This window comes from Haliotis rubra, unplaced genomic scaffold (assembly GCF_003918875.1).
Source record: "Haliotis rubra isolate DU_JTF1 unplaced genomic scaffold, ASM391887v1 Scf479, whole genome shotgun sequence".
NCBI lineage: Eukaryota > Metazoa > Mollusca > Gastropoda > Lepetellida > Haliotidae > Haliotis > Haliotis rubra.
Window position 1 is genome coordinate 336,836 of NW_025767167.1, and position 72,089 is coordinate 408,924.

The 72,089-nt window shown below is 39.7% G+C and overlaps 2 protein-coding genes across 2 annotated transcripts; both read right to left on the reverse strand.

Moving 5' to 3' along the window:
• Nucleotides 1–280: 280 nt before the first annotated feature.
• LOC124290956 (histone deacetylase 6-like) lies at nt 281–36,000 on the reverse strand. Its single transcript, XM_046727801.1, has 30 exons — nt 35,939–36,000; nt 33,204–33,284; nt 31,431–31,572; nt 30,498–30,635; nt 29,210–29,281; nt 27,919–27,944; nt 25,375–25,479; nt 24,315–24,383; nt 22,302–22,428; nt 22,033–22,098; nt 19,904–19,963; nt 18,894–18,983; nt 18,245–18,351; nt 16,602–16,727; nt 16,251–16,409; nt 15,427–15,480; nt 14,090–14,177; nt 13,408–13,448; nt 11,892–11,988; nt 11,329–11,400; nt 10,295–10,320; nt 9,891–9,995; nt 8,978–9,046; nt 8,398–8,524; nt 7,016–7,081; nt 5,674–5,733; nt 4,868–4,957; nt 4,503–4,606; nt 2,371–2,438; nt 281–554 (listed from the first exon to the last, which is right to left on the reverse strand). Exons 2-30 carry the CDS (start codon nt 33,254–33,256, stop codon nt 490–492), a joined length of 2,472 nt encoding a protein of 823 aa, XP_046583757.1. The 5' UTR covers nt 33,257–33,284; nt 35,939–36,000; the 3' UTR covers nt 281–489.
• An 8,465-nt stretch (nt 36,001–44,465) lies between these two features.
• Nucleotides 44,466–62,284, reverse strand: LOC124290950 (alpha-aminoadipic semialdehyde synthase, mitochondrial-like). Its single transcript, XM_046727796.1, has 10 exons — nt 62,185–62,284; nt 57,395–57,524; nt 52,533–52,643; nt 51,785–51,898; nt 49,792–49,855; nt 48,927–49,094; nt 47,165–47,277; nt 46,079–46,173; nt 45,341–45,517; nt 44,466–44,572 (listed from the first exon to the last, which is right to left on the reverse strand). The coding sequence occupies exons 1-10, from the start codon at nt 62,282–62,284 to the stop codon at nt 44,466–44,468; spliced, it is 1,179 nt and encodes a 392-aa protein (XP_046583752.1).
• Between the last annotated feature and the right edge of the window lie 9,805 nt (nt 62,285–72,089).

Below are 72,089 nucleotides of genomic sequence, written 5' to 3' on the forward strand. Positions count from 1 at the left end.
CCCAGTTCTATAGTTAATCTGTAATATATAGTAACATATAGAGATTATTACACGAGCAAGTGTGTAATACGACTTATACAAAACGAGTGTGAAATTAAACTTACACGAGTTTCATATAAGTCATGACATGCTTGGTCGAGTGTAATAATTTCTTTATTGTCCATTTTATTCATGTACATTTGTGCAGTTAAACATGGCAAGCAAGTGTGACGGTCCACTTCATTGACGTCACGTTCAATTGTTTAATGACGTCACAGACGACGAAACACAGAAACAATGGCTGCTCAGCAAAAGTGATATGTGCACATGTGCACACGTATCTGACACTGGTTATGTTTCACCATATGGGTGATAAGAAGAATTATGGCAGTACAGATTAACTATACTAATATGGAAGCAATGGGCCGTCCTTAACTTCTTTTGTCTAGCATATGTGGCTGTACAAGTATGCAGATGATGATGTACAAGAGTCCAGGACTCCCATGCAGGTTACGTGGGTTCCTTCTCTGGGGTTTCGTCAGGCTGGACCAGCATGCTGACTGATGGGAGGGGCGCTGGAAGAGAGACAACACATCAAGTATGTAAGTGAATGCATGTTGTGCTATGCCATAGTTGGCATTATTCCAACTGACTCAAAAAGTGAGTGAGTGAGTGAGTTTAGTTTTATGCCACTTTTAGCAATATTCCAGCAATATCACAGTGGGAGACACCAGAAATGGGCTTCACACATTGTACCCATGTGGGGAATCGAACCCGTGCCTTCAGTGTGATGAGCAAATACTTTAACCACTGAGCTACCCTACCGCAAAAAGAGTTAAAGACCACCTAATTCTTTTATAAAACTAGAGTCATTCTGTCATGCCACGACAGATTGACAAACTATACAAATATGAAATAATTAGATGGTCTTTAAATGTTTTTTTAAAGTGTATGTAAAAAATAGTGCCACAGCATGGTCATTTACCTTGGTACACCGACAACAGAATAAACTGCCAACAGTTATATTAAACATGTTGAAGTGGCTGTGAGCACTAACATTAATTTAATATATTATCACAAGCAGGCCTTAGCATTGGTGAGGTAAAACTGGATTCTGGGTTTGTAAAACCAGGGGTTGTAAGCATGGGCAATAATACCTCCATCAGCGAGGATGATACACAATAAACCAGGATTCAATATGGTTGTGGTGTTCCGATTAATTGAAATAATCAATGATTGGTAGCAGTGGCCAAAACGACCAAGCAATCGATCACATTTTCTCATAATCGAACACAAACGATTTTGGAACCGCTGTAATAGAGTTTGAAATACTTGATGATGGAACATATCTAGGACGTTGTCAGGGCCTGAAAACGTGTTTATTTCTAAGAAAACTCACCTCACTTTCTGAAAAGTCATGACTGAATATTTCTTGAAGAATCTGGGAAGTTTATGTTACACTGGAACTGAATCATTTTACACTGGATGTGAAATTTGCAAATGTAATTTGTGCAGTTTCTAAAAAACAACAACAGAGAACCAAATGTTTATTCTTTATACTTATCTGCAACTACAACCTGAATAGGAAAATCTAAAAAATGACGCTAACCAATTTCTTTCGATGATTGGTTGTTGGTATTGAACCAATCATCAATTGTGAGATTTCAAACCAACACTACAATATGGGGATTCAATACTAGAATGGGTCCCCAGTAAAGTTTGATACGTGAGGCTACTAAAAGGATGACATACATATATGATCTGTATTCGGAGCTCGATTTAGTGCTTTGTTACTTGCACTGGTGCAACCCAATATTACAAAATGCAACCTAGTTATTAGTCTTACTTGCACCAAGTGCAAGTCAATTTTTCAGTGGGTAAACTTCTGAATAAAAATCTAAATAATTTAGCATGTGTTGCATTACGTATTGCAATAAAAAGCAGTGAAATTGGAATTTGGCTGGTGCAAGTATGTGTTGCTCCTGGTGCAACATCTCTTAAATCGAGCCCTGGTATTAGAAATCAATCAAATATGTTGCCAGAATGAAAAGCCAACCATTTGAATCTGTGAGAAAATGGCTACCATCACTTACAGCATGGACTGATGTGTCATGACTCTTCAACATGTACAATCCAGTATGATGCATGATCTTTGTGTAGCAATGTATGAATGTGCCTACTCATGTGAATAAAAAAGTGGAAAAAGACCTAAAAACTGAATGAATATGCTGTACATGTTTCTCACTGTCACTTCCAAACACTGATATGTCATGACTCTTCAACATGTACAATCCTGTATGATGCATGAAGTTTGTGTAGCAATGTATGAAGGTACCTACTCATCTGAATAAAAAAAGTGGAAAAAGACCTAAAATCTGAATGAACACTTACTCCTGCACTGTAGACTCCTCCAGTATTGCTTGTGGACATCGAGCACCTTGCATATACACTCCGCACCTCTGAAACATCGGACAAGTACATCCAGCACACTCAGACAAGTATATCATGACCCTTTTGACAAATTCAAGCACTTTTAGACAAGTAAGACACCCTGTGCTACACAACACAGTATAGTATTTAATCCCTGACCATCGATATGTCACAAATTTGTAAACTGTGAACACATTTGGTGACTGTATATTCACGACTGAACACAACACTGTCAAGTCTTGTTTTCAGCAAAGAGAAGAGGCAGAAAAGCTCAGACCAATGTGTGTGATAGTCTTCCAGCTGTCTACTATATACACTGCTTCGGTATCAATCAGTGGCAGGTTTTGAGTGAGTGAGTTAATATTTAACGTCACATCGGCAATATCTCAGCCATATCGTGACGAGAACATATTTGACATTGAAATGGAATATATGTATATAAAAACCTGTCTACGAAGGACAGTAAAACAACTAGAATATCACAATTACAACTAAAACTAGTGTGGAAAGTTAAAACTAATAGCACTATTTGGACAATACAATATAAAAACTGGCTATAGATCGCCAACAACTGAAGGTAGATCACCAAATTAGGGACCATGGGGACTTACAGTACTTTTGCTACCTGCATGGACCCTAGCTGGATTTATATCATCCCTTCAGCTGCTGGCGATTGAAGTCAAATTGAGCCAAAATTAAAATGACAAGAATACTACATTTAAAACAGCTGGTAAATTTCAATTTCCTTTGAATGTTTCGGGACTGGCAGGTTTTGAGAACGGTAATGCATCTGTATAATGAAGGGTCAAACTGGCTGTGGGAGTAGAAACCAGGTGATCTAAGACATGTCTACCACTTTGGTGAAATCCACAAACATTTATACGATGCTGACAAATACAGAAACAGTTAAACCAAGACGCAAATTATGACTGGTCCCTGGCATGCTAAAGGGACTCAGAATAGTATAATGTGGCTCTTTAAATGACTGAGCCACTTATATCCTCTTTTATCATCTAATGGAAGGTGTTATCGGTGCAATAAAGCAATCTGATAAACTTGGTGTCATAATCTGATAACTATGCAAATTACGTCAATCCACGAACTACTTTCTCAAAACTCCATACATGCCATGTGAATCCTTAAACGCAAACATTTCAGATGACGTCTCGAGTTTACATTGCGTTGACGAGTTTTTAAACAAACATAGCTGCCCCCATTATCAAAATTGGTGATTCTGTAGAATTGATGACAGAGGTTCTGGAGTCGTTACTGCAGTAATTAACTTTGGAAAACATGAAATGGAGAACTTTGTTCAACTTGAAGGTACGGATTATGAGGCATGAGTGACAGGCTATCGCCTAAGAAAGGTACCAACCAAGGATTTCGATCTATCGATCACAATGACGAATCGATTCCTTCAGGTATCAGAAACTGATATTGATGAGGTGATTACCCGCAATGAAAACAGAAACACTACCAAGAAAACCCTGCCCGATTTGGTTGTTCTTTTTTGACAGAAAGATCTTATTTTAAGCATGAGTTATGTTTGCACTGTATTAGCGACTAGTCACAACCATATGCCGCCGTCATGAACGACCTTCACCTTGGTGTACCGCTAAGTATTCTTACGCGAAAAATCACAATTTATTAGTACAAAAACACAAGTTCACATATCAGTAAGTGACCTGGGACTAGATTTTCAAAGCTCTCTTGGCGCTAAGTTAGTCGTAAGTTAATGTCAATGTATGGCACTTACGACTATCTTAGCCCTAAGAGAGCTTCGAAAATCTAGGCCCTGGTTATGAAACAGTATTTCAGACATGATACAGTTCCTCAGCTTCATGTAAGTGAGTGAGTGAGTTTAGTTTTACGCCGCACTCAGCAATATTCCAGCTATATGGCAGCGGTCTGTAAATAATCGAGTCTGGACCTGTATGGACCTGACAGGCAGGGTTTGAACCCACTATCAGCAGCAGCAACCTGTCCATCGGTGCTCACCCCATATACACTATAGTGTTCTCATCGTAGTAAACCACGTGGCTCACCTATCGTCCCTAGTAATGTGTAACTGAACTGATCTGGGCATAACCAACCTTGAACTTGGTGTAAGGGGAGGTAACTGAGTACAGGGATCCCCAAGCAGAGCTGCTACACATGTAGCAAATGCTTCTGAGGTGCTTTCCAGGTTGTAACCTCCCTATTGAAACAAATAATAGAAATCAACAGAGAAATTCAATACAAAGTTTTAGTGATGGTGAATATCATAAGGGGTAATTTTTTTACAAAAGTAAACAAACATTTTCATAATGCCAAAATAAAAGTAGATGTATAAAAAGGATTTGGATTAAGAGACAATATGAGTCTAAGTCACCATTCTAATCAATAAAACAACAAGAAAATCCTTAATGCTAGAATTTTCCAGACAAAATATTTCTCTTCTCATAAGAAACTACGGTACCTCAAGTGCTAGGATAACCTTTCCTCCTGCCAGGCCTTTCAGCATACTGGCCATGTGACCAAAACAAGGGGCACTAACTCTGTATCCTCCCTGCAACAATAGCATGACCACATGAAAAGAGACACTTGAGTTAGGAAACTGCTTTGACATCTGACTTGTGTGCTCAGTGAATAAAGAAGCATACAAACATAACAAAGGCACTGTAGCTTACTTGCATGGGTAGTCAGTAGTTTAAAATGCCTACAAACGACAGACTCTTCAAAAAATTGCTGTCGGAAAAATACTGATGATAAGCTGAACATGTAGGATCAGAGACCATATAATATATTCTATGGTCTCTGGTAAGGCTGTAACGATTCACTCGCATATTCGGTGAATCGAACCGTAGCCCTTCATGAATTCAATTTGTTATTTGTGGTCACCAGAACCGAATATTAACGAATATTTTCGATTTTTTTAAGGGAGCATGTTTTACTTGAACCCATATGTCCTTTCCAAAGTGAGATGTGCAAGAATGGGACATGTACTAGCATTGCAGTAGTGCAAGTCATGTTAGTTTGCCAAGACTGCACATGGTACTGTCGATTATAACTATTACATGCCAAATTTTAGTGTCATGAGATCACTGGTTATTGCTGTGACAAATCAAAACTGTCAACATGGGCGTTCCATATTGTACATCAATCACTTAACTACAATATTGTATTTGTGAATAATTATTCGTATTCGTTACCCAATATTCATGATACGTATCATCTTCGCCACATAGTGTATTCGTTGCAGCCCTAGTCTCTGGCAGGACTTACCATATGGTCGTCACAAGCAGCATCAAATCCTGCTGACACCATCACAAGTTCCGGGTCAAACTGGAACAGAGTTATCACACATTGGGCTACTGAGCAAGGATATTTTCAGAACACTGACCACTCATTCAGGTCCTACATATCAGCTGTCATACAAGCACCCTTCCACCTGTCCTCTATCACCACATAGGTACGCACGAGAACACGTATGCATGCACACACACACATGATGGACACAAAAATATATCACAAGTCAGTTAAATTTAGGGAAATTTAGCAGAAGTGACACAGGTGAAGGATAGTTACCATTAAGTGAAACCATTGGACATTATTACTGAGTGAGTGAGTGAGTTTAGTTTTACGCTGCACTCAGCAATATTCCAGCTATATGGCGGCGGTCTTTCTGTAAATAATCGAGTCTGGACCAGACAATTCAGTGATCGACAGCATCGATCAAGGCAATTGGGAACCGATGACACGTGTCAACCAGGTCACTGAGCCTGACCACCCGATCCCGTTAGTTGCCTCTTACGACGGGCATGGGTTACTGAAGATCAATTCTAACCCGGACCTTCACGGTCATTATTACTGAGTGTCTAACTATGATATAGAGCCATTGGCAATCAAAGCCCTCTCATAACTCTTTATTTGAAATCGAATCACAAGGGTAATTATCTCATTATTATTGTTTCTAATGTCATTCTAAAAATAATGGAAGAGGTGGTGGTGGAATTGGGTTTAACGTCGTGCTTGAGAATATTTCGCTCATATGACGACGTGCATGCGTGTGTATGTGTATGTGCGGCTGCTTGTACTAGCCCAGACTGAAGCTGGTTTTATAGTGCTAGCCCACTGAGATACCATGCCGCAGTGAAACATGAATACCCCACTCAGACACATTATACTGACTCCGAGCCGACCAGTCCTTGTTGTACCCACTAATGCCGAGCGCCAGGCAGGGACAACAAGAACCTTATTTTAACGTCTTTTGGTATGATGTGGTCGGGGATCGAACCCGCGACCTTCCGCACTCCGGGCGGACGCTCTAACCACTACACCACGGAGGTGGTCTATGGAAGAGGTAATGTTGCACAATAAACTGACTTGCATCTGTCTGTACGCAGGATCACCCCCAATTATGAAACTTCTGTTGTAACTTGTTGGGAATCTTAGTCAACAGTTGATTGAACATGCAGACATGTATTTAGCTTAAAAAAAAAATCAAGGGTGAACCTGTGATTTCTAACCCAAAACCAGCATCCTGGGATACCAAAGGGATGCAACTCTGTACAGCACTACAATACACAAGATGGAGTAGATGTACCCTATTCCTCAATCACTGTACCTCATATGCTATAGGCAGGATGATCTGTTGAAATGCTGCCATATAGTCGCCATCTCCCATGACCCCCTGAATCAAACACAACATGATATAGAACAGTGTACTTACAGAAGTATTCAGAATCAAATATTCAGTAGTCATGGTAACGAATGTAGTTCAAGAAATTCAAAATACTTCTAAGGTCTGCAAGTGAGAGAGTTTAACTTTACACCCCTTTCAGCAATATTCCAGCAATATCACAGTGGGGGACACCAGAAAATGGGTTTCACACATAGTACCCATGTGGGGAATCGAACCCGAGTTTTCAGCATGACGAGTGAACGCTTTAACCACTAGGCTATCCCACCGCCCCTGCAATTTCAGCCTAAGAGGCAGTTACAATGTTGCCATATTTAGTGAGTGAGTGAGTTGATTTTTAAAATCACATCAGCAGTATTTCAGCTATATTTTAACCATGAAAGCTATACATTAAAAAACCCCAAATTAAACAATGTGTATACCAGTCAACAAAGGATGTCATGTTAAGAAACAAGCTTCAGTTGGTAGTGTTTGTAGTTACTGGCACAAACTCACTCACTCATACAAGCAACAGTTCAAATGAAGGATGTCACACTCAAAAACAGTGTGGTTATAGAAGATGATCTGTTCCTAATCCGATTGTGGATAAATAAACCCACAGTTACGCACAGTGTCAGTATATATTGAAAACTTGCTAATATGATTGTAAAATCTAACAGGTAATAAAAACAAGTAGAGTGTGTGAGTGAGTGAGTTCAGTTTTATGCTGCTTATTGCAATATTCCAGCAAGATCTACAACGATATGTTTCATGAATGCCTCAAGTTTGAACCATAATTCCTTACACTGAAGAGATGCTACTAAAGAGGGTGTGATATTTACCCCGCTCCATGGGATGTTCACGTTGTACCCAGACCCTTCCTTACACTGAAGAGATGCTACTAAAGAGGGTGGGATATTTACCCTGCTCCATGGGATGTTCACGTTGTACCCAGACCCTTCCTTACACTGAAGAGATGCTACTAAAGAGGGTGGGATATTTACCCCGCTCCACGGGATGTTCACGTTGTACCCAGACCCTTCCTTACACTGAAGAGATGCTACTAAAGAGGGTGGGATATTTACCCCGCTCCACGGGATGTTCACGTTGTACCCAGTACCTTCCTTACACTGAAGAGATGCTACTAATGAGGGTGTGATATTTACCCCGCTCCATGGGATGTTCACGTTGTACCCAGTCCCTTCCTTACACTGAAGAGATGCTACTAAAGAGGGTGTGATTTTTACCCTGCTCCATGGGATGTTCATGTTGTACCCAGACCCTTCCTAACACTGAAGAGATGCTACTAATGAGGGTGTGATATTTACCCCGCTCCATGGGATGTTCACGTTGTACCCGGTCCCTTCCTCATACCCGACTCTGTTCAGGGCCCCACAGCCGCTGTAGGGGTAGAAACAGCCCGACTCGAACCGATGCAGGGATATGTACAGGACACTGAAATATACAATGGCCGTACAAATAATAAACATAAATACAGTGTATATAAAAATGTGCTTAAACATATAGTAATATGCTGACATACACAATAACGTGCTCCAATACTTGTATAGAAAAATATGCTGAAACAACAATTACAGTTAAGTATTATTACAAGAAGTCAAAGGGGCCACAAATTAGACCAGCGATAGATCACCTGTATCTTCCTTCCCGATGGTGGGGCAGACCTCCCCAGTTTCGTTGTAGCATTTAAAACAAGGTCAGTTTTTTCATCTTGTATTTTTTATTTGTTTTATGTGCTGTATACTTGCATCATATTCAAGGTCAACTATTGATAACAGACCAGTATTGCGACAAATATTTCATTACAGTCTTAAATACAAGGTATAGTCAAACCCATGCAAGAGAATGTTCTGTATAAAGATCAATGTGTCTAGTGGAGTGTATTACCTAGGATCTGTGTAGAACATGGACTGTGTCCCATTACCATGGTGAACATCCCAGTCGACGATCAGCACTCTGAAACAGTAGACAAAATCTGATTGGATAGAAAAGCATGAAGAATGTCATTAAAGCCGAGAAACCTGAAACAGTAGAGGCAGCTAAAAGGAACAAGTGCTAGGGGGAGGTAACTCAGTGTAAGATATATTCAGCAGTGTTTGCAGAAATCTGATTGGATAGAAGACCGTGATGTATGGGATTCAAAGCCTAGAAGCCTTATGGACTATTGATACATATCTTGCCAAGTGTCATGACAGGACTATTGTGTCCATTTAACTCTTCAATTCATTCATATTGAATGGAACAAAACTGGATTATTTAGACTACTTTTAAACTCTTGTATTTCCAATGTCAATATACTTGAGTTTTCATATTTTGGAGTTATTGAGTATTTGATGCCCGTAATCCATTTTAGAACCAATGGTGATTGATTTCAACGGTCAAAGCCAACATGGAGCCCCATTCTGAGCAGTGAAGGTTATGACTTCAAAACATCCACATGGCTTGGGACCCTTCTGTAAAAGTCAGGAGTGAGTGAGTATGGTTTTACACCTCTTTTAGCACTATCAAAGCAATATCACTGCACGGGGCACCTGAAATGGGCTTCACACCATGTCGGGAATGAAAACAGTGTCTTCGGTGTGACGAGTGAACGCTTTAGCCACGCGGCTACCCCACCGACCCTGGACTCACTGACTGAGTATGGTTTTACGCCGCTTTTAGCAATATTCAAGCAACATCACGGTGGGGGACACCAGAAATAGGCTTCACACATTGTACCCATGTGGGGATTCAAACCCGGGTCTTCGGCGTGACGCCACCGCCCCTGGAAAAGTCAGGACACTGACCAAACATTACTAACCTGCCAACACCATAGTGTTTCTGTGCATACTTGGTTGCTATGGCGACGTTGTTGAATATACAGAATCCCATCATGGAGTCAGTCTCGGCATGGTGACCTGGTGGCCTGTAGACACCCAGACAGGAAACAGTCAGTTGGTGATACGTCCAACAGTCAATAACCATTTTCTCATAATTAAAATACTGCTGTATTCGAATAAATTGTGACACATCCAAGTTGATATAATATATATAATTATGATATATCAATTATTGTATGCCAACATTCAATAATCATCTGTTTCTAATTAAAACACTGATATTTTTTATATAAGTGTATAAATATGATATAAATGTCTAATATAAATAATCCTTGTTTTCCATTTGACATGAAGGATTGACATGAAGGATTCTTAATTTGCTCACCTTATTACAGCAACACCACTTTCAGCCTGAAACAACAAATAAGTCCTTATGATATTGAAGCATTCTGTCCATAAATGGCTATTCATAAACAACAAATATAGGAACCATGAAAGTGCTCACATCGATAATTGAGGAACAGGAATTGAAATTCAACTGGAATATTTCCTGTTTTTAAAATACAGTTGATACAATGCAGCGAAAAGCTAAGGAAAACTACTTCATTAAAAAGTTGAGTCCATCATTGAAGAGGGTGCCGTTGTACAAAGCAACCTTATCGCTACGCCAGTCGTTAGTCTGTGTTAAGGTATGGGAGTAAAGGTCACCTTAGCGCTACGCCAGTCGTAAGTCTGTGTTAAGGTATGGGAGTAAAGGTCACCTTAGCGCTACGCCAGTCGTAAGTCTGTGTTAAGGTATGGGAGTAAAGGTCACCTTAGCGCCACGCCAGTCGTGAAGTCTGTGTTAAGGTATGGGAGTAAAGGTCACCTTAGCGCTACGCCAGTCGTAAGTCTGTGTTAAGGTATGGGAGTAAAGGTCACCTTAGCGCTACGCCAGTCGTAAGTCTGTGTTAAGGTATGGGAGTAAAGGTCACCTTAGCGCTACGCCAGTCGTAAGTCTGTGTTAAGGTATGGGAGTAAAGGTCACCTTATCGCTAAGATCGCTTTGTACAACGGCACCCAGGTAAACATGTATGGAACATTGTATGTGCCATCGTCATTGAAACTGCTAATGTGACGTCATGGCAATTCCACATCACAGGGTTTGTGAACGTTCCATTCTGATGTTATTATATAGTTTAATCTGTAACTATAATCAATCCCTGAAGATAAAGTTGAAACGTGTAGATGTGAAATTCATGTTATAGTTTTCTTTGTATATACTGGAATATATCGTATCATATCAAGTCATATCCACCTGGCCTTCTTATTGTAATTGTTATTCACAATTTACCTCCTTTCATGATATTTTGATTTGGAATCATTTCATATAAATATTTTCCAAATCCTCATCATCCAGTGATAACATTAATACCTCACCTTCCTGTTGACGACTGTGTCGACTACATTAAGTAGACTCCCTACAGCGTAGCTGGCAGCTTCATAGGTTCCCTACAACACAGCAGGGGGTACATGATGCACGGGAGCTTTACTGGAGTTACAGAGGAGCAGACGCTATCCCTTGGAACTTTATCCTTTATTTATTATTTGGAGAAAAATCCCTTTGTTTTATTTGTTTTCACATTTGTGTCACATAATTAGAAAATGATTCTCATTCACATTGTTCTATGCAAGACATGTACTTTCTTGAAGAGTCTGGAATGGGCCTTGCATAGACAATCGTCTGACTTTACGAGAGGCTGAGATGGTCCTAACTTTGAGAGATAATTAATCTTGGTAATCTAGACTGGACATTGCTTGGGAGAGTGAGTTAATATTTAACGTCACATTGGCAATATCTCAGCCATATCGTGACGGACCTCGCTTGGAGAAAGAGACTGACTTCATGATAGTCAGGAATGAGCCAAGCAGATATTTAGACTTGAAGAGTGTCTTTGAGATTAATACAGTATAGACTTGAAGCAAGTCAGGAACTGACCAACCTGAGAGAGATATATAGATTTGAAGAGAGTCTGGAATTTGGCCAGCGTGTCTTCTTGCATGTTTTGACATTTCTTCACCTTCTTCACCATGTCCTCCCTGACAACAAGAACCAACAAGGCAATGTTCAAACACAGAAAACCTTTCAGCTTGTTTTTAAACACGATGTGCAGTCAAGCAACAGATTTAGGAACTCAACAGTTTGATATGTTGCCTTATGGCTTAGGCCAAAATGGTTCCTGCTATATGACAGCAGTCTGTAGGTAACTCAGACTGGACCAGACAATCCAGTGACTTATATCATAAGCACTGATCCATGTCAGGGGTATGACGACACATTCAGTTGCCTCTTACAACCAGTGTACCTTATATCACCACGAATAAAGTGAACCAATGTCGTAAGATGATGCCTTTGTACAAACCTTCAAAATCAACACTAATTTATATACCTCATCTATAACGCGATCCTGAACAAAGCACATCATCAGAGCATACATGGTTCCTAAACTTGTAATAGAAACATGTTTGTGTCACAATATTATCTTATACGATGATTGGCTGTGTAGACACAACAAACATCAGAAGCCAAATGACACCGGTTGACATATCCAGTCAGAAAGAAATGTGTGATCTTCTACCCTGTGTGTAAAGCAACCCCCCTTCAAACCCCTCTAATTCTAGGTACGAAAGACTCGCCCTTACACGCAACAATATACAGCAGGTTGTGTAGAAACAACCAACATCAGAGGTCATCAGACACAGATTGACACTGCCAGTCGGATAAAATGTGTGATCTCCACCCCATATATTAAACAACCCCTCTTCAAACACTTCTAATTCTAGGTATGACACAGTTTCCCTCATCTGTGGTATTCTGAACCACATCTAACCAGGAATAACTATGTTTGTTTGCTTGTTTGCTGTTTAACATATCACTCAGCAATATTCCAGCTATATGGCGGCAGTCTGTAAATATTCGAGTCTGGACCAGACAATGCAGTGATCAACAGCATGAGCATCTATATATGCAATTGGGATAGAGTGACATGAATCACTATGAGGTGAGGTAAAATTGGGATTAACGTTGCACTTAAGAATATTTCGCTCATATGACAACGTGCATGTTTGTGTATGTGCGGCTGCTTGTACTAGCCCAGACTTAAGCTGGTTTTATAGTGCTAGCTCACTGAGATACCATACCGCAGTTAAGCATGAATGCCCCACTCAGACACATTACACTGACTCTGAGACGACCAGTCCTTGTTGTACCCATATCATAATGTCTTTTGGTATGATGCTTTCTGGGCGGATGCTCTAACCACTACACCAAGGAGGTGGTCTGAATCACTACGAGGTGAAACTAACTACATCACAGTTAGACCTGGACAGTTTCCTAAAGCAACACCTCCTCAACACGTAATACTCACACAATGGTGACAAAATGTGATGAAATACATTTATGAAAAATCAAACATGTACATTAATATCTGCAGCATAATGTTTCTGCCTATTGATTACCTGTGCACAAGCATCAACTCCTCCTCTGTGGCTGGTCGACCCTGAAACACAGACAGCCAAATATAACATAGATATCATGATAGCAGGAAATTTAGTATCACCCTACAAACTAATTAACATCCGCTGACCTACTGTCCCACAAAAATCAGAGCAACTTCTTAAGCCACAAATTGTTTCTTATTAGGTTAATGGATTCAACGAACCTCCTATAAAATATATGTGAAAATAAAATGAAATAAAAACATTTAGAAAAGTTGTTTCCATGAGGAACCTCACAAATTGTAACCACAAAGAGTACTGGGCCTCAGAATCCCCAGGGGACGGTGGGGTAGGCTAGTGGTTAAAGCATGGGCTCATCACGCTGAAGACCAGGGTTCGATTCCCCACATGGGTACAATATGTGAAGCCCATTCCTGGAGTCCCCCGTTGTGATGTTGCTGGAATATTGCTGTAATCCCACATGGTGAGCATGAGCCAAGAGCCAAGAGCTAAGAGCCAAGTTGAGATTCATTAGCTCAACATATCACATTTGACACAGATTTAGCAACCATTATGACCTCATGAGGTCAATGATTTCAAACATAAAAGACACATGGGACCTCAACTCCTGACAGGAAATAAATAATCAGTTTATCTCCCTTGAAATTAAATGAAGAAATATATTCATTTCTCTCTGGCTCACCTGTACATAAAAACACCTTTCCCATAGATTCTGATCCTTGAGATTCTGACAGATCTGTATCACCCGATGAGGATTTTCTTCAAAACCTCTTGAGAAAATAGACATCCATTCAACATGTTTAAAGAAAGAGTTCACTGTATCTAAAAACCTTAATACATATTTTAACAATGGTACTTAATCACGACATTGGGTAAAAACGAGACATGGATCAACACACAATAACCATGGTTAAGGTCACAATATATTTTTAATTAGAATTTAGAAGTTTTGAGGTATGAGACATTTTCTTTGTTTCTTTCCTTGTTGACCTGGGCCTGGTTGTTCATAATGCCGTTATTTTAACGTACCGTTTAACACTAACAACCTGTTAAATAGCTTAACGTAAGTTAATGAACACAACCTTACACACCAAATCCTTTCACTGTACGTCTGTACTTGATTACATACATCATGTATCTTGTCCTACCTAGTAGTCCAGTCAATCTACGATTTAACCTCAAACAAATTGCAAAAGAATTTATTTTGCGATAAATATGTTCATTGGCATTGTCTAAATGACATATTAAAAGTCTAATAAAATCTAAAGAGGGGAAACAATAAAAATAGTTAAAATAATTTAATCCATTTACCAAACCCGAATTTGACCCGTTTGGGACGCCATGGGAAAAAGGGAGACAACTCTGTTTGATTGACGGCAAACAAGCTAAATCGAGACGTCAAAAGAAGTTCATAAACATGTGTGTTTGCTGTTTCAAGTCAACTATCCAATCAGGTAAGTTATTTTATACATCATTTGTGCATTGTCTTCGCTTATGATCCAAAGATATGGCATGATTTTACAAATGCAACAAGTAATCTACTTGACGGCACTGGCAACATTTGCCTTGAAATGGTACACTTTTTAACTCCGGTTTTCAAGCATTGAATACTTAAAACCATTTCTTTTGCAATTTGTTTGAGGTTGACCCATTTTCCGCCTTAGATTGACTGGACTATAGCATTCATGTTTGTTGTTTAGCACAGCCATCAAAACGTTTGCTTACTGGATGCTTGTACTAACCTGGGTTGATGCCAGTTTCACGGCTCTTTAAAACCGATTGCCAGGCCCAAAAAAATATTTTAACATCTTTTGGCAAAAATCAGCATCAAGTCACAGACCATCAACTCTCTGAGGTGTTAACCAAATGAAGACAAGTGCTGTTCTTCACTTTTACAGGATACTTGGAGGCTACAATATGTGATATAGGCTGTTGGGGTGTTGGGATGAAAACATTATAATAAATAGTCATGTTATTGTTCTTTACAAAATAGTTTCAAGATAAAAGAAAGCTTCTCACCCACTTGTTGTATCATTATGCAGCAACATCTTCTCATCATACACAAGGCACACCCTGCACAGATATCCATCATTGAATTACACAAATGAATCCATGAATACATTACAGCCCAAAATAAACTCTCTTGCTAAGCAATGTTTTCTTTTTAGCTTGCATACTTTTTAGGACACCATTTACCCTCCAAACAAATAAGGCAGAAACTATTACATAGTGCAAATGGCACAGACTGAAATTAAAAGTTCCAATTTTTAAATTACTGTATTTAAAGATGAAGTCATTTTGTTTCGACAATACTGCTGACACACAAATAAATATGTAATTTTTCAAGTAAAATTGATATTTTTATACTTATCCTGACTCATGATCTTTTGCTTATCTCCCTTTTGCTTGCGAATGATAGTGGAACACTTGAATCCCTTAGATGTACATGTGGTATAACATGATTATTGAAGATTATGTAATTATACATTATAAGTAATGGTTACGACAAAGACCCCTTGCTGTACATGCATAATTCCGACCATCTAAAGATAAAGAAAGTAACTGATTCAGAGAATTTCAGAAAAGTGTCTCACAGTCACAGAAGATTTCGCAAATCTACCACTTCTAGCAATATTCCAGCAATATCACTACAGGGGGTATACCAGAAATGGGTTTCACACATTGTACCCATGTGGGGAATCGAACCCAGGTCTTCGGCGGGATGAGCAACCCACCACCCCATACTCCTTCATCAGTATGCAAAGATAAAAAAGGCAAAATAAAATAAAACATTGAATGAATGGAACTGAAGACAATTAAAACATGTGACAGTAGTTTCTCACTTGTGTTTAGGTACATGCAGATCTGTGCTCCGTATGAGGTCATCTATTTGCTGGAAGAGAGCTTCTTTCACCATGTCATGTTGCATGACATCGTAACAATCCTGCAGCAGAGGTATCTTGCCTAAAGGTTTGCCGATTGTGCGTAAAGTCATCCCAGGACTGAAACAAAGAGGCAAAAAAAATCTTTGAAAAAGTTAATATCTGACAGGGAAATGATCGAATCATTATTTATTTAGAATGAATGATCAAAGTTTACTTTTACTACAACAACCATGTTTTTCAACCAATCAGATTGCAGAACAGTGTAGTCCACTAAAATACTAATACAGTCCTGCTATCATGAACACTTACATTGGAGGTAGTCGGAGTAGAGATGGTATTGCAGGCTTCTCCCCAAGGGAGAGAACTCCTTGGTAACAGAGACTCCGCCAGTACTGTCTGTGAAGCTTCAGGACATTGAGTATAGTCTCCATCACACTGAAAGATGTAGATGCCATGAAACAAATTGATTATTTGTATTTGCCATTCAGCTCCATATTTTATCACATTTGAGAAAAACAGAAAGATATAACGATTAACAAGCAGTTTTAGAACTGATTTTGTCCAACAACACCACTTGACCCCAAAGCCACCCAATATTTAATAACTACTCGGTTTACAATCATTCATAAACCATAAACTCCATAAAATCTATCCTGATATAATATTTCCATGATTATAGTAACATGCAAATGATTCAAGGAAGACTCAACACACATTATTACGAACAAGTCCTTTTGATTTCAACATCAGTCGACAAGGATTCTATAATTCCAAATAAAGTGATCTTGGAAAACAGAAAAAGTTTTGTTTGATAATGTTCTGATTTTAAATTTTTTTAAACAATTCAATTCAGTTTGATTCAGTGTATCAATGTTAACTTAAACATTACAACCTCTGCCTCCTTATTCATCCTGAAATTCAGGTAACCTCCACAAACTATTTTCTAAGATGCCTAGCGGTTAGAACAATCGAAAAAAGAATACATTATGAGACAATAAAGGTATAGTTTTTTGATGACGTAACAATTGAATGACGTTATCCCGTCACTGCGCGATTCTAGTGTGCCCCCTCGTAATCGAAACATTTTACATTACGTCAGAATGTAAGTGACATCACGATGCATGTCAGTTGTCATCGCCTCGTACGGCCTCCTTCAGTAAACTACTCCGTTGCATCCCGTTTCTTGGTTTGCAGTTGCTTCACGCAGCTACCATCACTGGTGGAAACATTACGTTTATGTTTTACGATGGTTAAAATGTCTCAATTCGACTAGCAAGTTTTCAGCGACACGGTAACGTTTGCAATGTTTACATTCCCACAATGCAATCGTGGAATGTCACTTGACTACTCAGCTTCATCTGGATGTACTGATCTAAACTTACGTTGGTAGTAGAAATGCGACGTTCATATTGCCCCATATGGTTTACGTTAATGACAGATGTAATTAAAATAATTCAGAGAAGATATTTAATCCGAACGTAAACCGTCATCAAACTGTTATCATTTGTTTTTTTCTGGTAACGTTCGTCTTAACGTAGGGGGGCAGACACATCAATAGAACAGCGCACCAGTTAGCCCTGTGCGAGGATTCTTAATTTAGGTCACCGACACCGTCATTTGTTTTCTGCCTTAGATTAATCGTAATTATCCTTAGAAAGTATTAAATTTAGCATCTTAGAAAAGATGTAAAGTTCGCTCTACCCCAAACTACCCCTGAACTATTATAACATCAAAGCACTCGGACTACCGTCCTCGTGCTTTAATTATAATAGTTCAGGGCAAAACTATACTTTATTACAAAACACATTGGGGTAGAGCGAACTTTATTTCCTAAATAGCATGAAGCTGGAATCGTGAGAATTTACTAACACATGCAGCAGAAGTTGTATAACTTGTGGATGAATCCAGGTAAATGATTAGTTTCATCATGGTATTGGTTACTGAATGGTTACCTCAAGCAGGGTTCGTGTGTCTTCTCAATGCTCGGACAGGGATCCCCCAGCAGGGCTCGCAGTGACAACGCCAAGCCCTCAGACAGGGACTTGGTGCAGTAGCCACCCTATAGACGTGGACAAAAATAACACTGTCAGAGACATGCTGTTGGATTTAATGCAGGTTTCAAGCTTTCAGAAACTATATTGCTTGTTTTTTGTTTTGCACTTGTGGGGCAGCAGTCTGTCCATAATCAGACTTTGGGCTGACAATCCAGTGATCGACATCATGAACATCGATCTGTGCAGTTGGGATACTGTGATTTGCATCAACCAGGTCAATTAGTTGAACCATCCAGTTCCATTAGTTGGCTTTCATGACAAGCATAGACTGCTGATGACAAATTGTATCGTGGATCTTTATGGGGATCTAAACATCTGATTTATTTGATTTTTCAAGAGGAAGTAGTATGTGAAACTGGCTAGGGAGAGTGTAGTCAGACATACCAACTGACAGCCAGCCAAGAATTTAGAAAAGGATGAAATACTGTCTCACATTGTTGCAGATCATGAGTGGGTCACAAATGTAACTGGCAGCAACACTGGAGGTAAATTTAGTAGCAATGGGTGAAGAGAGCGACCCTGGTTCATTTCACCCTGACAGACTTACCTCCAGTATCAAGCAGATCTTGCCGGCAGCGACAGGCGACAACAAGTTGATAAAGTGAGCGAAACAGGCCGGTGTTACTTTCATCTCACCCTGACAACACATGTAAACTGAGGGGTTAGAAATCATGAATTTGAAATGAACAACCCTGCAAAGTGGGTAAAATTAAAAGTCAACTGTTGTTTGGTTGTGTGCACTACTACACAGATGCCTTGTTCTCCCATTACTTTCATTACTCCTACTAGTGTCACATCTTTCAGTAATGTTGTTACTCCTACTAGTGTCACCTCTTTCAGTAATGTTGTTACTCCTACTAGTGTCACATCTTTCAGTAATGTTGTTACTCCTACTAGTGTCACATCTTTCAGTAATGTTGTTACTCCTACTAGTGTCACATCTTTCAGTAATGTTGTTACTCCTACTAGTGTCACATCTTTCAGTAATGTTGTCAGTACTGCATTATTGCTTGGCTGCACTCATTGACATTCAGACAAGACAATCAAGTGATTGATCTTCGAAGCAATGACCAATGCCATGTGTATATGAAGACACCCAAACAATAACGTCATCAAGCCAGACGCTCCACCTGTGACGATTGCCTCTTAAAAACATCAATGAGGTTGCTTGTGACAATTTTAAAATCCAATCCTATGTGGGAGAGTGTGATGCTTATACAATATCAAGAATTGAATAAAAGGGGTAGTAATAAAAAGTAGTCGATTCTCTTCATAAAGACAAATGATTTCTCTTCTGTAATGATAGAACTGGAAGTTATTCTGATGAGTTTGAGGCTTGTTTGTTGGTTATTCCAAACTCTACACCATGGCAGCCTTCAAATAACTGACTCTGGACCATACAATTAAGTATTTGGTATCATGAACAAAAATCCATGTCGTTGATGGTGACAATCACATCTTAAGATCGTTTCACATGTATTGATAGGAGACTGGCTAACTAAACTGTAAAATCCATGGAACAAAAACAATATTAGACCATCATGCATAATAACCTACCTCAGGGCACCCGATGGCTGAGTCATAGCCGGCTGCAACGATCACCAGCTCGGGACTAAACTGAGAAAACAAAAAACAAACGCTACGTGGCAAAGTAGTGAGGTGTGTTCATATCAAATCAGGCCCCGATTTCTCGAAACAAACTTAAGTGTGAGTTTTGACTTAAGTCAGAGTTTTTACTCAAATTTGAGAAAACGCAGGAAATGCATTTTCCAGAATAAACTGAAATCAATATTAAACTCAAACTTAGTAGACAATTTGAGTTTGGTGGATAGATTACTTAAGTTGTTGGGGCTTTTTTATTTAAAAAATGCAGTTGAGTTAAAAATTCAGCTGTTTTAAATTGTCAAAATGAGTTTTAAATTTGAGAAAAACTTAAGTTTGTTTCGTGAAATCGGGGCCAGCTCATGAAGATGTGTATAATTCACATCAGTCAGATAAGTTCTAATTTGTGTCAAACCAACTGTCCATGAAATACAGAGCACACACACAGAGCCATATTACATGTCGCCCAAACCGTCAAGTGTATTTGTTGTTTAAGGCTGCTACACTCAGCAATATTCCAGATATGACAGCATTTGTAAAACATTTGTTTATCACTGCTTGTTGGATTGTTGTTTAACGCCGGACTCAGCAATATTCCAGCTATATGGCAGTGGTCTGTAAATCATCAAGTCTGGACAAAACAATCCAGTGATCGACATCATGAACATCGATCTATGCAATTGGGATACAATGACATGTGTAAACCAAGACAGCAAGCTTGACCACCTGATCACGTTTGTCGCCTCTTACAACAGGCATGGGTTACTGAAAAACAATTATAACCTGGATCTTTACAGGGAATGAAACAATCAAATCAATATAAATCATATAACATGTAGGGCTGTGCAATATAAGCGATTTACCGGTTCAGACATGAAAACGATACGTATTGTGATACACTGATTGAAAACTGACTGACTTTCATTCGGGAAAATTCGTAACACTCGGAAATCTTCGGTTATTTCCTAGTTTCATTTGTGCCAAATATTAATAACATTTTTATTTTGTCAAGATTAAAAGCTTTTATCAGAGCTTAATCGAGCATAGTGATTTTGTTGTGTTCATGCTTTATAAATCAAACATTAACTCGATTATACATATTGTTTTGCTTAAAAATACTTCTTGCAATATATTGCAATACATATTGCAATATATGATTTTGCATCGCAATATATCGCAATATGAAAATTCTCTGCAATACCCACCCCTAATGACATGGTTAATTTAAGTGTGCCCTTTAGTGAGTGAGTGAGTATAGTTTAAAGCTGCTTTTAGCAATATTCCAGCAATATTGTGGTGAGTACACCAGAAATGAGCTTCACACATTTTATCCACATGGGGAATTGAACCCAGGTCTGCAGTGAGCAGAGTGAATGCTTGAACCACAAGGCTACCCCACCATGCCTTCACCACCACTCCCACTCCAGAGATTAATATTAACCATACCAGTAAAACATACCAGTAAACATACCAGTAAAACATACCAGTAAACATACCAGTAAAACACACCAGTAAACATACCAGTAAAACATACCAGTAAACATACCAGTAAAACACACCAGTAAACATACCAGTAAAACATACCAGTAAACATACCAGTAAAACATACCAGTAAACATACCAGTAAAACACACCAGTAAACATACCAGTAAAACACACCAGTAAAACATACCAGTAAACATACCAGTAAAACACACCAGTAAACATACCAGTAAAACACACCAGTAAAACATACCAGTAAACATACCAGTAAACATACCAGTAAAACATACCAGTAAACATACCAGTAAAACACACCAGTAAACATACCAGTAAAACATACCAGTAAACATACCAGTAAAACACACCAGTAAACATACCAGTAAAACACACCAGTAAAACATACCAGTAAAACATACCAGTAAACATACCAGTAAAACATACCAGTAAACATACCAGTAAAACACACCAGTAAAACATGCCAGTAAACATGCTAGTAAAACATACCAGTAAACATACCAGTAAAACATACCAGTAAACATACCAGTAAACATACCAGTAAAACATGCCAGTAAACATGCTAGTAAAGCCGTGAAAAGTCTTACCTCATATGCAATTGGCAGCAGAATCTGTTGGAAGATGGACAAATAATCGGAGTTGTCGCAACCCACCTGAAAAAGTTTGAAATAATTCTTCACCTTTTTGTTAAGGCCTTAAACATTACAGCATGAAGATCAGGCACTTTAACCATTAGGTTACCCCTCACTGATTAGAATGTTCACCATTCACCTGACACAACCAATGTATGGCTTGTCCAATATAATGAATCAGAGAAAGATCCGACCTGAACAAGTCTGACAGAGTTCATCATCACCTGATTAAGTGGCACATTGATGTTGTAGCCCCTCCCAGCTCCCTCCCCAACACAATCGTAGTCCGACTCTCGAAGGTGAGGCCACTCACTGCCATGTTCGTAACGATGGATAGAAAAATAGATCACTCTGAAACATATAAATCATCAGTGAATGTTGTCTTGTCCTGTAGTTAGCAACATTTCAGCTTTATAATGGTGATATCAGGGCTCCAGATAATTTTTCAACATCAGGAGTACGTACTCCTTATTTTTTAAATATAAGAGTGCTGGAAAAACTTTTAGAGTACTGAATTGAATTTAATGGAGTATGTGATCTTGTGTTTCGTTTCATATATGCACCACAACATTGCTACTCTTGTGTAAACAGGTAAAAAACAATAAAACAATACCTTTTTCAGATAAATACGTCTGTAAATGATTCTTAGACCATACACCACTGCTGTGGTGCATATCTGCTACTGTTTCTAAATTATTTCCTACCGTATCGTGCATATTTTTTATCCGTACATACGCCGATACGGCCCTTATCTGGAGCCCTGTGATTTGTATATAATCATGTCAACACCAGGTAAACAAATGGCTGATTGTCTGAACAACAACCAAGACCATCAGCTAAGCAACGTGTGATGTTTTCTAAACTGAAGGTTTCTTTTGACTATTTGATGGTAAAGATTTTGTAAATCTGAGTTATATAATTATGTTGTATGCTGCAGTTTGCAATATCACAGTGGTTGAACTGTATACATACAGGGAACTGAACCTCATTCTAAAGCCTGATGAGAAAAAACCTTCATCACTGGCCTACTACTTTCGAAAGATGCAACAGGTAGACGCCATCAGTTCTGCAGCCTATCAGTTTAGTGGTTAGGTAAAATGAGTTTTGGGACGAAACAACTAGTCTGTCTTGATTGTTACACTGACTGACTGAGTTTGGTTTTATGCCGCTTTTAGCAATATTCCAGCAACATCACGGCGGGGGACACCAGAAATGGGCTTCACATATTGTACCCATGTGGGGATTCGAACCCGGGTCTTCGGCATGACGAGACAACGCTTTAACCATTAGGCTACCCCACCGCCCCTTGATTGTTACAAATCAAACACAATCCTGTGACTGACATCATGAGCATCGATCTACACAATTAGGATACGATGACATGCTGAGTTGGTTGATGCATGTCACTGTGTCCCAGTTGTGTAGATTGATGCTCATGATGTTGATCACTGGATTCTCTGGAGCAGACAGAGTAGATTATTCACAAACCATTGTCATAGGTGAAATATGTCAGTGTATGACAAGAAAATACAACAATAGTCTAACAGCAACGAGGAGAGTTCTATGGATATACAACTTCTTTAATATAATATGAGCGACATTTCGGTGTAGCTACTTACACCGTTATCACTGTTAGTAGCTACACCGAAACGTCGTTCATATTATATTAAAGAAGTTGTATATCCATAGAACTCTCCTCGTTGTTCATCACACCAACTTCTAAATGCCACTCAAGCGAGTCTCACAGCAGTATGCAAGTGGCTGTGTCAATTCCTGTGAAACCAGAATGTTGGTGAATCATTAAATCAGATAATGGTAATGGTTTAAGGTCATTTCCTTTTAAACAATCTTTAATGGTGGTGTGTGATCCGGTGCATAGAGCTCAGGTCACGAATCAGTTGAAGTTAAGCAACGTCGAGCTCGGAGAGTCCTTGGATGGGTGACCGTGTTTGGCAGCTTGACTCCTGAGAGTTTCTAGGACTTCAGTCCTGCCCCACAACGAAGCACATGTCATGCATGTGAGTTTGTTAAAAAATGCCTCTGTTCACCCAGCAGAAATTGGGTACCCGGTTGGATAAAGTCATGTGACTATAACCTTCTGACACCTTGGGCTATCCGGGGTAATAATAATCAGATTCCGATTACAGCGTCCAGTGAGCAACTAGTCAGATGGCTACTAGGCGCTATATAAATGAATTATTATCATTATTATTAGTATTATTAAAACAGTGACGTACCTGGGATCGTCATAGAAGAAGGACTGAATTCCCTGGCCGTGATGGACATCCCAGTCTACAATGAGAATTCTGTTGGGCAGATTATATGGCTGAACACTAGACACTCAGCTTGAACTAGTCCATGAAGTACTCAAGTCAGTCATGGACATCAATGTGTCTACAAAGCTGGATCAACAAACATGGATATCTTATTGTACCCATGTGATGAATGAAACCTGGGTCTTCAGGTCGCTCACCCCCCTCCCCACCCCAACACGCACACTCCTTAAATTCGGAATAATATTGACATTCTGAGAGGCAGCCATTTCTTTCCCTCTCAGCTTTGAATATTACTTCACTTACTTACCAGGGTGCCGTTGTACAAAACAACCTTAGCGCCAAGACCACCTTAGGTCTATGTTAAGGTTCCGCTGTGATATTGCAGGAATATTGCTAAAAGCGGCGTAAGACTAAAGTCACTCACTTACGATGACCTTAGCGCTTAGCGGCTTTGTACAACAGCACCCTGGATTTCAGCTCCGCATATTCAATGTGTGAGTAGCAGTGACAAAATCTATTACTTGACCCAGAAAGAATTCTATCCTGAAATATGTCAGCAAACAGGACAGGAGAATTATTTTTTGCTTTAAAGCATTTTGTTAAGTACATATGAATTAGACAAAAAGAAATATTAAAATTTCTCGTCACATCCAGGGTCCCGATCCTCAAAGCATTCATACAGCTACGACATTTGTAAGCCTATGATAAACTAAAGAGTTACGACAGGTCGTAAGCCTATGATAAACAAAAGAGTTACCACAGGTCGTAAGCCTATGATAAACTAAAGAGTTACGACAGGTCGTAAGCCTATGATAAACTAAAGAGTTACGACAGGTCGTAACATTACAAATGCTTTGTGGATCGGGACCCTGGACTTAAGGTAATGAAGGCCCTAAGTGTTACAGTTAGTAGATGGTTACAAATTTGGTAGAACAAACTACAAAAGTATTGGTAGACCAAGAATCGTAAGCAGGGCAAACTGTTCTTAGTACTTAGTGATCATGCATGTAAGAAAATCTACCTTTTGAGGTTGTGGTTGTCGAGGGCCAGTTTAGCTGATACAGCAACATTATTGAGGTAGCAGTATCCATTGAACTCTTGCTTCATGGCATGGTGGCCTGGGGGTCTGAAATATAGACTCACATTGTACACCTGCCAAATCCTTATTAACAACAGAAGTGACATGCGTCTCTAGTGTTTTGATGGGTAGTTAATCAATTCACATCAAACGCCTGCCGAGAGATTAACAATGAATACACTTAGTCGTGCGGTAAACAGTACTGACGTGACACATACACATGCACATGCGCACAGATCTTTCCGTCCGGATAACAGGATCATTTTTCAATGGAAATCTATGGGAATGGTTTGAAAATTCTCCATCCGGGTCCAGAAGCGCGGGGTCTGGCTAAGCGAGTAAAATTACTGAGGGTAAGTTTCGTTTCAATTGAAAATCGTCTGGAAGGTGGGGTTTCGGGATATATCAGGTCCGAGTAAACGGGGTTCGACTGTACAGGGTTTTAAGCGACTCATAAATGTGCGTCCAGTACGCACAAATGTAGAGAATGGACGCTAGAAAACAATTCACTGCATCCAGAGGGACGCAAAATATTACCCACAACACATCTATGACTCTGCTGAGTGTTTGGTTGTTTCTTTCAGAGCAGTTACGTGCATCATTTCATCCATCAGTCCACAAGATCAAGGATTCATTCCAGGCTCTAAAGAATGTTTCAAAACGTGCACTTCTCTACACTGGTATCAACATTTGACACATGATTAAGACCGCCTACGTGGTGTAGTGGTTAGAGCATCCGCCCGGAGAGCAGAAGGTCGCGGGTTCGATCCCCGACCACGTCATACCAAGAGACGTCAAAATATGGTACTTGTTGGTCCCTGCCTGGCGCTCGGCATTAATGGGTACAAGGACTGGTCGGCTCGGAGTCAGTATAATGTGTCTAAGTGGGGTATTCCTGCTTCACTGCGGCATGGTATCTCAGTGGGCTAGCACTATAAAACCAGCTTCAGTCTGGGCTAGTACAAGCAGCCGCACATACACATACACACGCATGCACGTCGTCATATGAGCAAAATATTCTCAAGCACGACGTTAAACCCAATTTCACCTCACCTCACCTCACAAATAGTCAGTTATACCTTAGGTTGCATATGATTAATGGTTTCATATAACCTCAACAGACCAGTGACTAGCGAGAAATACACTCTTTACCATTAGAAAGATGGTAATTCTGTATCATATAGATCTTGCAAACTGGTAAAGAAAAACATTTATTTTTAACCCGGTAGAAACTGTGGCAGCAGTGTTACCATTACAACAACACAAACTAGGTAGCTATTTGTTGGTTGTGTGGAATAGGCATAGGGACACTTGTACTTTGAGTCTTTCACTAAACTGCCAGGGATTAGAGTGAGTGAGTGAGTTTAGTTTTACGCCGCTTTTAGCAATATTCCAGCAATATCACGGCAGGGTACACCAGAAATGGACATAACACATTGTGCCCATGTGGGGAATCGAACCCGGGTTGTCGACGTGACGAGCTAACGCCTTAACCACTAGGCTACCCCACCGCCCCGCCAGGGATTAGACAGTTGAAGGCTGTGGACATACTAAGAAGTCCAATGATCATTCTTGACCAGGCTCTTGCGTCATATACTCATTGAAACATAAAATGGGGCACTGAAAACAACAAACGGGGCCCTAATGACACATATTAATCCCACATGGTGCAATACAATTTACCCCCTGTGCCTGAAAAAAACTAAATCGTATTTACATTTGTGTGACCAATGTTGCCTTGATAACACGGCAAGGACAGACACTCGATCATCTATTTCCTGCCCCTTAACGGTTGGCATATTGCCCAAATTGTAAAATTTACTGGGACACCCCCTTCCCTCTCAAAAAAAGAGATAAAAATGAAAGAAAAACAACCCAACCCATGTACACGCTACATCTGATCCAAATGATCAGTCAAAAATCGTTTCCGGTGGTTTGTAACATCTCAGACACATTGTTAAATGTCAAAGGAGATCAACCACCAGTTAAAGCATGTCAAGACTGAAAAGGTATTAGGTACAAGTGACAATACAAACAATGAAAGCAGAGAGCAACAACATTGAGCCCTAATTTAATGGAACATGTTGACAGAATCATAACAATGAGTGAGTGAGTGAGTTTAGTTTTACGCCGCACTCAGCAATATTCCAGCTATATGGCGGCAGTCTGTAAATAATCGAGTCTGGACCAGACAATCCAGTGATCAACAGCATGAGCATCGATCTGCGCAAGTGGGGACCGATGACATATGTCAATAAAGCCAGCGAGCCTGACCACCTGATCCCGTCAGTCGCCTCTTACGACAAGCATGGGTTACTGAAGGTTCATTCTAACCCGGGACCTTCACAGGTGAATCATAACAACATTTTGGGAAATGAATACTTATACCAACAAGTAATACCTGATTCCTCGAAATTATATCAAGTCAATTGTGTTCTGTGATCATAAATTTCATGAAATGTTGTGAAAATATTGTTTGATTCCTACCTGATGATGGCCATTCCATTTCGTAACTGAAAAGAGATAAAGAGATTCAGCATTAAATATAAACCATTGATCAGATGAGTTGAATGTTGGACTGTAAATAATGAAGTCTCAGGGTGTGATTTCGGGGTTTTGTCAGTACCTGCACCGAGTGCAACCTGGCTTATAGGTTTGGCTGCACCATCAACAATTTGGTTGCACCATATAATAATGTTACTCGTTCTAAAAAGTAACATAAATATTTGTTTAGCAATTTTCGTAACAAGTCCTCAGTATCAGATACATTCATCAGAACCAGACCCCATGATGATAAATGAGGAATGATTTCAATTTTGCATTAGGCCAGACCAATTTTATTTCTTGTTTTACGGATTTTTTTCGTAAAAAAACTAAAGGCAGGAGGAGAAAAAAAGGAAAATAAAATCACCAGTCAAAGTAATATTCCTTCTAAATGTTAAAAGTATTTTACTTCTGGCAATTTATGAAGTGTATATGACGCAAAAAACAGTAACAAACAAAAAGTTTACATTTTTGGCCAATAAAAACATAAGGATTTTATTTTTTGAGCGGAGAATATTTTTTTTTTTTCTTTTCTTATTTTTGAAAAAATATGACCAGCGGATCCGTAAAACAAGAAATAAAATTGGTCTGGCCTTACCTTATTTATAAATGTCAATTATATGATTACTTCTACGTAACTTATTTATGAGTACACAAATGTTTCTGCTTGAAACAAGTCACACAGAGAGAAACGTATAACTTCCAGACACTTACTTCCATTTAAAACACACAATGACAGCTATAACATGTTGGAGGATTTATTGTTACCTGCACCAGGTGCAGGTTACCTTCAGTAACAGGTTGCACCAGGTGCAGGTAACAATAAATCTACTGAAGGTAACCTGCACCAGCCATTGTTAACAAGCACCAGTGCAGGCCGTTAATAGCAAAACTGCACCCTGAGTCACCAGACAATCCAGTGATCAACATCATGAGCATCGATCTATGCAATTGGGATACGATGACATGTGTCAACCAAGTCAGCCAGCCTGACCACCCAATCCGGTTAGTCAACTCTTTCCACAAACATGGGCTGCTGATCTTCACATGTTGCCTGAATACGTTGTCAATAGCTTAAAATGTTAACAAGAGCAGTCACTGAACCAAAGGTGATCTTGATATTCAAATTCTGCATGCACACAGTAAATAGTGTTGAAAAACAAAATGAACAAAATATGGCATAAAAAGCATTTACTAAAATTTATGTCACAATGTTAAAAATCAGGTGACTTACCCTGCCAGTGACGATGTGGTCCACCAAGTCTATTGCACCTCCCAAAGCAAGTTGAGCACTTTCGTAAATATGCTGGAATTAACAAGACAAGTATCTAAGAACTGCTATTACATTTATGTCTAAAACTAACTGCTTTGACAATATGGCAAAGGATTTGACCAGGAAATGTTTCAAGTGATCACAACATCCTTGATACAGTGAGAGCGATGTTTCTGTGTAAGTTCTATCACTGTTATCAAGTAAGTGATGAACATAATAAGGATTCTCTTCATCACTTGCTTGATAATGGTGTTAGAATCTACACAGAAATGTAGCTCTTACTGTAATATAGATGTTCATCCACAGATTGTTATCATTCCAGACTGCTCCAGCTTCTATATGCCTCTTAAAGAAGTGATAAGGTAATCAATTAATAATGTCAGAGATTTGTGGCATACAGCAGAATGAGCAAGGAAATATGGCTTTATCAGGGATGAAAATAACCCATTGCCTGACGTCCGAGTCCAGTGTTTTTATCTGTCGGGCAAGCAAATTTGTATATCACACTGTACCGGTGTCCAGTTGACTTTCCAATGGTAATTATGTTGTTTATTTAAAAAGTCAGCAAGAAAACGGTCGGTATAGTGGAAAAATTATCAGGGCAAGTGACTTTACATGTGCCACTGTACCGGGAGTACACTATCAATTTTAAAGTTATTTCCACCCCTGCTTTATGCCCTTATCCTAAGTCACTTAGAACAAGGAATCAACAATCTCAAGGCAGAGAGCAGGGTCCTAGTCCAGAAGAGCTACATTCAGGACAAGTGACACCTCCTTGCGTACAACCAGCTTCACCATCAGACTGACAGTAATGTTGTAGTTTGAGCTATGGTGAAAATACAACTTAATGTAACTATGGTGGTGGTGGTGGAATTGGGTTTAACGTCGTGCTTGAGAATATTTCGCTCATATGACGACGTGCATGCGTGTTTATGTGTATGTGCGGCTGCTTGTACTAGCCTAGACTGAAGCTGGTTTTATAGTGCTAGCCCACTGAGATACCATGCCGCAGTGAAGCATGAATACCCCACTCAGACACATTATACTGACTCCGAGCAGACCAGTCCTTATTGTTCCCATTAATGCCGAGCGCCAGACAGGGACCAACAAGTACCATACTTTAACGTCTTTTGGTATGGCGCGGTCGGGGATCGAACCCGCGACCTTCCGCACTCTGGGCGGACGCTCTAACCACTACAGCACAGAGGCTGTCAATGTAACCATGGATTGTAATTGCGTTTTTACTTACATTATGGAAGTAGATATAGTCGTACACCTGTGAGAGATTCTTGAGTTGTTCGTCAGACATGGAGCTGGTTTCCTTCAACAAGCGGATGTGATCTTTGCTGTGGAGGCTAAGTATTTCACTCTCGGTCGCTGGACGGGCCTCACAAACAACAAACAGAATATCACAATGCTGTCATGTACTGCCTACACGTCAAAATGGCATTGGATGTCAAGGCCTCTCTATGAAGGAGAAACTAAAATGCCACTTTGCAGTGTTTGGCATGACAGTGTTTGGCATGGCAGTGTTTGGCATGGTAGTGTTTGACATGGCAGTATTTGGCAAAACAGTATTTGGCATGGCAGTGTTTGGTATGGTAGTGTTTGACATGACAGTATTTGGCATGAGAGTATTTGGCATGGTAGTGTTTGACATGACAGGGTTTGGCGTGACAGTGTTTGGCATGGTAGTGTTTAACATGGCAGTATTTGGCATGGTAGTGTTTGGCATGGCAGTGTTTGACATGGCAGTGTTTAGCATGGCAGTGTTCGGCATGACAGTGTTTGGCATGGAAGTGTTTGACATGACAGTGATTGGCATGGCAGTGTTTAGCATGACAGTGTTTGGGATGACAGTGTTTGGCATGGCAGTGTTTAGCATGACAGTGTTTAGCATGGCAGTGTTTGGAATGGCAGTGTTTGGCCTGACTGATAAGAGTAATGGCTAATATGAATAGTTGAAATTGAGAAAGAATAATGTCTTTCAACTTTGATTGTATTTATTCAATCACAGATAGAAGAAAATACTCAGATCAATGATAGAAGACAGCAGAGAATGTACGAGTTTTGAAAGTTTGAATCAAACATTTTACTAATTCTATGCCTGCCCAATTTCTGAGGTAAATCGCTTTGTTTATGTTGTAACCATGGTAACTGAAGACTTGCAAGTGCCACTCACCTGTATTCGGCAGCACCTGTCAACAAGTCCAAGAGCTTGGCATCTGGCAAACGGTTCCAGGATCCTCTCCGGTTTCTCAGAAAAGTCTTCATTCCAAGCATGGAAATGGCGAGCTAACCTCTCGTCAAATACCAGGCCTGTACTGGAAGTGAACAGAACAAGACGAGTCAGACTGAGAGCAGCTGACGAGACAACATGCCAGACACATTTTCATTTCGGAAACGGTAGAGTGAGCGCGTGAGTTTAGTTTTACACCACGTTTAGCAATATTCCAGCAATATCATGGCGGGGAACACCAGAAATGGGCCTTACACATTGTACCCATGTAGGGAATCGAACCTGGGTCTTCAGTGTGACGAGTGAATGCTTTAACCACTAGGCTACCCCAACACCCCTTGAAATGGTAGAAACACCAGTGTGGACTACCATCTACTTATTTCCTGAATCCGTAGAAGAGTAGTCAGCTATAGTAATGTATTTTCACTTACATTTAGATAGCAAAGCCCCTACATGGCATCTATATGATATGACTTTATTTGGATATATACAGCGATTTTGGGGGCTTCAAGCAAGTAATGGTTTAAGAACTCTTGCGCATACAGCATTGAAAATTAAGGGGTCCTCCGGGCTTGCTGTTATAGAACTGGAAACAGTTTTTTCAAACATCAGGGTTGCATCAGGGTTTCAGGACTGATATGATTAGAAATAATAATCTGTAAATCATTTTCATCATATGAGTCTTGTCGCCATTTGTCAACAGATAAACCATGGTAGTGTTTGTAAATGAAAACAGCTGATGGAATGGAGATGGCCAAAATATGTGAAATAACCTCACATGAAGTTAGAGTTTCTGTCCTTGTATAGTCCGTTTGGCTCAAAATCGGACCAATGAATTGCAATCTAACTTGAAATCTAATAAATATATAACACTCAGTGAAACGCTGATCATAATCAAAACATCAGACCAACTCTGTGAGGTTTTTGCAGAATTTATGTTCTAAAAAAGTTGTTTAACAAACTATCATGAAAATATTGACACAGTTCACTATTTGTTACGAGGGAGGAGTGCAGAGAAAGGGACAGCCATGTGTGCGAGAAAGGATGGAGACAGCACAGCACAGGTTAATGAATCAATAACTTTGTCGGCACTTGAGCACGTGCTTCTCTAACACCTGGCTGTCCCTTTCTCTGCACTCCTCGCTCGTAACAAATAATGAAATGTGTCAAAATTTTAATGATAGCATGTTAAACAACTTTTTAAATTTTAGGCCATAAATTCTGCAAACGAATCACAGAGTTGGTCTGACGTTTTGATTATGATCAGCGTTTCACTGAGTGTTATATATTTATTAGATTTCAAGTTAGATTGCAATTCATCGGTCCGATTTTGAGCCAAACGGACTATAGAGGGTTGAATTGAGAAGTAAACTGTAGGGCTGATACTTGCGTATTCAGTGAATCGAATCATACCCTATCATGAATTGAAGTGTTTGTGGTCATTAAAATTGAATATTCATGACTATTTTATAGGATGTTTTTTGCTATAACTTGTCTATTATTTATTATGTCAACATCATAAAACAATACATCAACTGGTGACTCAATATTTATTCATATTCATTACCCATTATTCATGATATATATCATATTCCCCTCAAGGTGTGTTCATTGTAGTCTAACTAAAGTGAACATTAAACACTTTTCAATGTTTCCAAGTACATGTACAATTTTTGACGATGATTAAAAGGTGGTGAATATAACTCTGACACTAACCCTTGAGTTTGTTGCCCTGAAGCCGTCATTGCAGCTGACAATACTGATGCCATTGAAACAGGTTATACCTGTCAACAATCTCTGCAAAAGAAAAAGTATGTTACAATGGTTGCATTGCATTTTCTATAGAGCATAGAGTAATATAACAGATTACATCCCAACACTGTTTGCTTTAGTTTGTTTCCAAGAAGTAACAGGTAGCTATCACCAAACATGTAGTACCTGCAGAAAAAATGCATAAAATATTTGTCCAAACTGAATCAGAATATTGGTTAGCACTCAGTGTCAACCTTACGACCATTTCCTCAAAGAAGAACAACCGCCTCCGTGGTGTAGTGGTTAGAGCGTCCGCCTGGAGAGGGAAGGTCGCGGGTTCGATCCCCGACTGCGTCATACCAAAAGACGTTAAAATATGGTGCTTGTTGGTCCCTGCCTGGCGCTCGGCATTAATGGGTACAACAAGGACTGGTCGGCTCGGAGTCAGTATAATGTGTCTGAGTGGGGTATTCATGCTTCACTGCGGCATGGCATCTCGGTGGGCAAACACTATAAAAGCAGCTTCAGTCTGGGCTAGTACAAGCAGCCGCACATACACATACACGCATGCACGTCGTCATATGAGCGAAATAATCTCGAGTACGACGTAAAACCCAATTTCACCTCACCTCACCTCAAAGAAGAACTTATCTCTAATAGGTGCTGACCTCTATTTTGCACTTACAGTACTATATTAGTGTTTGTAGCTGAAATAATCAGTGCTGTGTCTTTCAGTTTAGCTGTGGATCCATTCACACTCCTCCGTCGGAAGCTTTGTCAAGGTATTGGGGGCTGAGAGGAAATATGGAATGTCATGCAGGGATTTACCTTGACCTGCTTTTAAGACCAACTCAGCAGCAAATGTCATTAACACAAAATCGGAAATTTGAATTAGAACTTTCCTGACTATGAAACATGGTGGGGGTGTGGTGGGCAAGCTGGCTAAGGTGCCAGGCTAGTGATCCAGCGAGCATGAGGTGCCGGGATCAAGCCCACCTGTGACCGGGTGTAAAAACTTTGGAGTCAACTTTGTGTGCAGACTCTTTCAGTGTTGTCACAACCCCTAGTGTACAGTACACAACCCTGTGCACTTAAAAGAACCCACAAACCTTTGGTATATGACCAGATGGTGGCCACATGAATACGTTCAAACACCTAATTGCGGGTACAGCAACATGCAGTAAACTTGGACAAAGTACTATGTGTCCCAGTCCACCCAGCTGTATGAATGGGTACCTTGTAAGGATGGGAAAGCCGCAATAACTCAGTGCACCTTGTGGCAGCAAAAGAGTTGTATGATCCCCAGGGAGTTGAGATTGATAACAAGATGTGCCGTTGAGATTGACATCCAATGATCAAGGGAAAAAAATACCAGTGCTTTGAGCATGCACTAGTGCATGGATATGTGCGCTATATAAATATCCAATAACATGGTAATGTTATATATGTCAAATATTCATCATAAACATGGATAAGAATTAATGTTTGAAATAAACATAATTTTAATCCACTCCTGATGGCACCCATAGTCATTTGTAGAGCCTGTGAAGTTACAAGTCACCTGACTAAATATTAGGTGGTCTTAACAACTTATGATACATGGCCAGGGTTTTACCTTGACATACAAATGGATCCCCATCAATAAACGTTACGGATCCTTATAAGGGTCCTGTAAAGTATTGAAATGTTGTAGTGTAGTGTATGTTCAGATAATTGCTTCAGAGCCTGGAATGAGTGGGTTTAGTTTTACACCGCACTCAGCAATATTCCAGGTAGGTATATGGCGGTCTGTAAATAATCGAGTCTGGACCAGACAATCCAGTGATCAACAGCATGAGCATCGATCTGCGTAATTGGGAACCGATGACATGCTTCAACCAAGTCAACAAGCCTGACCATCCGATCCCGTTAGTCGCCTCTTACGACAAGCATGGGTTGCTGAAGATCAATATTCTAACCCGGACCTTCAAGGATTTCAGAGCCTGGAATGAATCAGTGGTCATGTGGACAGTGGTCATGACTGATAGGTGAAATTACAGACACAGATAACTACCACAGGTATTTTTGTGCGTCTCTTCGGACGCAGTATTTTTGTGTGTTGTGTAAAACCTTACATGGCTACACCTTTGTAGGTGTGACTTGTATTTCACTGAACAATTGTAGCAAAAAGAAATTTAATAAGTTGACAGTACTGTCTATTTGCCACGTTGTAGCCACCTTTAAACAAAGACAGCTCTAGTTTCTAGCTATATAGTTACCTGTCAATGCCACCCTATACATCTTTCACGTGTTAAAAGTGTGTCAGTGTTATATCTCCCTACATGTAGCCCACAAATACCTTGAACTTTATTCAGTTCAGTTCAATAACAAATATATTTCACATCACAACATCTTCACACTTTCAAACATCTGAGACAATTATCATATGATCTTCCAAACACGATCCTAGAAAACCGTGTCGTAGTGTGTTGGAGTACACCACGATACGCGGCTGTAGAAAAAAAAATATTCGAATTTTGACAGGTTGAGCATCCGGCAAAAGTGACAGTTTTGACATTTCGGCACGCATGACAAGGGTCGGTTCACAATTGTGTTAGACAATTTGCATTGCATATTATTCAGACATTCCGACCAGTAACAGAAGATCTGCATTGCGTTATCAGTACTGCCAGAGATCGTGAAACAGAACGTTTTCTTACATTTCAAGTTGTAAACCTTTGACAGCGACGCCATCTTGTAAAGGCAGGTAACTCTGATTTCGTTTACTGCGGGCACCTGCAAATGAAATTCATTTTGACCGCAAAATTCATCATTTAGTTACTTATTTCACCCAAAGAAAAGTTTTCTTTATAATGTCTCTGTGTAACATATTTGATTTTACGCTACACTTTAGTCAAACATGTTTCATCTGTTGCTGACTCCTCTAAGTGAGGAAAAGACTATCCAATTAATATTTGTCTGCATTGAGTTTTTGATATATGGGCAGGGCAGGGATTGGGATAGAGAACTTTGACAATGGGCCATTTTCAGGATTATTAGCCATTTTCTGAATTTAGAATGGACCAAAACCCTTGTATCAATAGCAAATTTCAAAATTTTAATGGGACATTTTTTATTCTAATGTGCAAAATGGCCAATGGCCCCTGCCTTTCCCAATCCCTGTATGAGAGTTAAATTTTAATGTCCCATCGGTAGATATTGTTTCACCCATATAGTCATGAGAACAAGTTTACACGCACACGCACACGCACACGCCCACCCTCACACTATTCTTGAAATCAAAAGTTCTATTGAAAAGCAAATTTGTCAAACACATGTTAACATTTTTTAAAGGGCTATAAGCCAGCAATGAAAAGGTTTGGGATCATAGGGAAAATAAAGTTGATTGGTTGGTTGGTGTTTCACGCCACACCCAGCAATATTCCAGCTATATGGCGGCAGTCTGTACATAATCGAGTCGATCTGGACCAGGCAATCCAGTGATCAACATCATGAGCATCGATCTACCTGTGTACGCTATTGGGATACGATGACATGTGTCAACCAAGTCAGCGTGCCTGACCACCTGATCTTCACGGGTGGAGTAAAGAAAAGTAAAGGGTGAAATACGTCATTACTTTATAGCTACTGGTGTTTGTATGTATATGCAACGCTAAACATCAGAAATGGGCTTAACACACATATATAGTACCCATGCATGTACGTGGGGAATCGAACCCAGGTCTTCGGCGTGAGGAGGGAACGCTTTAACCAATAGGCTACCCCACCGCCTCTTTTAGAGGTGAAGTGCGCATCCCGCTCAAAACGAACATTTCACCACTAATTTGGAAATTGGTCAATCAGTGCATATAACGATCCCTGATTTACATGAAGTTCGGCGGCTACATCACTGAGAAGTTGACACAGTACCGTCCCAGATAGCACCACACAGGTTGGCCACTGGTGGGCCAATACAAGCTGCACTGGTGGCCCACTGGTGGCATCCACTGACGGGCCAGTAGTGGCGTGTCCGTCTAATAGAAGGTGGGCCAGTTGTGGCAAGCCACCAACAGTAGTCTCTTGGTGGGTCATTGGTGGGCCAGCAGTGGCAAGCCACTGAAAGCATTCCTTTTTGTAGTACACAACAATAGGCAATATATAATCCATAATGTTAGGATGGAATGAAGAAATAAAGACACTACTATCATAAATAAGGAATAAATATTGGTCAATCAGTGATATAACGATCCCTGATTTACATGAAGTTCGGCGGCTACATCACTGGGAAGTTGACACAGTACCGTCCTTCTCTTTAAAGCTTATATATATATATATATAGATGGGCGGATCCGGGATGGGGGTGGGTAGGTTGCAGGGTGTTCCACCCCCACCCCCCCATTTTGTGCTGAAAGTTTTTTAAATGATCATTGAAACTCGGGTGACAATGAAGTGTGCACCGCTCCTTTTCTCAATAGTGTGCACCCCCCACCCCCCCCTTTCCCTCCCTCTCATAAAGCTGTATCCGCCCCTGAGATTTATGCAAAACACAAAGATGCGTTTGCTACAATATCTGCTTTGTATTAGCTATGTAGTTTGCAGAAAGCACAGGGGTGGAAAGATTATGACGTCGTCGTTTGTGGCACACAGTGCAATATGAGTGTGATGCGTACTGTGGATTGAAACGCCACAGAGATGTTGGGCCCCGTGCAAGTTGAGGCGGGAACAAGCTTAGCTGAAGAATTGCTCAAGTTTGTAGGCGTTACCACTTCACCTTTTACTATGTAAAACCACACTGCCTGTGCACACACAGCGCTGTAATCTCTTGAAGGACGTAGTCTACGATTCCGTAATTCAGATCGTGTTAATGTAATTGTACGTCACTTTGTCATATGATAACATAACATAAATATCATAGGCGGATCCAGGAATTCTCCCCGCCAATGCTTAACATTCTTCAATGTGGGTCTTTAGTAATTACACACGCCCCACCCTAGTTATCAAGGAGGCTTTGAACTCAGTAATACGACATGCTAGTGGTTAATACTTATAAGGGAGCTGGTGTAGCTTAGTGGTTAAAGCCTTCGATCGCTCGACACGCGGAATATCGGGTTCGATTTCCCACATGGGTACAAAGTGTGACGCCTATTTCTGGTGTCCAGCGCCGTGATATTGCTGGAATATTGTTCAAAGCGGCGTAAAACTATACTCACCAGGCGCGTAGCAAGCCATTAGTACTTTTCATGTAGGCCCGATAGGTTGGAAAGCTTTATGTTCAGATAGTATTGAAGGCTTTCTGAACCATTTTAGCAACAATCATGTGTAAGCCCGGGCTTTTTTTTATTAGTGGTAGCTACGCCCCTGCTCACTCACTCATACACCTTGTAATCATTCACTTTGAGCATGGCACATCGGGCAAAAATCAAAACAAATGAGAGTTATCTCCCCATGACTCGTGACTCGATCCAGACAACCTTCCCAACCACTGGACTTCGCCAAACAGTTGTTGATACCAGAGCGTCTCGTTCACTCAGGGTAGACTGGAGGTAAAACGTACTAGGGTATTGTCAATGAAAAGCTAGGCTAAACCCGTAGACTGAACGTGAATTTACGTGTTGGCACACTTGTTACGTTCAGGCCTAACCCCACACAAGCACCAAAATATTCTGTAGACAAGTGAACCAGGGTCCAGGTAGCGTTTGAGTTATGATGGGGCGGTGTGGTAGCCTAGTGTTAAAGCTTTCGCTCGTCACACCGAAGGCCCGGGTTCGATTCCTCACACTGGTACAATGTGTGAAGCCCATTTCTGGTGTCCCCCGCCGTGATATTCCTGGAATATTGCCAAAACCCAAAACAGTCAGTCAGTCAGTCTGAGTTATGAACGGACCGTCCTGTCCCGAAAACCTCTTAGAAAAAGGTTTCAGACACCGAGACTGACCTGTTCCTTCATCAGGTTATATCCGGTATTTAGTGTATTATCAACAACGGGGTTACATATAACAAACACACCACGACAATCTCATAAGTTTATTAAAACAGAAAATATATATTTTTTTATTTAATAAAATATATTAAATTTGTGTAAGTGTTTATATTAATTCTATCATGCACATATAACTAACTGAGGCGCTATAGAACGTTTGTATTCTTATGTAATTGACAGCTAAAAAAAGAAAAAAAATCTGTTGTTAAATTTGATTAGTTTGATTTATAAATTATTTAATTTAACCATCTCTCATTCCAGCAACGGATTTAGAACATCTTTTGTTGCTTGGTAACGTTGTACAAAATTAAATTGGTTCAATGACGACTGGGGTGAGAAATGAATTTGAACCACATGACTCCTACGCTTTTAAAAAGTTTTAGATTGTGCCCCAAAAAGTAAATGTATTTATTTCTATGAAAAGATGTCTCAGATAGTATTACCCATCGTCAGCTGTGTTTTATGCGAAACATTTTTTTCTTCATTTTGTTAACTCATATAATACCACTACACTACAGCCATGTAGAAACATTCTTTGACTGGCTGGCTGAGTAGGGTTTTACGCCGTTTTTGGCAATATTCCAGCAATATCACGGCGGGGGACACCAGAAATGGGCTTCACAAGTTGTACCCATGTGGGGAAGCGAACCCGGGCCTTCGGCGTGACGAGCGAACGCTTTAACCACTAGGCTACCCCACCGCCCAGAAACATTCTTTGAAGTCTACATTAAGAGTAAGCAGGCTTCACCTTTTGGATATGATATATTTTATTTAAAATAATTCATTTGAAAAAATCAAACATGATAGAATCACTTGAGAGTAATAGCTCCTCTGTTTAATTAAATGCACGTACATTAACTTGTCTACCTTCAGCCTATCGTCATGAACATATGACGTCATAATGTACTACTCGGACACGGCTGTATTTTCAAATGTTTAAGCTGTTTAAAATATTTTTAAAAAAAACATAGACTAATGGGTCTCGATTATCTGACGAAACACAGTTTGTACAAGTCACTTATAGAGACAAACGCCCTGCGAAAATAATATTTTCCATAAATTAGACATCGACAGTAAAAACTGTCTATCGCGTATGATTTAGACGAGAAATTGGATAATGGCAAGATCAAGTTAACATGGCGGTATGTTTCTATCTGGAAATGTTATAATGCGACCGGATGATTTGCGAAAATATAGTATACAGTTTTCAAACAAGCGTTAAAAACAATTACAGTAGATTATCGTGTATATGTCTCTGACAGTAAATTATAGCAGCTTCTTTAAAATGACTGAGGCTGCTACTGATAATGGTTTCTTCCAGTCTTAAAAGAAAAACGTATCATTATCAAACCAAATCGCACCTTCTTTTCATTTCTTGAAGTGTAGTGGGAAATATTACGGTTTGACCAATCAAAGTGAGCAATATTATGTTTGTAGGAAAGCAGTTTTACTGTTTTCAATAAATTCATTTAGAAAGTGCAATTGCTTTAGAAGCTACACATGTGATCTGAACTTTTGATGTCCAGTGTGGAAATTTGGAAAGCAAATATTACGGTTTGACCAATCAAAGTGAGCAATATTAGGTGAGTAGGAAAGCAGTTTTACTGTTTTCAATAAATTCATTTAGAAAGTGCAATTGCCTCAGAAACTACACAATTTGTATTTGCGATGTCTTGAGTGGAGTATCTATTGATTAGATGAATAGCTATGTTGTCAGGTCAGCCTTATATTTCCATCTAAACTGACAGGCAAAACAAACTTCTCACTGATTTCTTTTCATTAAATGTTTCCGCCATATACCTGGAATATTGCTGTGTGCGGCGTAAAACTAAACTCAATTAAATGTTTAATGGTGTGACGCAGAGGCGGGACTCGAAAGTGTTAATCGCAAGAACATACGACCGCTCCATACAAACACTATCCGCGCTATATCTCAGCGGGTAGCCTAGTGGTTGAAGCGTTCGCTCGTCACGCCGAAGACCCGGGTTCGAGTTCCCACATGGGTATAATGTGTGAAGCCCATTTCTGGTGTCGCCCGCCGTGATATGTCGGGAATATTGCTATAAGCCGCGTGAAACTAAACTCACTCACTAGCTCACCATATCGACGTTATAAGCAGACAGGACGAACACAGGACGGGATTTAAACAGGAAGAGTCACAACTCAACAATCTACAGGGCTAGTGTTTTGGGTAAACCTACACTACAGTCTGTTTGCAGTGAAAACGTACCGGTGAATTTCACTTTAAACAAACATGTAAATCGAATACAATGAAATTAAGATTGCGAATCCTCATAATTCTACCTTGCCAATTTAAAAATTAAATCTTAGATTTTTATTCAACTTAGGAAAAAAAATTGTTTAACAAACGATCATTATTGTTTCAAATCGCTTATATTGGTTTGTATTACAAGGGGGTAAGCGCAGTAGTTGGAACAGTGAAACAAATGCACGTGCGGTACGTGATGAGCGTTAACTTAGACCAACCCTCCTTGTTCTCGGTGTTTCATTTAATGTGCAACCCCCTTGTAATACAAACCAATAATACCGATTTGAAACTATGATCGTTTGTTAAACAACTTTTATCCTAAGTTGAATAAAAATCTGATATTTAAATTTTGAAATGGCAAGGTAAAATTATGAGGATTCGCAATCTTAATTTCTCTTTATTTGATTTACATTTTTGTTTAAAGTGAAATTCATCGGTACGTTTTCACCGCAAACAGACTATAAACCTTGGGCCCATTACCGTGGCTCATGAAAGCGGGAGGTATCCGCCCTTGACTTTGAGTCCGTGGCACATTTGTAATGTAAGAAGTTTGTGGGCACATGGGGTGGGGTGTGTGTGTGTGTGTGTGTGGGTGTGTGTGTGTGTGTTTGGTGTTATGAATTTTTTTAGGAACGTCATGTATTTCAAATGTTGTCTACAATTGTCTGAAAATTCAGATTTGGTATATGTTTTACACATTATGTATAATTATGGTGTACGTTTTTCAAAGAAACCCCTGTATTAATTAATATATGTGGTGGACCGAAAGGGATACCGTGAATATTGTACTGCACCTATTTCACGGGGCTGCAGTCGTGTGTATGTAGGGGAGGCCTGAATAAGCTACAAAGTGTATTAAGGGTGCAGCCGCATAGTAGTCAAAAGTGTAGGTTTTAATACAAGGAAAGACTGGATACCAGTATTGTTCATGTTGATTGTTGATTAATCATTTTGGGTAAATTATTTTATCGTTCATTAGATTTGTTGATGTGCAATCATACAGTGTTGTCGCGTTGAACCGCGCATAAAAGTTTTCGTGTTAATTTACCGACCAATCAAACGTCTAAGTAATGGAAAGGATAAGGGAGGTAACTCGTATCACCTAGAAACCTAATTTAGATTTTGTCTCGTCATCTGGAAAATATGATGTACTGACTGAGTTTAGTTTTACGCCGCTTTTAGCAATATTCCAGCAATATCACGGCGGGGGGACACCAGAAATGGGCTTAACCCATTGTGCCCATGTGGGGAATCGAGCCCGGGTCTTCGGCGTGACGAGCCAACGCTTTAACCACTAGGCTACCCAACCGCCCCGAAAATATGATGTAATCTAGAGAGGCTCTCGAATGGCTCAGACAGATTTAGTTCTGTGGTTTTAAATCATTTTAACACTCTGTCATCTGAACCTACTGCTTTTTTTAATGGATGGGTATTTCATGTTTCAGAAATGGAAGTGATTACTTAAGGTTTTTTAATCCGTAACACAAAGCAGAGGTTATTCCATATATGTATACATCTATCCAAATGCATATTAATATTGTTGTCGTTTCTTTTATCTTAACTGAACGATTCCTTTTGGCGATGAAATTACCTATGATGGTTTATTAAATCAAGTCAATGTGTTGGGCGCAAATAGGCCTCCTATTGTCCCACGTCGCCCTAAAACTATAAAACCAACCAACCAAACCTATTCCACCGCCAGATATATAAGGATATGGATACATCTTTATCATCCACCGCCAGATATATAAGGATATGGATACATCTTTATCATCAAAACAGTTATTAGGGCCCTCTTTCACATGTCAGTCAGATTGTCATGATTGAATTTCTCGCAAACTCGATGCCTGCCAGTGGGACTGGCTCCCATGTTGCTGACAGTTTTGTAAAATTTTCTTGTAACGGGTATTCTCGTCAGCACGTGAGACAAAGTATTGTTGGCGAACAAACTGTCAAATGGACTATTTGAGGCTGTTAGTGTAGGTTTAGAGGAAGTGAGCCCTGGACATAGAGTGAGTGGGTATCTTTTTACGCTGTTTTAGGCAATGTTCCAGCTATATCACATCGGGTGACTATAGAAATATGCTTCACACATTGTACTCATGTAGGGAATCGAACCCGGGTCTTGGGTGTGACCAGCGTACGCTTTAACCACTAGGCTACCCCACCGCCCCTCTGCCACATAGATACGTCCTGGAGGTCAGTCAACATGGGCGAGCAGTCTAAGTAAACTTAGGCTCAGTATTATTCGTTACACTGCTTATACTGAGTCTAACAAACCATAGTAGAAGGTCGCGTCAGCTGACCTTTTCAATTGACCAATCAGAACACAGCTTACAAAATCGCGAAAGTTGACATTCGCAGATACCTTTTGAACTTTTACCTCGAAAATGTTTGTACCCGAACGATTCCGAAAGCTGTTTTCCGTACGATCGCTTCCGAGTGCTGCACATGGACCACGCCACAACAGTGAGTAAACAATCGCGTTTTTGTCAATATTCAAGGATGTCAGCTTGCGGAAATATTAGCTAATTGTAACCATGTCATCAGAAAGCCCTAAGCGAATATACTGCAGGTCGAGTATCTGTATTTTAACTTTTAGGCTGATTTTCGTTTGTTGAGAGATCAGTGTCAGTGACCGGCGAATTTTGTAAGTCCCGCCGAACCCTAAATAGTAGCCGTTCTCAGATTGGTTAAATCCGTTCGGCCGTCTCGCATTTGATTGGACGGTCATAATATTATGTCGATCAAAGGTTAGCTGACGCGACCTTCTACTAGGTTTTTTTAGACTCAGTATAGCAGTGTAACGAACAATACTGAGCCGAAGTTTACTTAAACTGCATGGGCGAGTTTGCTGGATTGTTTGGTGATTTGGGAGTGATGGTCTGTCTTACAGGTATCGACAGCAATTATGTTCGCTTTTGGTTATTTTTCTTGATCTTAACGCTCAGAGAGAAGCTTTTTATGCCTTTCAGTTTACTGTATGGCTTTTCTGAAATTATTTTCTCTCGACAAAGGCAATCCCCTTTTTTCCCAACTCTGCAAACAGAGGTTTGTAGACACTACGGATAATGGGCATCACGACTCCTCGGTCAGTTATCTCCCCTGAAACATAAACAGTATTGCGTTAGTATGAGTGACACCGCTGTCTGCAACATTACGGGGAGACGTCAGAAACGGGATGTAACGCTGTACTTAGGAGGGGAAATATCTTTAGCATGTAGGAGACACGGCGTTATATACCCATTGGTTTTGTTCAGCTAATATTTAAGTCACATTATATCAACTTGATGTTGAGGAAAGTGATGAAGACGTTGATAATTTATTGTTAAAGCTATGTGCATTGGGATGTTTTGTTAACGTTACACTTAGCCACATACGAAGGTCTGTAGTTAAACAGGTCTGGACCAGACAATCCAGTGATCAACAGCACGGGCATCGATCTACGCGGTGGGATGCAATGAATGTATCAACTAAGTCAACGAGAATGACCACCCGATTCCGTTAGTCGCCTGTTAAGACAAGATTGGGTTGCTTAGGACCAATTCTAACCCTGATCTTTACTTCTGAATGCCATTCAAAGATTTCATAGCTGGTACTTGCTTATAGTTGTCCAAATCACCATCTACAACAAACTGGCCTAGTTCACTGGCATTCATCACAATCGCCCTTTCCGTAGCCTCCATTTATTTTCGGCTTGTCCCGGAATAACCCGAGTTGGTCACGAATGGTCTGCTCGTGTAGGTTCGACTTTACAAGAGACCAGTCAACAATATCAAAACAGCCATCACTGATCACAATAGAGAGGGCGGTATTCCTGTCAGTTATCACGTATCGATGTTTCTAAATACATTCAGCAGTCAACCCGCCTACCATTTAGTATCAGCTTGACAGCACTGGATAAACTATAGCCGACGACTTTGGACATGCCCGAGTGCTTCCCGGGATCTCCGTACACAGTCATTCCCAGCTTCCGGGTCTCGCTGGATCCGTCGGGGAAACGTCCGATCACCGTCATGACCAACAGACCCACGTCGCGGTCGTCCGACCCTACAACATAGATATCAGTTGGACAGTCACGCTGGTTCCAAGCAAAGAAACAAAAAAAAAACCCCTATTTTGTGTGTTAATTGTGGAATTGTGTGTTACAGAGACTCGTCCCTGAATGAAAACGATGATCCTTTCGCCTGGTGCCCAGTGTGTGTGTGTGTGTGTGTGCGTGCGTGCGTGCGTGTGCCTATTGTTTGTCCATCTGTTTCCCCAGATACATTCAAGCTGTATGGTGGCGGTCTTTCATTATCCAGACTGAACGAGACGATCCAGTGATTAATGTAATGAACACGGCCCCACGCCATTCGAGTATGATGGCACGGGATGAACCGAGTCACCGAGCCTTACCCGAAATCCATCTGGTCACCTCTTATGCCCAACACAGCCTGCCTGAAACCAAACTGGAACCCGCAATGCTAAAGGTTCAGTTGTTCCAAATATACTGGGGTACATTATCTCTGTTTAATAGTCGTGATATGTATCTTGACAGACACCTAAAGTATCTCTTGAAATATACGAATCAAATTTACCGTATTCACCCGCATATTTGCCTGAACATACCCAGCATGAAATCTGGTCTTTTCTCCATATAGCAGCAGAAGGTGTCAAATGGCGTCCCTTTCGGTTCAATTGCTTCAGATCCAAGAAAACCAAGTCTACAAAATGCAATTCATGAGTAAATCAAATTTTGAAGTTCCTTTTTAAAAATAAGGCCACTTATATAGCCCTTAATGCCACGCCGCACGGGCGTGCTCTCAGCGCACTCAACTAATGAGTGAGTGAGTGAGTTACGATTTTAATATTTCAGCCATATCGTGACTAACTCAAATTATAGATATATAGTAGCATACAACTAAAACAATAAACAATGTTCAGTAATTGAGGAACAGATGGATCATTAGGCCAGTTTTACAGTCAAGGAAGCAGCCTATCAGAGGTGAACAAGAGTCACTAGGCCAGTTTTACAGTCAAGGAAGCAGACTATCAGAGGTGAACAAGAGTCACTAGGCCAGATTTACAGCCAAGGAAGCAGCCTATCAGAGGTGAACAAGAGTCACTAGGCCAGTTTTACAGCCAAGGAAGCAGCCTATCAGAGGTGAACAAGAGGAGAGTTACATAGCACGGATGCATAGTGTTTGAAGGACCTGGAACCAAATGTCTTCTGGAAGTTCATTCACTAGTAAACCTACATTTGGCATGACCTGTTCACTTCCATTGATATCTATTGTATCTATGATACTAAAAGCATGCCCTTCATAGTTTAACGCTTCCTTGAACGGTATTGCTGTTGTATCAGGTGTAGTCAAACTGACGCTGCTGGAACGTTCGAAATGATACATATCTTAGACCTTACCACCAATTGACACTTGTCAGAGGGGCACACAAAGTATCTATCTACACTACCAGTTGGCAGACGTCCAGTTGTGGAAGCTGGCGGCTGAGTGGGCTTGGTCGCTAACTTTGAGTGTTAGCGATTAGGATACCGACTGTGGCAATATGGGTTCGAATCCAGGATGGAGCTCAACCACAAAATGTACTAGTATTTATACTTGAATAAGAAAGTGTTATCCCCAAAATAACGCCGTTACGTATAAGGACTACTGAGAAAGGCAAGGTCACGTGAAAGGCAAGGTCACGTGAAAATACTTTTGAACGATCTCCAATTGGTCTCTTCCTCCTAGTTTGTCCTTGACCTTCAACTCCAGGGTTTGATCTGTGACGTCATTCTGCAGCCCCAGCTCGTGGCAGACGTAGTCTCTCTACGGAAAAATGAAATAATCACTCAGTACCAAAAACTTACATGCTGACACAGTAATGTGTAAATGAATTATATTTCTCCACAAGTCCAGTTTCAACTGGGTATTTGGTACAATATGAAAGACATTAACTGTTATATTATAGTTATTAGCCATGAAGCCATGACACATTTACCATACTCATACAAAAGAATCGCATGTTCTTTTACTTCTTTATAAATAGTCATCAGGGCTCCAGATAAGGGCCGTATCGGCGTATGTACGGATAAAAAATTTGCACGATACGGTAGGAAATAATTTCTAAAACGTAGCAGATACGCACCACGGCAGTGGTGTACGGTCTTAGAATCATTTACAGACGTATTTATCTGAAAAAGTATTGTTTTATTGTATATTGACCTGTTTACACAAGAGTAGCAATGTTCTGGTGCATATATGAAACGAAAAACAAGATTACTGATACTCTATTAAATTCCATTCAGTACTCCAAATGTAGGCTTAAGGTTTTCGAGTACTCCTATGTTGAAAATATAAGGAGTACGTACTCCTGGTGTTCAAAAAGTATCTGGAGCCCTGGTCATATAAGGATAGGATTCTTACAAATAAGTGCAATATGTTGATGAACGTAATGCAATAGTTTCATATCACAACCTGAACAGAACAATAACATGATTAACTAAAAAACAGAAATCATGCTTGTATTGTTCTGTATGTTAAATGTTGTATTTGAAATGTCCATAATGATGACCATGCCACCATCCTCCCTGGCATACATTTGCCATTATCCGTGATGCATAGGTTATCAAAAAGGATATATACAGTATATTACACATGTAATTATCTTGCGTACCCATGAAACTCCTCGTGCATCGGTGCCAAGTAGGTCATGGTTAGTGGTCCTGTATAGGCCTAGTTTCATCAAGCTTAGTATGCTTGCACTGAAGCCCTGTGGAGGAGACAAAATGAATTATTATACAACGATGACTCTTGAACAGGACCCTGTATGGGTTCAAGGTAGAATAAGTTCCTTTCAAACTACGTTGGTCGTTAGAGTAGACTTAATTGATGGGTGGCAAGCCTCGTTGACTTGGTTGAGTGGCTTTGTACCCGATGGCAGGGCCATCTTAACGCATGGGCACGCTGGAGAGTTGAGCCGGGGCCTTGCGAACATCGGGACCCCACGCCAATCCAAGTATTCCAATTCCTGGGAGTGGCTGTGCACAATGCACTACTTTGTCTTGCCCAAAGGTGCGATACTTTAGACGTGACATGAACCACTGATTGTCTGGTCCAGAATCGATATTTTGCAACTCACGTCAAGATTGATTGTTTGTTGTTCAACGCCAAACTCAGCAATATTCCAGCTAGATGGAGGCGGTCAGTAAATAATCGAGTCTTGACCAGACAATCCAGTGATCAACAGGATGAGCATCGATCTACCCAATCTCGTTAGTCGCCTCTTGCGACAAGCATGGATTGCTGAAGACCAATTCTAACCCGGATCTTCTCGGGTTTATCGTCAGGATGCTTGCACACTGCTGTTTACAGGGATACACACAAGTTGCTACATATAGGTTTACTTGAACTCGACCTCAATGCCTCCCTCCCATCATCTCAACCACATTGATGGAATGTCCCCGAGATCTACGTACCCTGTATCTCATTGATCCCTTGAAGAATGTCTGCACTGTCTCTATTCCGTACAACGTGAGTAGTCTGGGGCTGAAGCCGTACGGAAAGACCTCCAACTGGAAGCCCTGACCAATGTCGACGCTACGTGCAGACTCCATTACTGCAGTTCCTGCTGGAAGCTCCGTCATCTGTGGATTAGAAGTGAGTGAGTGAGATGGATCTAACACAGCTTTGAACGGTATTCCAGTGATGATAAACCTAGAAACACAATCGGGGGAAACCGGGATTCGAACCCACTACTATAGATTTGTGGCGAGCCCAAGGGACACAACTCTCCAGACTTAATTGAGGCCCCACACGAAGCACCCGTGGCCCACGCTGGGTTAGGAATGGAGGTTTCATGACACGCCTAAATCACATGTCGATCCACTTTAGGATCATCATCCGCTGTTTTATGGATATCTGACAAAACTTGACACACGTCAAATCTGATTGGATGTGGCATGACCTTCGCAGGCAAGAAAGCAGAGGTCACAATATGACGTGCACATGGCATATCCCTTGGGGTTCAGGGATATTTCTGATAGAAAAGGATTTTGCGTTTTTATCAATATCAGTTGACAACTGAATCATATGTCAACGCTACTTTCAATGCTGTTGGGAAAAGGAGACCCATGTGACTCCCTCCTGTGGTCTTAATACCTCTTAAATGTAGCTGACATTTATCCAAGGTCAAGGTTGCAAGAGGCCACATTTTAAAACAAGCGCAAACCTCATAAATATTTTGCTTCTCTTAATTTTTTCCCTGCTCTGTGTAAATTCGGGTAAGCTAAAAAGTTGGATTTTAACAAACTATCGCCAGGTGAAAATGCATATGGATCTTACCTTTCCGTCTTGTATGTAGGCGCTGGGCTTTGTGTACTTCCAGAGAGCGTTCCGAGGGCACCAGCTGAATTAGACATAACCATTTCACATATTTAAATATAGAATTAATCTTTCTTTTTGCAACTTTATTACACAAATTAACAAAATAAGAAATAATGTTATCAATTACAAAGCTCAGGTCCCTCTAACGTTCTGTAGAGTCTTTTGTCGTTGCATCAAGCCATATGTTCTGACTTGAGGAAGTTGCTGTCACGGAATTTCCCATTCGTCACCACTCGTCCCTTTCCGTAAGCGCTATTCGGCTTATCCGAAATAGCACGAGTGGGTCAAGAATGAATTTCCAAAATGATGAACGGGTTCCGTTTCAAAAACTTGTTTCTGTCTATTGATAAATAACCCATGAATATCGCTTAAAGGGGACAAAACCTACCCACCCTTCAATGGTCGTTATGCTGGCACTCGGTAACGGTGAAATATAAACATATTTAGGAAGACAAACGTTAATTTTGTTGTTCCACTTCTTTGGCATTGTGATAATCATATGCATCTTACAATCGATGACGGTTTTCATAATACCTGAAAATGGATGTCTCACACCATAAACTGAATTGTTGGTTTTAATGTATAGAAGGAACAAGGCGCATACGAGTGAGTGACATTTGACGTCGTTCTGATCCGCCAAATTCTCATCTGCGTACCTAAATTTGTACTTGAGGGGATTGTTTGCGCTTTCCGGAGCCGGAAGTGCTCCACCCCACAGCTCATAGGAAGTAATCTGAAAAAGAAAATGGTGTCTTGTTTACGACGCGTGACATTATCTTGGTGGAATGTTTCCTTACTTTTAAAATGGTCACTGTATTCATATACTGAGGGAAACAAATAAGGGAACACCACTTCATGGGAGTGTTCCTTCATTTACTCTCAGATTTCCTCCCACAGCGATATTCTAAGCTTGTGATGAAAACTGGAAAAAGTTAAAGGAACGCTTGAATTTTCCGATGTTTCTTTACTTGCTTTTCTCAGTGTATTACCGGTCACGTGATGTATTGGGTCGAAATGGTGGTTATAATGACCGGGCGGAAGATATACGGTGTGTGTGTGTGTGTGTGTGTGTGTGTGTGTGTGTGTGTGGTGCTCAATGAATAATTGCACAGTTCAGAGTGCTTTTGTTTGTTTGTTTTCCAGCTATATGACGGTGATCTGTTAATAACTTACAATTAGTGATAGTATCAAACTGGCAGTAGACTCGTCAGTAGTTGCAGTAGCCGGTATATAAAGACAGTAGATGCTGTAGTAGTGACGTCACACGTAGTGATATTGACAGCAATATTGTAGTAACTGGTACAGTATGACGGTAGCTAGTACAACATGACGGCTGCAGTTGCAGTAGCTGGTACAGAATGACGGTAGCTGGTATAGCATGACGTCACACATAGTGATATTGACAGCTGCAGTTGCTGGTACAGAATGACGTTAGCTGGCATACCATGACGTCACGCGTAGTGATATTGACTGTAGTTACAGTAGCTGGTACAGAATGACGGTAGCTGGTATACCATGACGTCACACATAGTTATATTGACAGCTGCAGTTGCTGGTACAGAATGACGTTAGCTGGTATACCATGACGTCACGCGTAGTGATATTGACTGTAGTTACAGTAGCTGGTACAGAATGACGGTAGCTGGTATACCATGACGTCACACATAGTGATATTGACAGCTGCAGTTGCTGGTACAGAATGACGTTAGCTGGTATACCATGACGTCACGCGTAGTGATATTGACTGTAGTTACAGTAGCCGATACAGAATGTCAGTAGCAGAGGTAGTAGTGCCCTCTCGCGTTGCGGTGTGGTTTTTGTAGCAGCAGCAGTAGCAGTATTATAGCCATGGTGGTAGTATTTGCAAAAGCAGCAATGGTGGTACTCTCAGTGCAGCAGCTGCAGCAGTCGCAGTAGTAGCAGCAGTAGTAGATGTAGCAGTGGGGTTCACCACACCGTTCCTCCCCTCCGCTTGATGTCGTCAAACGTCCTGGTGGCGCCCATGTGATCCATGCCGGGGTTGATTCCTAGCTCACAGAGGATCGTCAAACCAGCATCCGCTGCCCTGTAACAAACCAGTGTTAGTGAAAACATTGTCTTCCGTGTGAAGAGTCCTTCATAGACAGGCAATTAAAACTCCATATATGTCTTCTCTCTGCCATTTTCTGATTCAGCAATATTGTTCATATAATTATTGTAATTTATATAAAACGTCGACTCTGTGTCAACATTTTGTTCTAACATACAATGTTACTGATACCGGTGGGTAGCAAGTGAGTGAATGACTATGGTTTTACGCCGCCTTTAGCATTATTTCAGCAATATCACGGCGGGGGGCACCAGAAATAGGCTTTACACATAGTACCATGTGGGGATTCGAACCCGGGTCATCAGCGTGATGAGCTACCCCGCCGCCAACCAATGGGTTGTGTTGAACCTTATGCAAAATGCTGTACAGTTGTACGCATCATCAAATTGCCCGTGGCATATTTAGCTGACGCATCCTCAGGTCAGAATGATGTACAGGTTATCCTAGAATCACAATGCAAGCTGAGCTCTGTAGGGACACCCGTGAACATCCGGGTCTTCACGGGTCTACACTGTTTGAAGCCTACATGGATGGTGCATACCACGATGGCAGAATTCTTGTACGTCCGAGGGACACAGTAAATGAAGTTCAACGTAACGTTTGGCCTTACTCCTTGTGTAGCTTTTGTACTTCCGGGTCAACATAGCAGGGGGTCACAAGGTGCTTCTTGAGGGACACACAGGCCCGCGCGATGTCTGGTACCAAGGGAAGGGGCACCAAGCTGCAAATGATACAGTACCTAAATATAAATGCTTCAATACATTTTTGTAAATGTTACAATACACAATTGTAAATGCTTCAGTACATATATGGAAATGCTACAGTCCTCAGAGTGAGTGAGTTTAGTTTTACGCCGCACTCAGCAATATTCCAGCTATATGGCGGCAGTCTGTAATTAATCGAGTCTGGACCAGACAATCCAGTGATCAACAACATGAGCATCGATCTGCGCAATTGGGAACCGATGACATGTGTCAACCAAGTCAGCGAGCCTGACCACCCGATCCCGTTAGTCGCCTCTTACGACAAGCATAGTCGCCTTTTGTGGCAAGCATGGGTTGCTGAAAGACCTATTCTACCCCGGATCTTCACGGGTCTACAGTTCTCAGATGTAAAGGGGTTGGGGTGTCCTGAAAGTTTATGAAATGACCATTGAAACTCTCGTGAAAATAAAGTGTGTACCCACTTTTCTCAAAATGCTGTATCCGCCCCTGAGATATATTCATTTGGGTATCTATAAGACGTAACCTCTAACGTTTTCTTTGCGAGTTATCAGCCAAGGTTTCGCCCATCTATAAAGTAGCAGACATGGATCCCTGTGGATCCGCAGGGGATCAGAATACTTAATCAGGATGTTTCACAAAGACATGTTGGCTACGATTACATACTATCTAAATAGTGAACCATCTTACGGCTTGGCGTGATATACCACACACCATTTATTTATACGCCCTACGTTTTCGACTTGTAGTTGTGATAGGAACTCATCGATGTTAAAAAAAAGCTCTTCAGCCGGACATTGCAAATTATTTAGTTTGTACCTCTGGTTTGTTTACGCCAACAGCTGCACAATTTCTGATGCGGGGTTAAACGATATTTACTCATTCACTCACTCACTCACTCACTCACTTGTATACGACCAAATGTCATTTTCCTTACTGCATTTTCTTGCTTTTTAAAAAAATTGTCTCTTTACCGGATTTTTTCTCTTTTTAACTGTAATCATACTAATATTTGTCCATTTAACGAAAAAATAATACTTTGGTTTGGGTTCATTCGGGCCTTTATCGACAAGACCACATGTCTCATCAACATTTAAATTTTGAGTAAATAATGTAATCGAATTTATGTCAATAAGCGAATTTAATTCATAGTCGGTCTTATTATAAGATTCGATTTCTCTTTTGATGCCAATTTTGTCTGCAAAATTGTGTCTATGTCTATGTAGGATATTTAAATTGTTTTATATTTTTATTTCCACTGAGTGTTATACAGCGTATAAGATGTTCCACTTATATTTTCCAAAGTATAAACATCAATGAAACTAGTACAGATACAGATGACTGGAGCTATTCATGACATGATTTACACATATCATTAATTTAATAAATATCAGAAGATATTATACCCAATTATATGACATGAAATGCTTGAAAGATTTTTTGAGTGGTTCAGAATATAGGATACAAGTACAGATACAGATGACAGGCTGAAGCTATTAATGGCATGATTTACAGATAACATGAACTTAATAAATAACAGAAGATACTATACCCAATTTTATGATATGAATGCTTGAAAGACTTTTTTGGTGGATCAGAATACAGCCACAATCAAAGATACAAGTAAAGAAAATACTAGGTTCTTTTAAATGAATTATGGAATGATGACTAGAATGTACACAACTTATCATTTGTGCATGTTGAAAAAACACTTAATCTTGTTGCTTCATAGTATCTGATTATCTCTCTCTGTACATTGTTGAATTTGGAATTGTTTCTTTTAACCGCTGGGTATATATAACTTGCTTGACAACAAGACATGGCATTTAAGGAATTATTATTTCTTCCTTTAAAATCCAAGCAAGATATTTTTCTGAATTAAATTCAATTTTACCTTTCGCTACAGTTTTAAGCCATGTAGCCAAATCACTCCATATTTCTTTTACATGGCTACATTCACTAAAAGGTGAACGATTGTTTCTGGTTCTTTTGAACAAAAGGTGAGGTGAGGTGAAATTGGGTTTAACGTCGTGCTTGAGAATATTTCGCTCATATGACGACGTGCATGCGTGCGTATGTGTATGTGCGGCTGCTTGTACTAGCCCAGACTGAGGCTGGTTTTATAGTGCTAGCCCACTGAGATACCATGCCGCAGTGAAGCATGAATACCCCACTCAGACACAGTATACTGACTCCGAGCCGACCAGTCCTTGTTGTACCCATTAATGCCGAGCGTCAGGCAGGTACCAACAAGTACCATATTTTAACGTCTTTTGGTATGACGCGGTCGGGGATGGAACCCGCGACCTTCCGCTCTCCGGACGGACGCTCTAACCACTACACCACGGAGGTGGTCGTTGAACAAAAGGTACACAAAGCAATTATCAGTCTTTTTTCCAGTTCACTATCATATTTTCTTTTAAACAAAAAACGCTCTCCCACATTTGTGCACATATGGTTTTTCGTAACTTGGTTCTAGAAGGGAAAGATAAAAATATCTAGTACCTTGCTGTTCTTCATAAGTTGTGATATATTGAAAGACATTGTTGGAGAAGAGGGTACAGGGTTTAAGGGAGAAATATGATGTTTCCTCAAACATTCTTTGACGGCTGATTTTTTGCTTTGATATCTAAGGCTATTTATTTCAGTGTTAAAACCATCCTGCTATTCTTCATGTGTATACATGTATCACATGAATGTGAGTTCATCAAATCATAAACCAAGTGTATCCCTGCATTGTACCATTGTTTTAAATAAAAAAAAGTTTCGTTACCAACTTCAAATAAGCTATTAAACCAAACAGATTGCTTCAGGAAATCAGTTGTATTCAATGTCTTGTACTGTTTGTTTAAATGTAATCTATATGCGATGACGACATCTTTCGAAAAAGTATTCCTCTTGTTAGGAACAATAATATTTCTTATATATTCTGGGTTAGCTAACCATAATCTATAATGATTTGGTGTGCAGTTATTACCTAGTGTCTTCTGCAAGCGTAAAATATTTTTACCCATGAAATATTCTGAGCATTATTGCTGTCTGTCACAATTGGTGATGTCTATATTGAACACCCCTGTCAACCAGGGTAGGTGGGCTAACCCTGTGGTTGAAGCGTTCGTTGGTCACACTGAAAACCCGGGTTCGATTCCCCACATGGGTACAATGTGTGAAGCCCATTTCTGATGACCCGTGATACAACAGTGAAATTAAGTTGGAATATTGATGATTAAAATGTACCCTTTTCTTTCAACAAATGAAACGAGTTCACTAATCGGTCAGAAAGATCGCCCAAACAAGCCAATTGTTTAATTCCAACCTGTCTGAACCTGAGGAATATTCCAATAATATCAAGTGCGGCGTAAAAGTAAACTCACTCACTCATATAACATCATGTAATCCCTATCCATACAAGCCTATAAAAACGTTCACAAAAGGCCCCCCCCTCCCCCCTTTGGACGCCTCAAACCTAGAGTGGGCGGGGCTAATGTGATCACGTGACTCTATCTATGGCCCTATCTTTGACGTCTTAAGAACACATCACCATCGCTGTCATTACGCGATACGACGTCTCAGTGCTGCGAAGCCTCGATATGTAGTGAATATATAGTGAAGAATGCACATCACTGCATTTAATCACCCACACTGTTTATATGGTAATTTAATCTCCACAACATTCAGGGTGACCTTGATCGAAAAAATGATATACACGTATCTTTGTCCTGTCCGTTTTTTGTCACAGCAATGCATACCTCAACGCAAAAACGCCTGTTGTGGCCCAGCTTTAGAAAACTGTTTTTCACACATTATATATACATTTTTTTATATACTTTATGCAACAACTATAAATTTGAAACGGTTCGTTTGACTAGCACAGTGGTATATGTGGGAAGAGTTGTTTGTTTGATCCTTTATTTGATCCCGTTCTTATAGCTCTAGGTTAGTCATAGTTTATTACTAAAGCTGAGTAGACAGCATTTTAAAAACATATTTCAACCAGTTCAGATAAGCTGTTTTCTGAACCATGTAATGTAATATTTGAGTCATCGGAATACTGAAATATACAATATTGTTGATCTTTGACGATGACATTTTAAGTTTGCTTGCAATGGAGAGGAGCTGCGCATACAATAAATATATATGGTGATAGCTGATCTCCTGGTCAACATCCTCTACCAAGCATGAACAAATCTGATGTATGTCTTGAATTGGTAGTCGCGCTTGAACTTGCATATTTGAAAAGTTTTACCCACTTTCTGATATAGTGACTAAACTTGAAGGTCTGTAAGGCAAGATCACTGAGATTCCTTCAAAGGGCTTCTAAAGCCTTTTCACTGTCAACTGTTGGAAGAAGGAACGCAATTTATTACCTATGAATGTATTTGTAAATAACCTGTTTGAGTTTCGCTTATTATACAACTTAAAACACCTTTTACTCTAATGATAATGACACTTGAGTCGATTTTAAAATCTACATCCAGTTGACTTAGTGGGCGCTAATTTTTAAAAGATATCTTTTCCGTTGATAATTCATGTTTATGCACATTCTTTCAAACTTTTTGAGCCTTCACATTTCTGTGCTGCTTCCACTTAATTTCATGTCAATATTTGTGACTTAATCTAGGTTCCCCTCCTCGTTATCAGGTGTGCCGGTATATTTTCGTTTTAATAGGAAGAAGTAGCCATTTGAGTAGCTTTTCAATTTGATAATAGGATTTTGACTCATGAAAGATTTCTGGCATATTTAGACTACCTGACAACGATGTCGTGTTCGGCGATCAGCATATCCCTGGTATCCGTGTCCTCAGTGATGTCCACACACTCCAGCCTGGCACTTGGACAGAGCTGCCTCACTTTCTCCAACTTCAGCTTACCCCTGCTCGCTGAAAGTCGTAAATAGTGAGTGAGTGAGTTTAGTTTTACGGCGCTCTTAGCACGGCGGGACACACCAGAAATGGCCGTCACATATTGTACCCATGTGGGAATCGAACCCCGGTCTTCCCCGAAAATCACAAATAACATTTCAATAGAGAGAAGCGACAAAACCCTGTCTACATTCATAAGAAATCTCTGCTAAAAGCAGATTGTACAATCATGACTATATCATGAGTATATATTTGTTTCAGCAGTATTACACCTGTACGATGTTGTTCGTAAACAAATCGAGTCTGAAACAGACCAAAACATTTAATATGATCTGTTTTACACACAACATACCATTGTACAAAACACCAACTATATCCAATAAAACCGACCAAAAGGCATTTTTTCAGCCTTTACAGGCACTGAATGTATTTTACAAAAAGCACATTCTATCCATAGGCTTAATACAAACTAAAGTTGTTTGGGAAAAATATTTCAGATGAAGTCATAACACATTTGACACCAGGTATGGAGAATATCAAATGCCCCAATGTTAGAAAAAAATGTACCTAGATAAACTTTCGTTTCTGGAAAACTGTTTCACTACAATTGGAAAAAAAAGAAAAATGTTCATAACATGTTTGGGTAAATGAACATCTTATTTAAGTGTGTTTAGAAGTAATTATAAATGGGGCAACTTATTTATAGTATATATTGGGAGGTGGGGTAGCCTATTGGGTAAAGCCTTCGCTCGTCACGCCGAAGACCAGGGTTCGATTCATTACATGGGTACAATGTGTGAAGCCCCTTCCTTGTGCCCCGTCGTGATATTGCTGGAATATTACTAAAAGCGGCGTAACTCAGTAACTCATGTATATACCCCAGTATTGAACTACATCGTTTCAGCAGAGGAGATAGAAAATTCGTCAATGATCATTCAGTTAAATATATTCTACATACAATTGTTTGTAAACTGCATCCAATAAACGACTTTTGAATGGATAAAAATTTACAGGCTAAAGTAAGAACAGGTGTTCTAAACTAACTTTTTTTTTTTTTTTTTTTTTATTCATTCAGAATCAGTAGATACAAATATACAAAGTACATGATGTAACAGCACTTGTACACCGTAAAACAGATATTCATATGGGTTGGCATTACACATATTGGAATCTTCATTAAGCTGGGAATGTGTGCAGTAGAGATGACCATTTTCTGTCAAATTGTAATATGTTTTGATTCTTACTGGCAATAAACTTTTCTGTCTTGAAAATATCACTCAATATTTTTACAAATGTATCCAGTGATAACCTATTTTTTTTAATTCTTGATATATGGATATATGTTTTACTGGCAAGAAGTATGTGATTCATTAGGTCGTTATTATTTCCGCCAAGTAAGACAGTATATTTTGTCAGGGTAAATTGTTTTGATGATTTAACTTCAATATATTCTTTCACTTTCAGCCAGAACGTTTTCACACACTCACATTCCCAATAAACATGTATCAATTTTTCTGACATTAAATTACAAAATGAGCAAAGTTCATCATCTACTAATTTCATTCTCAATAATTCTTTCTTTGTGTAGACAATATTGTGGATAAATTTAAACTGAAAGTCAATCAATTTAGTATCTTTTGTATATCTTGTATATTTTCTAAAAATATCTTGCCATGGAATTGCAATATCAAAGATATTTTGCCATTTTTCACATGTTGAAGGTAGGTTTTCAGTAGTTATAAGTTTATCATAGAAATATCTGGATCTCTTTGGTGCTGAAAGTAAATCTATCAGTGATGTGTTAAGATAATGATTATGAACAATCAATGAATTCTTTCTTACAGTATCTTTCCATTTTTGGGGTATATTTGAAAGAACCTGATAATAGTCAAGAATTGTGCCTTTAATTTTGTAAGTTTTCTTAAGTTCACTAAATGGCAAAATACCTTTATCATTACACAAGTCTCTTATAGAGTGAATACCTTTGAGATGCCAATGTCTTATAATGAAATTACTAATTTGGAATTGGTGATTGAACCAAAGGGGTTGGGATAAGATTTGATCAATATCTGTAAAATCAGTTTTAAGTGTTTATAGAATATTCCCCATGCAGCCAATACATCTTTCCAGTAGGGATTCATAATACTGACATAATTTTCAATATTGGCTCCAAGCAGAAATATACAGTATATGTCTTTCAACGGAAAGATACTAGGGCTAGAACTGCTATTATTTTGAAGATATTTATGTAAAACTGATAGTTTTAAAGAGTTTATGAATACCTGTACATTAACCATTCTGAGTCCCCCCTCTTCATATTTTCTAATACGTGTCGTTCGCTTTATCTTATCCCGCTTATCATTCCAGATGAATTTATAAAATATATTGTTTAATTTATCAATGAATTCCTTTGGAGGATTTGGGAGTGAAGTGAATATATGCACCAATGATGAAAGTGCTAAAGTTTTAATAACAGTTATTTTCCCTATTAATGTCAACTTTCTTTTCCTCCAATTCCCTAGAGTTCTATCAAAAATTTCTAGTCTTTTTTTTGGTATTAATTACCCAAAGGTTATTAAAATTAGGATTCAGTCTTATTCCTAGAATATCAAAATCCCCATTATGCCAACCAAGCTTAAGATCCTGGCATAAAATCATGCTATTACCTGATATTGAGCCTATCCATACTGCTTTCGTTTTATCTATATTTATTCTTAAACCAGACATTTTGTAGAAATTATTGAGAGTATCAGTGGCTGCCCTTAAACTTTCTGTCCAATTTTATGTTCAGTGTTATTCAATGTAATTCCTTTTACTGCAGTGTTGTTACGGATCATTATTCCTAAAATTTCAGCCACTAAGATGAATATATAGGGAGAGACTGTGTCCCCTTGTCTACAACCCCTTTCATTGTCAAAAAATTGTGATAAATGACCATTCTGTATAACACATGCTGAGCATTATTTATTAATATTTTGATCCATTTTTCCATATTTGGTCCAAAGCCAAACTTTCCAATTGTTAAAATTATAAATTCTTTAGAGACAGTGTCAAAAGCTTTTTCAAAGTCAATAAGTAACAAGAGTCCCTTTTTATCTTGTGCTTTTGCTCCAAACATAATGTCGTATAATAATCTAATGTTCTCACTAATACACCTTCCAGGTACAAAACCTCTCTGAGTTTCATGAATAAGAGTATTCAATGTTTTTTTAATTCTATTGGCTATACATGTGCTGAGTATTTTATACAAAGAATTTAGTAGGGAAATTGGGCGCCAGTTTTTTAACAACTGTCTATTTTTGTTAGCTTTTGGAATACATGTGATGACGCCTGTGTTTATTGTTGGACTTAACATATATTTTGCCTGAATGCTTCTGATATATATCTACAAACCCAAATATGAAGATCTTTCCAGAAAAATGTAAAAAATTGTATTGGGAAACCATCTACTCCTAGGCTTTTGTTATTTTTCATTGATTTAATGGCTCGTGTTATTTCATCTATAGTAATATCACCCTCAAGATTTTCAGCCTGTACAGTGTGCAGTTTGGGTGTAATAATCTCATCAAATACATTACTATATTTATCTGTTATTTTACCACCTGATGAGTAGAGATTTTCATAAAATTGTCTTTGTTCATTTAATATAGCCTTACCATCTGATATTACTTCCCCTTGTCATTGATAACACTATTCAAAAGCTTACTGGTATATTTCTATTTTCCAGATGACAGAAATAGTTGGTTGTTTTTTCTCCTTCCTCATACCACTGAATTCTATTTCTTATCTGTATACCTCTTATTTCATCTTCTTTTAATTTTTCAAACTCTAATTCACATTTGGATAGTTCAGAAAGTTTAGTTTCACATATGATTTGAAAATTTCCTCTGATTTCTTTTTCCATTGCCAAATTTTTCCTTCTAAATTTTTGCTTTTTTCAGTTATGATTTTTTTTAAGTAGGAAGAGAATGATATTGTTTTCCCCCTTACTTTCATTAAAAACGTTTCTAAGAACAAAGTGTCGCTTATATTAAGTTGTAGTTTTGAATCTTCAATATCACCTAGTTCATCCTCAGTGCAGTTACAGTATTCTAATTTTGTTTCAAAAAGCATATCCTTGACTATGTTTACATATTCTTGGTTATAAAGTAATGATGAATTTAATTTCCAGTATCCACCACCCCGTTCCTTATTAAGTTGATTAGAAAAAGACATGGTAATTGCTAAATGATCAGATTTATATACTGGAAGTATTGAACAGTCAGTTGTCATGTTTGCTAAATCTTGAGAAGTTCTAAACTAACTTGACATAATACTCGGAATCAATAACAAGGCATGATGAAAATATGCCATGAACAATGTCAGAAAAATACTAAACATCCAATGTCTCCCTCAGAGAAATTTGTTTCCCTTTGTACAGGCGAACCTCCATGTAAAAGAGTTAGGATTTCTTGAAAATATTATGTTGCATATGTAAAGAATTTTTTCCCATCTCATACTGTGCGTATGCACGTTTTCAATAACAGAGGAATTCGACTATTCAATAGACACTGAAACATTCATTCGTCACGCCGACCTGAGCATGTTCATTCACATGAGGGCCTTTGTGGAAAGTCTATACGTAAAACAATATTTACTCACACGCCAGTTACAACAATATGATCTGTGAGCTTCTCACCTGCAGTGACGACAACGTCTTTCTCCCCGGCCAAGTCCTCGTACAACGGCCCCGACACCCTGCCTGCACCCAACACCAACACTCGTTTCTGTATCGACATGATTTGTTGTCTGTAATGGTAAAGGTAGGTATACAATTCAGCGTCCGGTTTGGTGAAAATGACGCGGGGTTATGAATGATTCAGCAAATATTGTAAAGAGAATCGTGGGGGACATTCAAATAGAAGGTACAAAACCCTTTCCACATTCATAAGAGATCTCTGCCAAAAGCAGAGTTGATAACAATTGTGAAAATATCATGAGCAGATATTTGTTTCAGCATTATTACAACTGTAAGATGTTGTTTGTAAACAAATCGAGTCTGAACCAGACAATTAAGTGATTGTCACCGTGCGATACGATAACAGAGCATGTGTTTATGAATCACTATGAAATAATGATGATACCAGGTGTTCGCGAAAAGGTGAGCGTATCCTGTCCCACCGGTGGCACCCGTCATAAACATATCTCTAAGTCTAGTCAATTGTTCACCTGAAATAATTCGGGATCGTACGGTATAAGTCAAAATATGGAATTGCATCGGACATCATTTTTGTCACTGTCACAAACAAACGAGGATTTCAGCTATTTTAGTAACGGAACCCTGATCAAATCTGTTTTTGAAATAAGTGAGAGCATGTTCTCAGAGACAGATCCCTGTCCCCGTTCCGCAGAACGATTTCAGCGCCACTGTGATCATACTTGCCATACTTTCACCCAGACATACGATAGTCGTGGTGCTGCGATGTGCCCAGGATGTCATATGTGGAGCGAGTGAGTATGGTTTTACGCCACTTTAAGCATTATTCCAGAAACATCACTGCAAGAGACACCAGAAATGGGCTTCACACATTGTACCCATATGGGGAATCGAACCCTGGTTTTTGGCGTGACGAGCGAACGCTTTAACCGCGTCTCATGTGGACATCACAGTTGATGATGACACGTACAACATGACTAACCATCCACTCATCACGATTCAGCCACTGATTGAACTGTGTGTATTATCGATATAAGAGAGGTCGAAGATTCTGACTTAGAGTGAGAGAGTATGGTTTTACGAAGCTTTTAGTAATATTCCAGCAATAGCATGGCTAATAACAACAGAAATGGGCCTCACACAGTGTACCAATATCTGGATTCGAACCCGGGTCTTCGGCGGGATAAGCGAACGCTTTTACCACAAGGCTACCTCACCTCCCCTTCTGACTTTAACACAGACCGAATAAGGCGAAGAGGCTTGTAGGACATTATGAACATATCTATTGCTGTAACTACAAACTGAGCTAGTTTTCAGTACATCATACCATCTGTGGAAGGTAACCTGAAGGATATCTAATATATCGATCACCGAGCTAGTTCTTCTGGATCTGGCAAACCGCATACATATACACATAGAAAATGCATTGTAACACCCCCTATTTTTCATAGTATCAATATGTGACCATTAACCACAGCAAAGGAAACGATCCAAACCTCAATTTAATTTACTATCTGAATAAGCTTACCCTCAGTTAAAATAAATTGGAAATCTAAACACAAAAAAGTGAAGAAACGATTGTGCATTCAGAGAAGCAAACAGTGCAACAATGACTCAGATTTGCAGTGCTAGTAACAATGCTGATAACTTGGTCGTGTGACGCAAGAAAGTCCCGTCATTTTCAAGATTCTAGCATATAAAGTCAAGAAATCATATAAGTCTCAATAACCGAGCACAATGTCAATAGGTGTAGAACCTCCGCCAACTGTGATAAATTCCCTGCCTCACCCAGGTCCCCTCCTCTCCACCCGCCCGTCCATCCTCCTTGCCTGTATCAGACGCTGAGGTATTGCTTTCCATTCTTGATGGAGGGCTTGCCCCAATGCACCACGGTTTTGTACCAGATGATTTCTATGTGGAATTCGGCTACCCATATTGTCCCGAACTTGTTCTGTGGGATTGAGATGTGGACTCAATGTAGAGTTACTACCGCTTTCTTGACGTAAGCCATCACCAACGGCACATGAACGAATTGGCTTTGCATTGATGTCCATAAAGACTGACCTTGTGTTCACAGGATGGTCATCAAGGTGTGGTACAGCAACCCTGTCATCAGTTACATGAAGAAGGAAAAATCTTCGCCAGATCCTCAGATTACAGCTTTGAAGTGATGAACACCAAGCTTAACTCAGTATTTCTTGACCATTCTAGAGTGGTACCCGGCTTTCCTCAGGCGATTCCAGACTGTTCCCATAGATTCCTGGCGAAATGGCACCTAATGGTGCTTCAGAACAGTGCTTGTGGTTGTATTCACAATCTGGGTTCTCAAGAACGTGGGCGATCCTTCAGCTCACTGGCTTCCCTGCATTTTCCGACTAAACGACTGGCAACTGTCACAGGACCTAAAGTCGGAGTTTACGCATTTGAAATAAACGCAGACACAGTAGGAAATGCATGCTATGACCGGATTGGCGTATGTTTTCGGGCATGCATGTTTCATACAAAGTTACACCTTTGAGTGAGTGATACATCAACATCGAGTAAATGACAAATCCTTTTGAGTGGTGGTCTCTTTCGCGGAAGATGTTGAACATGTTTAGTGAGTGAGTATGATTTTACGCCGCTTTTAGCAATACTCCAGCCTTCGGCGTGACGAGCGGACGCTTGTGACAATTGGTGGGTTTGCATCTGGACATGCACCAAAGAGTGTGTTTGGGAGACACTTTCAACTTGCAATAGGCTCTTAAATTAACATTATCACTTGCATCATCCATCATGAAGGAAAACAAATTATGAATGCGACGTTTCGGTGGAATAAAGAAGATGACAATCCTTAGAACTTTTCCTTCATCGTAACTTCTAAAATGCCTAAAAGAAGAAATCATCCATCATATCGAAGCTGAACTTGAACATAGTTCTGTTAGCGGTCAACATACATGGGGGTGCTTAACATTTTCCAGGTGTACATTTTCGAAGAAGTGAGTGAGTATGGATTTACGCCGCTTTTAGCTATATTCCAGCAATGTCACGACAGCAAGGGGCTTCACACATGGTACCCATGTGGGGAATCGAACCCGGGTCTTCGGCGGGATGGGCGAACGCTTTAACCACTAGGCTACCCCACCGCCCACATCCTTAGAGAAGGGAACAGACCAACTCGAATTTGTACTGTTCGAGGTCCAGTGTAGTGCAGTGGCAAGGGGTGAAAATAGATACCGGTACTTGGCAGACTAAAGCACGAAACTTTGAAAAGTGGACAGAAATATTATATTAGAAATAGCCCTTTGAACGACGAATATATCTAACATATTGCAACAAATGAAGATTTTTTATAGTCGCGACAATTCTGAGTGGACTTCAGCACTCTTTGAGTTTTGGCGGCCGTCTTGAATGTTTCGGAAAATAAGCCCCCAAACTCGGGCACACCCCACAAACATGTGTTATCATGATGTTCCTTACTTCTGTTGAAGGTTTTGTGCTTCAATCCAGCTGGGAAAGTCATATAGTGTTAGAATTGGAAATCCTTGATTTTGGGCGGCCATCTTAAACACCATCGTGGATTTTTTCGGAAAATGGACCCCAAAATCGGGCACACTCCAAAAATATGTTTTATCATGATGTTCCTTAGCACTGTGCAAGGTTTTCTGCTATGATCCAGCGGGGGAAAGTCATATAGTGTTTATATTGGAAATACTCGAAGTAACGAGTCAATACTCGAAATTTCAAGTTTTTGACACAAACTTGAAGTCACGAGAAAATAGTTGAAGCAACAAGCAAATAGTTAAAGCAACGAGGAAATATTCGAAGCAACGAGAAAATAGTTGAAACAACAAAATAATCGAAGTAACGAGAAAAACAGTTGAAGCAACGAGAAAACAGTTGAAGCAACGAGGAAATAATCGAAGCAACGAGAGAACTATTCGAAGCACTTTTGCTGAAAAAATACTTTATGCTACAAAGGTGGCAACATTAGTGTTTCGTATAAATCAGCAAGGTGTTCAACAAAATATCGGTTTGTCAAAGTGTAAAATTGTTTAAACAAAACAAACGTAAAGGCTGATAAACTGACAATAATATGTTTATGTGTAATCTTTAAGTAATGAATTGTTTGATTGTGTTCGTCCAGCTGCAATTTAGAGTCATCTTAATGTTTGAGTTATGTAGATTCAACAACAAATGGCCAGGTGTGACACAAGCATAATATAAAATAGTAAAAGACATTCAACAGGTCAACTCAGACCGAAATTTGAAACTTGCCACATGTAAGAATTGCTATATTTGCGATTACACTTTCTAAGTACTTGGGACTACACATGCTCAAGTGCTGGCGATTTGGTGACTATGGAATCCTAGAAGAGACATTGTCGCGTTGTCGCATTGTCGCACTTTGAATGATATTTTTTTCATTCATCCAAAGGGAGACAATGCGACATACCGACAATGCGACAAATGGCTAAAATGTCGCGTTGTCGTACTTTGATCAACTTCGCCAGTTTTTGCTTGTTTTTGTAAGGGCGACAACGCGACAATGTCCCTTCTAGGATTCCATAGGTGCCTGTGACAGAGAGTGAAGTTTCGCATCACGGATGGGCCTCGACCCGAACAAAAGCTAGTTCCAAATTGCCCTCTAGATCCAAAATGTATTAGTCTTTAAGAGGAAATTAGAGTGTTTAATATGCGTATAACCGACCGTACTCCTTCCGCAGCTACGCAGAAACACCACACAAGTTACGTTTAGTTCTCGAGTCCGTGAAAGAAAAATTCTGCAGAATTCCAGACTTTCGGCAGACCCTCTGCGGAAATGTGCGAAATTCAGTAAGAGGCATTTCCGATGTAGCTCCCATTTTAACATATGATCCATATGTAAGTACCTGATTTTGTGGTGAATGATTTTATAGTTTCAATTGCCGCTCTTCTTTTCGTTATATATAAATATATTTTAAAAAAATATTTTAAAAATATATTACATTTTTTTCTGTTTTGAGTCATACTTGCAAAGACACTGGGAATACAGATATAAAAAATGTAATTTTATCTACTTACTGCGTCAGTGACGGAGTGATGGTTGCGATGAAGAGGACGCTGATATTGGTTGTGCATGATGACAACCCCAGATGGCTTTATAGCACTTAAAATGAATGCATCACTGCATGCATTGGCAAGCAACCGGGAATAATTGCATACACGAGATTTCTGCAACGTAGACGTAGACAAAAGGTGCATACACCGATACTTTTTAACAGCCTTGGCTTCCCCAAGCCGACTGAAGCATATACCCCATCCACAAGCGTGAACACGGTTGGCTTGCCAATGAACGAGGTCGTTGTGTGTCACACCGATGATACTGGGTGACCTCCTCTTTCCTTGGGTATCACTGTGTGTCAGTAATTCAGTCCCGAGGGGCGGTTCACATTTATGGAATAAAAAACCGTTTTTACTACCTACTAAACATTAGAGATATTGTCACTATAATTATAGTCTTGCGACAACACAATCATGTCTATTTTTTTATTGCGGTTCAGCATGAACAACATAAAAGCGACGCAAACTTTACCCAAGGTTTCATGTCTGATGTTTCACAAAATGCACAAACTGTAATGGACCATATGTACTGTTTTATGACATTTAAGGGCTTATGACATTCCAAGGGCTACCTACCTACTTAAGACAAGTTAATATTCGGATGGAAATAGTGAGTAAGTTTAGTTTTACGCCGCACTCAGCAATATTCCAGCTATATGGCGGCGGCCTGTAAGTAACAGCATGAGCATCGATCTACACAATTGGAATACGACATGTCAACCAAGTCAGCGAGCTTGACCACCCGATCTCCTTACGACAGGTAAGGGTTATTGATGATCAATTCTAACCTGGATCTTCACGGGTCGGATGGAAATAGGTATTAAGTAACCCATGCCTGTCGTAAAAAGGGACTAACACTATGGTCAGACTCACTCATATACAAAAAGTGAAGCGCATGGTGTTAATCACTGGATTGTCTGTCCCAGACTCTATTATTTACAGACCGCCGTCACATACATGTAAATCGAATATTGACGAATGCATTGGTTTGAGGGGTCGTTTATCTTTTTATATAACAGTTTTTAACAGACAAGCAATTTCATGTCCGAGTGGGTTCAACCCTGTCTAATCATTACAATCAGGATCAGGGTGTCCCACAAGGCAGTATTTTGTCTGTCACATTGTTTAGTATTAAGATCAACAGTTTATCCAAGATTTTAAATGATTCAATCGACGGAATGACATTTTCGAAATCAAAAACTAATTGTATGCATTTCCGCCGTAAATACAAGCCACATAAAGACCCAGAACTATTTTTAAATGACACTCCCATCAATGTCGTCAAGGAGGCCAAGTTCTTGGGTCTAATTTTTTATTCACATTTAAGGTTTCTGCCACATATTAAAGCTAAATACCTCAAGTCACTTGATCTATTAAAAGTCGTTTCCAATTCTAAGTGGGGAAGGGATCAAACTACCCTCCTTCACTTATATAGATCCTTGGTGAGATCAAAACTTCATTATGGCTCCATCGTATATGGTGGAGCCTGCAAAAGCAACCTAAAACTACTTGACCAAGGTCTAAGACTTTGTCTTGGGTCTTTTAGAACTTCTCCTGTTGACAGTCTCTGTGTCGAGGCAGATGAGCCTTCTCTTACCCAAAGCCGTATAAAATTATCTTTACAATATGTTACCAAACTATATTCTTACGAGTCTAACCCTGCATTTAACTGCGTTTTAAATCCTCTTTATGAGGAAGAAGTCATCTCTTATTCCGCTTCTGCTAACACTGACAAAGTATAAAAATTAAAAAGTGAACATAACACATACAAATCCTTTTTTACAGATGGATCCAAGTATGCTGGCGCGGTGGCTTGTGCCACTGTCATTTGATCCAAAACAGCATCTTATAGATTGCCTGATAACACCTCTATTATCACAGCAGAAGCTTACGCCATATTAACAACCTTAAAATATAAAATAAACACCCTAAATATAAACAATAAATAATCTTTTCCGACTCTCTTTCGTGCCTTCAGGCTATTAAAAATCTTTCTTGTAAACATCCACTTTTAACAGAAATTAATGATGCTACTGGCCAATACGACATCGTCCTTTGTTAGTTACCCAGCCATGTTGGAATTTCTGGGAACACAATGGTCAATCTTGCTGCTAAGGCAGCACTCAACAAATCTGTGACACCACTTCTTATTCCATAATCAGATTATAAAGCTATCATCAGATCTTATACCCTCGATCTGATGCAGAAGAAGTGGGTCACCCAAGTAGGTATCAATAAATTACATCAAATAAATCGGTGATACCTATTTGGGCTGTCAGTCCTGGTTTGAGGAGGTCATTATGCGACGATGTCGTATTGGCCATTGTAGATGTACATAGAGAATACTACACGAGGTCTCATTACATACGAATTATACGAAACAGTGTCCTTCCTATGGTGTCTGACCGAGCGAAAGCGAGGTCAGAAACAATAAAAAGGTCACGAGTTTGAGTTTGAGTAATGAGACCGAGTGTGGTATTTTATTTACTACCCACGTCTTACATGCATTAAATTGACAAAATAGCGTATATTTGTTATTGTTATGGCTTCAAACCAAAACCGGTTTCATAAAGAGGTTGCGGAAGAATTTTGTTCTGTTGTACACTTTTGCATGACGTCACACTGTATTGACGTCACTACGCCATTCTGGTCTGTCCCCTTGGTAACCGACGTCACGATGCATGTCATTTGTCATCGCCTCTCGTACAACCTGCTACAGTAAACTACTCCGTAGCACCCCGTTTCTTGGTTTGCAACTGCTTCACTCGGCTAACATCACGGGTGGAAACATTGCGTTTATGTTTTTCGACGGATACAATGTCTCAGTTCGAGTCACAATTAAACAGCGACACGGCAACGTTCGCAAAGTTTACATTCCCAGAATGCATCTAAGTTGTAGAATGAATGAATTCACGTGTTTTTTATGAATGAACAAGTAGTTCCGTCACAACGTGACCTAACTGAGAGGTCATCGGTTATCCAATCAAATCGTTAGAATCTCAGGTCAAGTCGGTACGACACAGGTCAACGCGATACGACACTCGTGTGACGTACTAGATTAGTATGCAAATACCCATAGGTTGACCACGTGGGTAATACACACGAATACTTATTGAAAGGTGAAGGTCCTCCGTTTCGCATCCCTTGTGAGGTGAGAATCACTGTCGAGCATGTCCTGCTTGACTGCATTGATTTTTCCATCACAAGGGATAAATATTTCAGTGTTAAAACTGTTGAGGATCTTTTTAATAGTGTTAATCATCATCCTATTATCGAATTTTTACAAGAAATGGATTGATAAATTTTGAGTCATATGTTTTGTACATAGATGTAGTTTTTATAATTTTCAGTTTGAATTAGCAGCTGAGATTGTTATCCTCAAATGGGTTAAAGTACTGTAAAATATTGTCCTCCTGAGAGGGTACGTAAGTCCCAAAACTTTCAAAGTGAATCTAAACTGACCAGAGTTTTAAAACGTTACATTTTTGTAATTTAAATTATGGCTAGATTTGACTACAATCGCCAGTGGCTGAAGAGATAGTGTAAATCCAGCTAGGGTCCATGCAGGTAGCAAAAGTCCCCATGGCCCCTAGTATGGTGATCTACCTGCAGTTGCTGGTGATCTAAGCCCATTTTTATGTTGTAATGTCCTAAATAGTATATAATTTTAAGTTTCATTCTAGTTTTAAATCTCCAACTGTGATATACTAGTTGTTTTACTGCCCTTTGGCGACAGCTTTTATAAAATAAAAATAAAGTATTACTGTTTTAGTCACGATATGGCTGAAATATTGCCAAAGTGACTTTAAATGTTAACTCACTCACTCATTCATTGTCGGGTGCAGAGGTAGACAACAAACAGACAAGCAGACACTGTAGGTTACATGTACCTTCACCTTGTCTGGCAGCAGTTGGATATCCCTCGCTAGTGTACGTAGCATCCCTTGTCCAAGTTAAAGAGCTGTAAATTTGATGTCCTTTCAAACACGTGGTATAGTTTCTTTAGGACATTAGTTAATAACAATATTTCAACAAATCAAAAGCATTGGGTGAGATTGTTTGCTCACAGGCGCTCAAGGGACATCTTTATTGACATATAACAATATTTTAACAAATAAAAAGCATTGGGTGACATTGTTTGTAATTTTGATGACTCCACAGTGAGACCGAGCAGCTGCTGAGATAAAAGTAGTTATAAATAGATGTTCTTATATTTCATGGATATTTCACATGGTTTGAATTTAGCACTGATGCCTGCTGATGGTCATGAAAGGAAATCAAATGATAAATAACCCATGGAATTGGCTTGTATTTCTATTATATTTATCAAACGTATAAATGCCAACATTTGAAATCGTACATTTTTTGTAAAAAATTCTGCGCCACGAAATGTATTGCAAATGTACAGAAGCGTAGTAGGGCCACGGTTAAAAATATTTTTGGTCTCACTATCTCCTACGTAGGACTTAATATGTCCTTCGTAGGAGTTAGTATCTCCTACGTAGGACTTAATATCTCCTACGTAGGACTATATATCTCTTACGTAGTACTTAAGTGAGTGAGTGAGTTAATATTTAACGTCACATCGGCAATATCTCAGGCATATCGTGACGAAAACAATTTATACAATACAAAAATGATAACTATATGAAGAGTTAAACCTGTCGACGATGGACAGTAAAAATACACGTAGTACTTAATATCTCCTACGTAGGACTTAATATCTCCTTCGTAGGACATGGTATCTCCTGCGTAGGTGATACTATCTCCTTAATATCTCCTACGTAGGAGATGATAAATATATA

What these genes read in the sequence shown, in the direction of transcription:
- LOC124290956 (XM_046727801.1), bottom strand. Translation starts at nt 33,256, where the DNA reads ATGGCATCAGTATTGTCAGCTGCAATGACGGCTTCAGGGCAACAAACT. An exon ending in ACTATATCTACTTCCATAAT is followed by an intron (nt 29,282 to 30,497) that starts GTAAGTAAAAAC and finishes TGTTAATTCCAG; the next exon opens with CATATTTACGAAAGTGCTCA. An exon ending in AATCTATATATCTCTCTCAG is followed by an intron (nt 11,401 to 11,891) that starts GTTGGTCAGTTC and finishes GCTGTGTTGTAG; the next exon opens with GGAACCTATGAAGCTGCCAG.
- LOC124290950 (XM_046727796.1), bottom strand. Translation starts at nt 62,284, where the DNA reads ATGTCGATACAGAAACGAGTGTTGGTGTTGGGTGCAGGCAGGGTGTCG. An exon ending in AAGACCAGATTTCATGCTGG is followed by an intron (nt 45,518 to 46,078) that starts GTATGTTCAGGC and finishes TCTATGTTGTAG; the next exon opens with GGTCGGACGACCGCGACGTG. An exon ending in TGTCAAGCTGATACTAAATG is followed by an intron (nt 44,573 to 45,340) that starts GTAGGCGGGTTG and finishes TTTATGTTTCAG; the next exon opens with GGGAGATAACTGACCGAGGA.